We start from the raw sequence: 72,089 nt of genomic DNA on the forward strand, positions 1-72,089 counted from the left end.
TTGGATTTTAAATGGTGAGATTAAAGCCTGTGTTTATCCTCTGCTTCTCAAAATAGAACTGCTGGCAGAGTAAGTGCCCCGGAGGCTGAAAGACCAATAAGTGGACACGAATTCATTATTCTTTCATTCTGAGAGCAGCAGCTTCATGTACAAATCTGGCTCTCTCAACACAAGGACCACTCATCCCCTCATAATCAATGTGGCTCCTTTGTTCAAGCCCAGCCTCTCCCTCTTGTATTTCTCCTCACTAAGCAGGCTGTTACTGGTTGTTCTTCTCACTCCATTGATGTATTGATGTCTCTTTCTTGTTCCAGGTTGAATTTCACTGAGTTTTTCAATGGCAGTGTTCCTTAGAGCTCTCTGGTGAAAGAGTACCCTCCATCAGCTTACCACTGTGGAACTATCATCCTGGCATCTTATTGTGAGTCACACCTTCCCACTCAAGTCAAAAAAAGCCACATCTATTTTTTACCTATGGTAGGACTGATCCCAAGCTCACCAGGAAAGGGGATTGCATTCTCTCAACTTTGGTTTTTCTAATTAAAAAACAACAACAACAACAAAGAATTGAAGCCTCGAGATGAGCGAGTAACCTTGGGCTGCAAGTGCTAAAGAATAAAAACTGCATGGTTCTAGTTACATAAGCTTCACAAGCAAGACAAAACTAACACATGCAGTTAGAAGACAGATCACGGTTAACTTTGAGAAGGACAGAGATGTTTGTTCCTGGGAAGCGGGGACAAAGGTCTTCTGGGAGAGCTGAGGGGGGGTAACATATAACATTCATTTTGGGATAATTGGCTTAGCATTTGTGCATCTTTCTGTATATATTATACATCAATTAAAAAATACATAGTAGTGAATGGAAGAATTTGAGAAAGCAAAAACAAACAATTCTTTTTTTATCCAGACACTTCTGTCAAGACATTTTACCTTAAGGGAAGCTGAGAAACAGGACAAAAGCTGAAGGGGTATTTTAAAGATGGGAGAAAATGACTGTTTGGGAAACTCCACTTACTCATATTTGCCACAAAGGAGAAACACCTGTCCTATTACTTACTTAATAGGTTTTCTTTAAATTGACTCATTTTTAACTTGAAATTTTTAAAAAGCAAATTTCATATCCTAAGTATCACTTACCATAACAGATGTAACTAAAATTGCAATGAAAACAAGTCATTCGATTAAAATAATTAAAAACAATTAAATGTAAGTAAAAATCAGTCGAGTTGAGCTACAAAAACGGACACCTAAAAATAAGTTCCTCAGTCAGAAAACTAGAGCTCTTCATGACCAGAGAGAAGAGCACTCTGTTCTCTTGCGGGATTGCAGGCTTCTTGTCTCATGGAGTCGAAGAATGAATCTCACGGACACAAAAGTGTGAAGTGACCTGGAAGTTTAGTAAGTGAAGGTGAGAACAGAAAGGAAAGGAAAAGCTCACTAGCTTGAGAGGGGTCCTGAATGGGCTGCCACTGAGGGCTTTTAGTGGCAGTCTTACTGAGAACTGACTGGGAAGCTTGTCACCTTGAGACTCTTCTGCCGTCTTGGTTTGTTCCCTGATCTCTTGCTTAGCTCTGTCTCAGCCTCTCCACCTGCCAGGAATAGTTTCAGAGCCTACTCAAGGGAGTCAAGGGCCTCTTACCTCTCCTGTCTATCCCTTCACCCCTTCCCTGCTCATGGGACAGGACCTGTGTGCAGAAAGAGCTATCAAGGAATGAGGGGTGACTCACTGGATACTTTTTAATTCGTAGGGGTTAGGCAAGTTTCCAAGGAATCTGGAAGCGAGGCTTTCAGGACCTTGAGGGGCCAGCTGCTACCAAGATAAGGTTCCTTTGAAACATGAAGACCTGAAGGCAGCCACGAGTTCCTTGAGGAAGGTCACGCTCTGCGTGTTTCAGGGATCTGTCAGTGGGCTGCAAGCTGTAAGTAGATTTTAATTTAAGTGACATTTCTTTTGCCTTTGTTTCCCACATCAGTTCCATGTCTATATATCCATCACACTATTGCTCATCATCTTCACCCTCACACTGTAAGCATCCTGCTTTTCACACATTCATGTTGAGTTCAACAGAGAGGCAAAGTGAAAACGCAGTCTCCACAACTCTGTGACAAAGGACGCGGACTTGCCCAGCACCTTGGGTCATTCCCAGTTCCCTGTCTCCATGGCTTGGAGGGAAATTTGGTGCTGAGCAAAAGCCTCCCATGCTGCTAAGGAAAAGAACCCATTTCCACATCTTTTCTTGGAAAATGCTCCTTTTTGCCTAAGTGTGTGGGGGTGCGGGGCACGTGCTCATCAGCTACGGCTGCAGCACCCCTGCCTGAAACCAGACAAAAGAGGAGGGGCAGCCCAGAGGGGCCCCGATTGATCACCCCGTTCCACATTTCAGAAAATACTGCTCCATAACAACAGAGGTAATATTTTCCAAATTAAAAATCAGAGCTGCCCAGAAAATCTAGAATTCATAGTGCTGTACCTAGGACATTCATTTATTAGTCCACAAATTATGACATTTTTTATCAACACCAGGGCTAAACACCAGATATGAAAATTAGGAGACATGATCCCTGCCCCCAAGGTAAGGTGTCCAGATGGAAATACAGAATACCAAGTTAAATTTGAATTTCAGATAAATATGGATTTATTTTTTAGTATATGTCCCATATATTGCCATAGACATAGTAAAAATGTATCTTTTGCTTGTTTGAAATTCAAATTTAACTGGGTCTGTATTATTATTTGCTAGATCTAGGGGCAAAGTTGATTAAAACGGAGAGCATGAGACGTGTCAGGGCGAAAGGGTCGTTGCAAGGTGTTTGGGTGCATATCAGGGAAAACTTCAGAAAACAGTCTTCAGCTAAGAACTTAGGGGTTGTACCACTCATTGCAGAATCTAACAACACACCATCATGATTTGTTCTTTAACTTTTTAATGGATACATGTTTTGTCTGCATAACTAGAGCCCAAGTTGCTTGAGGACAGGGACCATTTCCTTGTGTTCCCCACATCACCTAGTACAACAGGCACACCTAACGCATGTTACTGCATGAATTGACTCAAATGTTTTTATCCTCTCAAAAAGTCAAAGGGTTCTGTTCAGTGAAACGTAACTGGTGTTTTCTAAAAGTTCCAGGCTTCAAACACTGCAGCCGAGAATCCAGTCTACTTGGGAGTCAAATTAGCAGTAAAGGTATGGGCTGTTCGTAGGACAGCAACCTCCTATGGTTGCTTCATGATGGATTCCATGGGGCTGGGCATCTTTCTGAGGTTTGGGTTCCTTCCTAAGAACCCCATGTGTGGCACATTCTTGGTTGGACCACAGCTGGGCAGTCCAATGACTGTAGGAACATTTTTCTTACAAACACGCCCCACCCACACTTATGCTCCTCTTTACCTTCCTGCAGTTTGGAACTGTCCCCCACCAAACCCTGTGGTCAGTTCCAAGCTGGCCCAGGGTGAGGTCTACCCATGGCCATTGGAAGCACAGTGAAGATAACTTTCCTGACCACCTCTCCTAGCCTTCACTCTAAAGACCAAAACTGGGGAGGAGGCAGCTCTGCACCCACTGAGCACATAACCCAAAAGTGACAGCGTTTCAACAATTTCTAAGGTAAAATATGTTGGCGAGATAGATGTTAAACTAATCATGAAAAGACTTTAAAAGAAGCATAAGAGAAACATGTACAGAAGGTCATCAAATAGGGAGCATTTTTTTAAACATGCTTCTTCCCCTTCAGTTCTTTAAGATGATTAGGAATTATCATTCCTGGTCATCCCTGGGCCCAGAACACACTCCGTAGTCTGGTCTAAGGTTCTTCCCCAATTTTTTTACTACAAAATCCCTAAGGAAAGAGGACAGATACAAGGTCTAGAGTATCATGAGGACGGGAAACCTCACCCCAGTGACCACCAGGGTCCAAAATGTCTTTGAAGTCTGTTGTTCACCATAGGCTCATTTTCATTATTTGGCTGCGAAGCCAGCCCGCCTCCCCCACTCCACCCCATTTAGGTCAAAGATGAACGAAGCTGGACGCTAGGTAAGGCGCTAAGGACAGTTTCAATCAGTAATACACTGCTGCAACAGGGAACAACAGTCCTGCTCTTAACTGATTTGTACTGAGGTGGGGCAGGGGGAGGGTTGTTTTAAAGAGAGAATGAGGGCGCGGGAGGAACAGAATGAGGGCTCAGCAGTCAGGGAGGTGAAAACGACAAAAGCCAGGAAGGGAGTATCCCCTGGGAGTGTGAACCAGCGACTGTAGAAGTCAGGCTCCTGCCCTCCTACAGACCCTGGGAGACCAGAGGCTGCCATCAGGTGTTGGCCCGCGCAAACAGTAACTTCTGTCGCAGCCTTGAGGGTTCTCAGGCACGCACGTTAAAGGGGGCCAAGGTCATCCTGGGGATGTGGCCTAGAGCTGTTAGGAACTACGTTAGTGTTTTGTTCGATGAGGCCCGTAGAGAGGAGGGCTCAAGGCCCTGTGGATACAGTGTGGTCCAGGAGCGACTGTCACTCACTTCCTAGTTTCATCACTTACTAACCGCCCCCTCTCCCCTCCCAAAGTCTCCAGGAAGGGTCCAAAGAACCTATAACTCGAGACGCATCTTTTGTTTCCCTGCAGCCCGCCATGCAGCTGTCTCTGAAGAGCTTTGGGGTCAACTGCACGCCACAGAGACTGAGACTAATTTGCTGCAGTGATCTCTTTCAGGCTTTAAAACCCTACACACAAACACGAGGGGGCGCTCCTTAAACCAACGCAGGCCAGACGTGAGGCCGCAGTCAGCAGAGAACTACAACTCCCAGCAGCCCCGGCGAGAGCGAAAATTACCAACTTCCGGGAGCCGTTTCCCGTGAGCCAGCTGCTCCAGCTCCGCCCGCGCCTTCGGAAGACCGCAAAGTATCCTGGCCGGCAGCGGCGGCCGGAGTCGCAGGGTCGCAGCCACATGGCGTCCGGCGAGGAGCGGGGCTCGGGTCCCGGAAGCGGAGGCCGCGAGAAGCGGAGCCGGCGCCGGGGAGGGGCGCTCTGGTGTCACTTCCGCTGGGGCGGGACCTCAAGCTCTCCCGCGCAAATTGAAAAGTCTTCGGTGCGCGGTTGCCACCCGGCTGCCTCTGTTCCGCGCCGACTGCCTCGGGAGCTCTGGCCCAGGTGAGTCGGAGGCGTCGGGCGCAAGTTTCGGAGCCCTCCGCCTACCTGACCTGAAGCGGACGGGGAGAACCCTTCCCGGGAAGGGAGCGGAGCGGGCTGTGCTTGGGCCCAGGGTGGCGTCCTCTCGGGACTCCGGTCGTCCAGGACCGGGAGGAGGGGTCCGGCGGGGTCTTCCCGCCCCGGCCGCAGAGTCCCGAGTGCTGATCGCCGTGCAGGCCGAGCCGAGGCTGCCCTGAGCTCAGGGAGGGTCTGCGGGCGCAGGCTCCCGCCCGCCGGACTTCTGCAGGGCTGCCGCCCAAGCTAGCAGCTCCCCTTTCACCTGCAGTCCCCACTCTTGAATGTGGAAAAGTGAATTTTCTTCTTGATGTCTTGCAGGCTAAAGGAAGCGTGTCTTCTGGAATGGCCTTGCGGGCCACTCGTGCACAGCCTGTGGACAGGAGTGAGGCGGTGAGGTCGCCGGTGTGGTCGTACCTCGCGGGTGGCAGGCGGGCCCCCTGAGATGGTGCCCGCCTTGTGGCCCCAGGTCATTCCCACTCTGCTGAAGAGGAAACGTTTAGGCGCCGTATTTACCTAGCTTAGAAGAGACGTACAGGTTTCGCAAAATGTGTACTACCTCAGTTTCCCTCAAAGGGGAAGAAGACTCTTTTTAGAGGCATTATCTGAGAGGTAGGAGGCTAATTGCTTCTCTCAAACTGTGGCTTGAGGAACACCTGCATCCCAATTACCTGCCGTATTTAAGAGTCAGAATCCCCCACCCGTCTCCACAACTGGTGAGTTCACTGCTGGCCTAGAGCTCCGAACTTCGAGACAGTCTCAAGGTGAGGCGGGTTCTTACCCTGTTCTTTCTGCCTTTCCCCCCAGACTTAATGTTTGCTGGGAGGGGTTTATGTTATGAAACACTAAGCAGCTGTTCAGCCGCATTGCTTTTACTTTTTATCTTGAGGAGTGGGGGTGGGGGGTGGGTGCTAGAGCTGACTCTTGAACCACAGAGGTTAGAACTGTGAGGGTCTAGGGGCGCCTGGGTGGCTCAGTCGTTGAGCGTCTGCCTTCCGCTCAGGTCATGATCTCAGGGTCCTGGGATCAAGTCCTGCATGGGGCTCCGTGCTCCGCGGGAAGCCTGCTTCTCCCTCTCCCACTCCCCCTGCTTGTGTTCCCTCTCTCGTTGTGTCTCTCTCTGTCAAATAAATAAAATCTGTACAAAAAAAAGAACTGTGAGGGTCCGTCGATTCGCTGGATTTTTTTTTGATAAATGCAGTACAGTACTGTAAATGTATTTTCCTTGTGATTTTCTTTCTTTTTAAATTTTTTTTTAAGATTTTATTTATTTATTTGACAGAGAGAGACACAGCGAAGAAGGAACACAAGCAGGGCGAGTGGGAGAGAGAGAAGCAGGCTTCCCGTGGAGCAGGGAGCCCCATGTAGGGCTCGATCCCGGGATCATGACTTAAGCCTAAGGCAGACAGACGCTTAAGACAGCCACCCAGGCGCCCCTCCTTGTGATTTTCTTAATGCCATTTTCTTCTCTCTGGCTTACTTTATTTTAAGAATACAGTATATAATACATATAACATACAAAATATGTGTTAACCGAGTTTATGTAATTGGTAAGGCTTCTGGCTATTAGTTAAGTTTTGGGAGAGTCAAAAATCATATGTGGATTTTCCACTGGGTGGGGGTGGGTGCAAATAACCCCCGTCCTTGTTCAGGGGTCAACTGTAGTGCTTCAGAAAGGTCTGAGTCAGCTCCAGAATTTCTGCATAGAAGGGACTTAAGGGCTTCTTCCTGGGTGGAAGGGGGTAGATCTTAATAATGCTTTTTTGGAGAGATAGCGATTCTTGCACTTTTAGCACTTCCTGGGTGCCTAGGCTTGGAACACACATGATTCCAAGTGGGAAAGCACTTTGGAAAGAATAAACGTTACGGAACTATCAAGTGACGTTAGAGTTGGTGATTAGCATAAATATTCTAGACTGGAAATTCTTGGCAGGAGCCCAGTTAAAGTATTAAAGAGCAGTGATTCTAAAATATCTAAGCAATAACAATGGCTATATCAGTTTCCAAGCCCTTTTTCTTATTTTTCTAAAACTTTTGAGTAAATATATTTTGCTCTAAATATTGCTGTTTTTCCTTTCTCCTCTCACATCATGTAGTTAACTTGGCACTATGGGGATACATGGATTACTGCAGTTTATCAAAGAAGCTTCTGAACCCATCCACGTGAGGAAGTATAAAGGACAGGTAGTAGCTGTGGATACATATTGCTGGCTGCACAAAGGAGCTATTGCTTGTGCTGAGAAACTAGCCAGAGGTGAACCTACTGATAAGTAAGTTTGGACCTTGTATTAATTAATTCTTTGTCAACTAAGAATCAGACTTATATTGGGATCGTTTTCATTCAATGCCAGGTTTATTAAGAAGTGAGACTGAGAACATTGCCAGATCAGGAGCGACTTCGTTCTGTGATGTAGTATCAAGACACCCGCAGACAAAAACCAAAGACTGTGTCCTTTATTCTTTACCTAAGAAACTGAGCCCAGTTTGCAAAACAAAGCAGTTGCTTCAAAGGGACAAGGTGTTCTGACTCCCTTTTACTTTACTTGGGGCCCAAAGTGGTGGGCCTTGCTGATATCCAATCATAACTGCAACTTCATTTGAGGCATGTTCCATGGACTAATATCTTCTCTATTTTTTTTTTTACATAGAGACATTAGAAAAAGAAGCAAGTATAATTTCAGAACAGAGATTTTCTGGAGCGATTTGATCACTATTATGAATTTTCTTTTTTGCAATATGTAATTTATCTCCTGGAGGAGAGGCTCCCGGATCTTGATATGACTTACTTAATCACAATGAAAAATAGGAAAAATGTGTTAATGCTGTTTGTTTCCTGGAGGAAAGAGGGAAAGTCTTTATTGAATGGCCGATGTTTCGGGCTTTTAGGCTTCTCCAGTTAATTTGACCAAAGGTGACCCGGAACAGTACGTGTGGGATCTGAAGGAGCCGGAGCCCTGCTGCCACTCCATCTGAAGGCCATTTCTTTTCTGCACTAAATTTGAATAGTGACAGGTGTAGCTGAAGACTATAAATTTTTCATTCTACCTGCAGTATTTCTTTGAATATTCTTCACAGGGGAAGAACTTTCTCTAGTTTTTTGTAGTTCTTGGGATTCTGAGATTTTTGACTAATTAGAAGAGTTGTCCAAAATACAGAAAATATCCTTTATTAGAGATGTCATTGATGAACTCCACAGACCTGCCATGTAGTAATTTATTGAACTAAAAAGTTTCAGGACTTTCTACAAAGTATTGTGGACTTTAATTTTTTTTTTTCTCACAGCAACTAATAAGACATTTTTTTTTTTAAGATTTTATTTATTTATTTGAGAGAGAGAGAGAGCATGAGAGGGGGAAGGTCAGAGGGAGAAGCAGACTCCCCGCTGAGCAGGGAGCCCTATGTGGGACTCAAACCCAGGACTCCAGGATCATGACCTGAGCCAAAGGCAGTCGCTTAACCAACTGAGCCACCCAGGTGCCCCAATAAGTCACATTTGATAGAGTTTATTTTTCCTTTCTTATCCACCTTTGGATGGGGATATTAACTAGAAAAGGTCAGAAAATATGGATAAGTGTATGATAAGCCTTTATGACAATTATAAGGAACGAGGTAGATCTAATATGCTGACCTGGTAAGATTTCTGCAACAGGTGTCTGATGTTTGTATTCTGTCTGATTAAAAAAATATGTGAATTTCCTTTGAGATTTATTATGATTTTATATTTGCTTTCCCCTATCTTTTACATGATACTTCATTAGTAGGCCCAGAATTAGTACAAAATCACTGTTCTGTAGACAAATACATGTCTGTTGTCACTGGTTTACAATAAAAAGAAGGACCACATAGTCTTTCATTAAGATGAGTATTATGTGATTTAAAAGATTATCTTTTAATATTATGTCTATTTCTGTTCTTTAGTTAAAATATCCTTTTCTTTATAAATGATGGAAGTTGTAATGTGGCTCTTTTTGTTAATTGCCTTGCTGGAATAAAAAAACTAAAAGCAATACATGATCCTTGTTTAGATCCTAGACTGTTGGGGGAGAGGGGTAGCAACATTGTGCTGGAGCCAACTCATACAAGTTTGCTATACACCATCTTCTCCCAGTTCAGCATTTGGTGACCCCGCATTGGTAGTTTATTCACCATTGTAATATATTCGTGTCAGGGAATTTGACAAATGCTCCGGAGCAGGCACCCCTTCCCACAGAACTGGTTGTTAAACCTTTACCAGGACACCACTGGTTATAAGAAATACTGGAACAATTGGACAAAGTTTAATATAGACTGTATGTTAGATGATACTTTATTGCTTTTAAATAGCTCGGGTGTGGTAATGGTATTGTTGGAGGAATCAAATATTTATTGTACTGTTCTTTCAATTTTTCAGTAGATTCGAAGTTTTCTGAAGCAAAAAAAAAAAAAATAGGGGAAAAAGGCAAGATTTGGAACCACAAAATATCAGAACTGGAAGGGATGTCAAAACCTTTTCATCTGCAGATGAGAAAAGCAGGGTTTGCAGCATCAAATAATCCATCGTTTGTCACATAGACCATTAGGATCCAAGGCAGGATTTGAACCCAAGTCTAAATTAGAGTTTCCCTTTCCTGTGAAAACATTTGCTTAAAAAAATAGTAAAAACCTTCTCTTTCATAATCTGTCTCCTCTGATTTTAAAAAGAGCAAGAGTATTACCTTACAAGATGCCACGCACCTAAATGCGTTTTTCTTTATTTTCATAGGTATGTAGGATTTTGTATGAAATTTGTAAATATGTTACTCTCTCATGGGATCAAGCCTATTCTCGTATTTGATGGATGTACTTTACCTTCTAAAAAGGAAGTGGAAAAGTCTAGAAGGGAGTAAGTTGATTCTCTAGTCACTCTCTAATTTAATTGCATTTAAGTCTGATGCTGTAGTCTTATACCAATTTTCTTAAATTTTAATTTGTTGAGGCTTGCTTTATCGCCTAGTACTTGAACAAATGTCTTTAAATGTTCCATGTGTGCTAGAAAGGAATGTGTATTCTCCAGTTACTAAGAGGAAGATTCTATATCTGTCCAGTAAGTCAAGCTTATTGATTATGGTGCTCAAATCTGTATCTTTACTGTTTTGTTTGTTTTTTGTCTTTTTTTTTTAAATTTTTGTCTACTTAATTCATAAATTACTGGGAAAATATGTTAAAATTTGGTAGTGGATTTGTCATTTACCTTATAGTTCTGTCCACTTTTTGTTTTGTTTATTTTGAATCAATTTTATTGTTGCATTCAAGTTTAGAATTAGTTACATTTTTGTGGTAAACTGAAACAATATATAGTGACTCTTTTAAACTCTAGTTAGGCTTCTTTTTCCTAAAGTCTATTCTGTTTGATATTAGCATACCTATAACTTTTTTCTATGTTTCTACTGTCTTTTTTTTTTTTAATTTGTTCACCTTTAGCTTTACTACATCATTGGTTTTTAGGTTTGCCTCTTATAAAAAACACATTACCATGTGTATGTGTGTGTGTGTGTGGTTTATTTTTTATAAGATTTATTTATTTGAGAGAAAACTCATGTTTGTGTGGGGGGAGGGGCAGAGGGAAAGAGAGAATCTAGAGCAGACTCCCTGCTGAGTGGGGAGCCTGCCTGCCCATGGCTGGATCCCAAGATCTTGAGCCAGAATCAAGAGTCAGCCATTTAACCGACTTAGCAACCCAGGCACCCTATGTTTTGTTTGTTTGTTTGTTTGTTTGTATCCATTCTGTCCATCTTTGCCACTTCTTGAAAATCTTTTGAATGGAGAGTTTATTCCTTTTACATTGACTATTAATTACTAATATATTTTAATACATTATTTCTCTTGGTATTTTACATTTGTCTTCTCTTTTTGTGTGTGTGTGTGTTTTGTGGGTTTGTTTTTGTTTTTTGGTAACTCCTACCTTGCTTGACTTCTGAATTGATTGTTTTTCCACCCTTATTATATTGTCTCTTGTTTCTAGTTGAAAAGTGAAGCATTCTGTTTCTCTTCTTTTAATAGTTACCCTACACATGTTATCATTCATATTTAACAGATTCTAGTTATTTTATAACAACAGACCTTAGAAGGAATTTCTTTATTTTAATAAAGCAACTATGCCACCTCATTCATCCATTCTTCTTTTCCTCCTGTATTTGTTCTTAGGTCCAGGAGTCATTATTTCTGTATGGGAAAGACCACTGGGCTTAGTTGTCAAAGGTAGTGTGAGTCGCACCTGGATAGAATTAAGCCTCGCTGAGGGAGCATTCTGTTAGGGTGCTGCTTTCTTGGTTTTGCTCTCTCTCTGGGCCTAGAATCAGGTGAGAGTTTTTCAGATCTAGGTTTTTCAATCTAGCTGACTTGGAGGGCTCTGATTCTTTTTTTTTTTTTTTAATTCCAGTATAATTAACATACAGTGTTATATCAGTTTCAGGTTGGAGGGCTCTGATTCTTAAAGCCAGAACTATATAAAGTTTATTTACAAAGGAGTAACTGAAACTGAGTCCATATTCTATTACAAATAATGTATAGTTTACTAAATATACTCTTAATAAAAAATTAGTAGATTCTAGGTGAGTTCTAAAAGGATGGGTGACAGTCCCAAACTAGTATGGCTAAAGGATTAATCCAAATCAGATCCCACCTGGGTGTCTCATGTTCTTAATTCTAATTGCAGATACTTATTAATTTTCTCTTGCTAAGCTCAAAAATGGCTAAAAAAAGTGTTACAGCTGTCTGTCTGTCTCTGACCCGTGAAGTCTTTTTGTCTTTGTAGGATGAGCTTTCCCTGTGCCACTGTAGCAGCGGGAGAGGCACTTAAAATCCTTTTCTACAAGTCTCTTCATCTGTGGAGCCCAGTCTAAAAGTGGAACTAGGGAATGTGTGTGTATGTGTGTGTGTGCACATTTAAAGATCAGAACCTCACGAGTTCTGATTGATTCTTCCAGTTCAGACTCAGGACTGCCGGGTTTCTTCTCCCCCGCCCAGCCCACGACTGTAGGGTTTCTACTTCTTCTGTAATACATCTTTATCTCCTTTCTTCCATACTGAGAATCTTAATTTTCAAGGGCACGGGGGGATGAAGTTGCAGTATCTTATAATGACTCACTTATCTTTTTTTTTTTTTTTTTTAAGATTTTATTTATTTATTTGAGAGAGAATGAGAGAGAGCATGAGAAGGGGGAGGGTCAGAGGGAGAAGCAGACTCCCTGCTGAGCAGGGAGCCCGATGCGGGACTCAATCCCAGGACTCCAGGATCATGACCTGAGCCGAAGGCAGTCGCCCAACCAACTGAGCCACCCAGGCCCCCATGACTCACTTATCTTATCCCAAAATAAGTATAAGTATTTTATTACACTCAACAGTAGATTCAGAATTAAATACTGATACTACCACTACCAATATGATTATTGGAAACAGTTAAAATTTCTTCTTCCTTCGCATATGCTCTCTCTTTTCCCATTTTAAAAATAGCAGTTCTATATTGTTAGAATGTGTACTATCACTGTCTCCCTGTTTAACGGTATTTGGTATTGATTCTACAAATTACCACATATTTGCTTGTTATAGACCATTCTGCAGATGTTATTTTGTTTTTTCTGAAATTTGTTCTCTAGTAGATCCCACAAGCTCACAGAAGTGGTATTTCTCAAGTTCTTCATATGTTGATAAAGGTGCACCTTTATGCTTGAAAGTTAATTTTGATGGTGTGAAAGCCTTGACTCACATTTTCTTGTCTTAGTTACTCCATTTTCTTTTGACATAGAGCATTGCTGTGGAAGTCTGAGGATAAGCTTGTGTGTGAGTGCATTATAAATCACTTGTGTTCCTTTTACTAGAAGCCCAAAAGATTTGGGTTCATGTTCTCAGGGACCTGAGAACACTATCAGATGAGTCAAACTTTTTTTTTTCCCCTTGCAGAAGACGACAAGCCAATCTTCTTAAGGGAAAGCAGCTTCTTCGTGAGGGCAAAGTCTCAGAAGCCAGAGAATGTTTTACCCGTTCTATCAATATCACACATGTGATGGCCCACAAAGTCATTAAAGTAAGCCAAATGAGAAATAAAGCCAAAGTAACAAATGGCTAAGTTCATCAAAGCTAGTTATGAGTCGTTTATTGGTGGGAGGAAAATTATTCTAGGCCTAACCTCAAGGAAGGGGCAGGTCTCAGGAAGAAGGGAGCAGTATCTTTCAACAGAGGAGAGGAGTCCAACAGTCTGCAAGGGAGAAATCCTAAGGACTAAGGGACGCCCTCCCTTTCTAGATATTTGAGCTTGGTGGGCACCTTGTTCCGCAGAGATGGAAGGGATCGTTCCTGGAGGGCCAGTCTCACCCCACTGTCATGTAGTTGTTAACACTTAACACCTCTACTCTTCATGGCCGTGGGATTTGTCGAACCAGCCTCACTGGCTCAGGACCTCTCAGACCCCTAGTCTCCTCAACCTGCTTCTGCATAGAAGTTTCTTACCACCATAGATCTTCTTCTGCGGCCGGCAGCTCGAGCCCTCCGTTCCCCTGCTTCAGGCCTCTGTTCAAACGGCTTGGTAAACAGGGAAATAAATACAGAGATTAAATTCTGTAGTTTTATCAAAACAGTGTTAGACACACTTTTGTAGTCTGAAAAGAAAGCATGTTATTTTTATGGGGGAAATATATTCAGAGCTCCAAACAAATGTCTTTTATGTTTTTGGAGCATAGCCGTTCTTAAGATGCAAGCTTTCTTTCTACAATTTGAAATAATTTTTTCTGGCTTGTAGTTGTTTCTCTCCCTCTGAATATACAGTAGTATTTTCTCCTATAAATTGATTTTTTTAAAAAGAAATCTTTGTGGCTTTATGATTAGTTCAATATGTGCTAGGACTAAAAGTGGAAAAACCCCAAAGGAAATGATTTCTGAAAATAACATGAGCATGTACATGTTGAGGCTGGTAATGAGATGGGAAGTTGTTGAGTTCTCTCTAGATACTCTGCTGGAGATTGACCACGACCTTCTCTGGCAGGCTGCTCGGTCCCAGGGAGTAGATTGTCTCGTGGCTCCGTACGAAGCAGACGCACAGTTGGCCTATCTTAACAAAACGGGTATTGTACAAGCTATAATCACAGAGGACTCTGACCTCCTCGCTTTTGGCTGTAAAAAGGTACCTGACTACAACTATATGCTGCTTTTCTGTGTAGTTGGCAGTGGTGTAAAGCAAGGAAATAAGGTTTTTCCTCTCTAGGAATCATTAATACCCGCAGTTAATATCTACCTACAATGATGATAATTTTATTTAAAATGAAAAGAAGGGTTTTGCTGCTTGACATTTGTGCAGTCTGGACACTTTCAGAATAAGCCCTTAAGGTTAGAAGGTTTTATTCAAATTCTTCAATAGAGCATAGACTTATTATTTTTATTTTTGGTATAACTTATATGCTTTACATTTTTCAGTTTGGTGAGGTAAATAACTTATCCAGCCGGTTGCTTTGCAGTTATTTAGAATTATGTATAAAGCTGTTTAATGGAACATTTTATCATGATGTAGTAAGGGGGGAATTAAGATACAAAACTACAAGATGGTATCATTTTTGTTACTGCCAATGTTACTTATATCATCTCTAAATTTCATAGATGACTAGAAAGATCTGTCAAAGGATTAATGCCGGGTAACAGTGATAGATGAGAGATGTCAGGCAACTTCTGTTTTCTTCTTCCTGAATTTCTATGTTCTCCAAATTTTCTACAATGAGCATGTATTACTTTAAGAATAAGAAAAAGGATTTTTGTATGAATCACTGTTTGATCACCATGACAATCCTGGATGTCAGTGGGAGGTAAGAGGTACAGAAAGGGCATTCTTTCTCCCAGAGTCAGAACAAGGGAGTCCTGGCACATGACCTGGTCTATCCTCATCTATGCTTCAGTTTCATTTATTTGTAGATTTCACAGTAATTAACTGGCCTGCCTACCTCTCCTCTCTTTCAGTGCTATGATAAAGAACAAGAAAGAATTCTTAGAAATATTGCAGTGGATTAGATAATGAAAAATTAAAATGACCCTTATAGGTATTGACTATTTCCCTTCCTTTTGAAGGTGATTTTAAAAATGGACCAGTTTGGAAATGGACTAGAGATTGACCAGGTGCGGCTGGGCATGTGCAGACAGCTTGGGGACGTGTTCACAGAGGAGAAGTTCCGCTATATGTGCATTCTCTCGGGCTGTGACTACCTCTCCTCGCTGCGTGGGATTGGCTTAGCAAAGGCCTGCAAAGTGCTAAGACTGGCCAATAATCCAGACATCGTGAAGGTAAGAGTGAGTCGCCCAGTCCGGTTGGGTTTCCGGAGCGTTTCTTACGTCAGAGATAAACCCTTCAGAATATGAATTTTAAATATTCTATCCTCTCAGTATCCCATATCATGTCATCAAAAGGACAAAATGACTAAAACACTAGGATTTTGCTTTTGGCAACTGATGGACCTGCTTTAAGCAATTGGCAAAATTTTTTAAATGAAGACTAATGTAAAGAGACTTAAGGGCAAAATGTTCTAGATAGAATTAATGTTAAAATGTATTATCTTTCAATTTCTGTCCTATTCTCTGTAGTGCTGGCTCTCAAATTTTTTGGTCTCAGGGTCCCTTTACTCTCTTTAAAGCTCTTGGTGGCAATAATTTTTGTTAAATGGCTTATAGCTGTTGGTATTTACTGAATCAAATTCAAACAAAGATAAAATGTTGGTTAATTTAAAGCTAACAGTAATAAATTCATTACATGTTAGCATATGTAGCATATTTTAATGAAAAATAGCCGTGTCTTCTGAAAACGTGAAAATTCTGACAGGGATTGCACATTTATGTAAATCTCTTTCACATGGCTTGATAGAAGACAGCTGGGTTCTCCTACCTACTTCCTCTGACATAGTATCATGTGTCCTGTGTCCTCTGGAAAACTGAGACACCTGCATCACCGCTCGATCATTTCTCTGATAGCTTTACCTTTAAAAAAAAAAAAGGGGGGGGGCAGTATATGTTGAAGAAGCTCATTTTGCCACCCCTGCCCCACTCCCCTCGGCGGGGATTGGGGGGGCCCGAGGGGAAGGGAGCCACGCACTAACCTGCCGGTGACCCCAGGGCCACTGACTTCTGCTCTCTGGCTCTCCCCTTGTTCATCTGTGAGTGTGGTAGGAAGTATTTAAACCACTACCAGCTTTAATCATCCATGACTCTAACAGAAGTTAGAGGTCGACTTCATTTTAATTCTCGGGTTTTGTATGTTTGTATTTTGCTGTGTGGATGAAAGGGACTTTGAGGGTGGGGAATGTGTCTTAATGTCACACCTGGGGATATAAACTAGATGTGTAACTGACTTGTTCATAATAATAGAAAAATCGAAGAAAATGCTGTTACAGTTTTTAGTGATATGACATGGTGGTCGTGTTTGCTGGTAGAGGCTTTCAGTGCAGATAAAATCAATTGATTTTCTGTCTGTCCTCAGCCTCCTCTAATGTGAACCAGTTGATCTTGGTGATGATACACTCCCTATTCTGTATTTGCAGATAACTAGTAAATATTTTTACATTCATTATTAGGTTATCAAGAAAATCGGACACTATCTTAAGATGAACATAACAGTACCAGAAGATTACATCAAAGGATTTATTCGAGCCAACAATACCTTCCTTTATCAGCTAGTTTTTGATCCCATCAAAAGGAAACTCATCCCTCTGAATGCTTACGAAGATGACATTGATCCTGAAACACTAAGCTACGCTGGGCAGTATCCTTTCTGAACCAGAATAGTAGAATTTTGCACTTCTTCCATATTTTTATGGTGAAATTTTTAGTGAGGTATTCAGTAAAAAGTCTGCAAATTGTTTTTTTTCTTTTTTATAGTGAAACCTATGTCTTTTAATTATCATTTTAATTATCGTGCTAGTGAAAATTCATTTCATTTTAATTATCGTTCTAGTGAAAATTCAGAGCATCTTTTTGTTTATAAACCTGCGGCTCATCTATCATAACGTGCTAATTACTTAGGTTGCCTTGACAGAAACCTGTACTGAGTCGGTCACTTAAGGTACACATTCCAAAGGTGGTACTTCTTGGTCGGCAAGTTCCACTTCCTAGGAGGGGCATTGTGGATGTGTGAGCCCACCCGTTGAGGATGCCCTGCACGGAGACCCTGGCTGCATGCACGCAGGCTGATTCAGAGCTCAGTCACATAGCCGGTGGCCAGGACTCCCTCTCCGTCTCCCTGGGAAGGAAGTGATGACGTGGGCTTTGCTTCCAAAAACAGCCAGCCCCTACAGTGACAGATAGAACCTAGCAAATGACCCCTGTGGTTGTCGTCTCCTACAGTGACAGAAAGAACCTAGCAAATGACCCCTGTGGTTGTCTCCTACAGTAACAGAAAGAACCTAGCAAATGACCCCTGTGGTTGTCGTCTCCTACAGTGACAGAAAGAACCTAGCAAATGACCCCTGTGGTTGTCTCCTACAGTGACAGAACCTAGCAAATGACCCCTGTGGTTGTCGTCTCCTACAGTGACAGATAGAACCTAGCAAATGACCCCTGTGGTTATCGTCTCCTACAGTGACAGAAAGAACCCAGAATGACCCCTGTGGTTTCAGTCATGCTGAGTGTGGAGAGTAAGGAATACACTTTTTGATCTTAATACGTTATTGTACAGTTGTTAATAAAGGCGTTTTTCCTTAATCTTACCAACCAAGGTATTTTGATGATTCCATAGCTCTTCAAATAGCCCTTGGAAATAAAGATATAAACACTTTTGAACAGATTGATGACTACAATCCAGACACTGCTACGGTAACATCTAAAGGACTTTTTTTTTAATGACTTCATCTTTTAGAGAGCACATTTTAATTACATCTCAGGAACTTTGACTAAAAGATTTTTATTTTATTTATTTGAGAGAGAGCATGAGCAGGGGGAGAAGCAGAGGGAGAGGGAGAAGCAGACTTCCTGCTGAGCAGGGAGCCTGATGCGGGGCTCAATCCCAGGACCCCGAGATCATGACCTGAGCTGAAAGCAGACACTTAACCAGCTGAGCCACCCAGGTGACCCAGGAACTGTGACTAAAGGCAAATCTTCATTTTGTAAACATCTTCTATGCATCTCTATATCCCAGCACTGTGCAGAGTATGGGTTTAAAACAACTCGATGATAGAGAAATTATCTTAGAACAGATATATTGGTTAATTTTCTTAAAAAGCAACCAAATGATATATCACCAGACCTTTAGACATGAACATTTCGTCTGAATCTACAAGCATTTCATGCTTTTCTTCTCGTCCCACCCCATTCGCCTCTGATATTTGGCATAGTTGAAAGTTCAAACCTAGAAACGCTACCATTGGAAGTAAATGCTGTTTTCTCGCTCACTCATAAGCACTGCACAAATATTAATGGAACACCCCTGAACTGTGTCTCTGAGCCCATTCCTATTCACTTTTTCCCAGTTGTGTATATCCCTTCTGACACACTCCCCCACCATTCTCTCCTTTTCCAGACTGTTCTCTTTTCTGTTCAAATTTATTCCTTAAGTAAGTTCTGATTATTTTATCTTATGCAGAAAATTCCCACATCTTTAACCTAATCTCTAGTCTAACAACAGCTGCATAATTCTAAATGTTTCTTGGATCTCTAACATAAATGATTTCCTATAACCTTAAATCTATCCACAGTCAAAAGAATTCCTTAACAGGGCGCCTGGGTGGCTCAGTTGGTTAAGCGACTGCCTTCGGCTCAGGTCATGATCCCGGAGTCCCGGGATCGAGTCCCACATCGGGCTCCCTGCTCGGCGGGGAGTCTGCTTCTCCCTCTAACCCTACCCCCTCTTGCGCTCTCTCTCTCTCACTCTCTCTCTCAAATAAATAAATAAATAAAATCTTTAAAAAAAAAAAAAAAAGAATTCCTTAACAGCTTTCCTTAATGACATTTCTCCTGTTTAGCACTTACTAATGCCTAAGTTGTGTCTCCGTAGTTTACTTTGTGATTCTTCCCAGCAGAATATAATTTTCATAAAGGCAGGGCTTTATGAACTTTACTGCTGTATTATATTTACCACGTTTATTTGTTGAAGGAATGAGTATCAGTTACATGATCTCTTTCATTCTCAGACTAGAAGACTTGGAAATAAACTTGGGCTTCTCTTTCACTGCTAATCCTTTTGCTTTTAGTTCTTCTGAATGACAGTTTCTTCTTTCTCATAGCTTCCAGTCTAATTCGGGTCTTTCTACCTTTGCTCACTAATTCAGTTCTTGACTGAGCATTTATTAAGCACTAAAACAAGCATAGGTTAGCTAGTGTTCTGGAATATAAAGAAAAATAAAATATAATTCTTCCTCTGGTGCTCATTGCCTAGGGAAGGGAGATGTGGTTGTATATATAGAAATGTGGAAATTTCTGTAATAGAGATGTATTCTAGTCTCCATGAAAAAGGTGGGGGGCATGTACCTAACTCCACCTAAGGAAAGAATGCTTCATAATAATAATAGCAAACATTTATTGGGTATTTACTACATCCTAAATGCTATTTTTTTTTTTTGAAGATTTTATTTATTTGAGAGAGAACATGAGGAGGGGAAGGGGCAAAGGGACAAACAGACTCCCCGCTGAGTAGGGAGCCTGACATGGGGCTCGGTCCCAGGACCTGAGATCATGACCTGGGTCCAAGTCAGACATTCAACTGACTGAGTCACCCAGGCGCCCCCATTCTAAATGCTTTCTAAGCACCTTACACATAGTAACTCATTTACTCTTCAACAAGCCTGTGAGGTCAATACTGTTATTCCCATTTTACAGATGAAATGAGAGGGAGGTTAAGTAACTTGCCCAGAACACACATTTAATAAATAAGGGAGCTGTGATCCCAGGTCAAGCTCTCTCTGTCTCCTTTAGAGAAACTGAGGTGTCCTGGGTTTGCAAAGATCAGTGGGGATTTTCAAGATGAGATAGATGAGTGATGCCGGGCTGCAAACAACGTGTGTGGAGTAATGAGTAGTTAATTATGGCTGGCCCAAGACTGTCCTCGTGTTCACTACGTGAAGGGAGCAGAGCTCCTTGAGAAAGAAGACGAGGTGAGCCTGGAAAAGGTGGCCAGTGAGAAACCAGGACCAGTTGAGCGTTGAAAAGAAATCATTACTGTCAGCTGAAACAAACCAAGCTACTAAGCACAAATCCCTAACGATATTCAGAAAGAACCTTATGTGCATCAATTCAAATCACGTAAACCTTACACTCAGGTTGCTCTTTCCTCTTTCTCTTTTTAGAACTTCTCTTAATTAGATGTTAGATTTCCTAGTCTTCGACTTTTTCTGTCTTATTCATGTCTTTGTCTTGTATCATGTTTGTCTTCCAACTTTGTACTATCCAGTATAGTAGCCAGTAGCTACATATGGCTATTTAAATTAATTCACATTGAATAATATTTAAATTTTAGTTCTTCAGTTGCATTGGCCACTTTGCAAGTACTTAGTGGCTAGTGGCTATCCATATTGGACTGCACAGGACATTTCTGTCATTGCTGAAAATTCTGTTGAGTTTTTTTCTACAGTCATTTTCTTTTCTAAGGGTGCTTTCTTTAATTGTACTTTTTTAAAGATTCTGTGTCAGGGGTGCCTGGGTGGCTCAGTCAGTTAAGTGTCTGCCTTTGGCTCAGGTCATGATCCCGGGGTCCTGGGATCAAGCCCTGTGTCGGGCTCCCCATTCAGCAGGGGGTCTGCTTCTCTCTCTCCCTCTGCCACTCCTCCTGCTTGTGCTCTCTCTCTGTCCAATAAATAAATAAAATCTTTTTTTAAAAAAGATTCTTTGTCATGGATCTCTCTGAGAATATCAATTATAATTTCTTGCACATTTTCTCCCATTCTCTGCATTCTCTGTTGCTCTGAATTGTTTTTTTCCTACTTGTTTTGGCCTTTTCTCTTCCATGGTAGAGACTTTCTTCAAACATCTGAAGCTTCTTGTCTATTTGTTCTTATTTGAGAGAGGCACCGAGCAGCTGGAGAAGATTTGTGAACAATTGGGGCTTATAATCTTGGGCTTTACTCTTGGGTGATCTGGTTGCCAACAAGCTGGCTTGATTTTGTTTTCTCTGCATGGTTCCAATTTCCAGAAAGGGATCCACCAGTTTTGACTTAGCACATGTATACGTGGCAGTTTGCATTTTGAGAGCAGGTTAGGGAAAGCGAGTTGGGGTGGGCCTTTCATTTGACCTCTGTCTTCAGACAAATGGATTTCCCCATCTTCTGAATTGCCTACTCCTGGGTTTCAACTGAACAGTTGCTCTGGTTCTGAAGGCGGGTAGGTGTGAGTTGACTGTATGGTCAGGTGGAAGATGAGGGCCCAGGGATCAAATATCCTCATCTTAGCCCTCCCCCACGTGAGCCCTGCATGGTACCTGGTGCCTTAAATCCCTGAGCTCTTCTTACGTTTGTGTAGGAGAAATTGACTTCCCTTTGGGATTCTTTTCTGCAGACACTTGGGCTTGGTCTAAGTTCTTAAAATTTCTCTATCTGTACTCTGTCTTCACTATGGTTTGGGCCATACAGATATCTCCTAATTTTACTGCAGATGGAATTTGATTATTGTTTTGGGGAGATAGTAATCAAAGGAAGGGGACTGAAAAGTGTTTACTCGGCAATCTTCTTTACACATTTGAATTATTGCTATTATTATAATTTCATCAGGAATGATTCTTAAGTTATTCCTTTGTCTCAGAAACTCTAAAATGGTTGTGTTAAATGTGTCCAGACATTAACGAGAATGTTATGGCTCACTAAGATGGCCATCCTTTTACAGAGAAATTTCTGTAGGAACCATTAACTGTACCAAACTAATTCTTTTTGTTTATCTGAAATTTAGTCTTCCCAGGATGGTTTTCTACTTGCCTGTTTCTCTTTTTTCAGTAAAACCATCAATGGGATCTAATGCCATGAGCTATTATGCTTAAGCTGTTTTTTATAACCATTCACTCAATTATTCCAAATAACCTTTGTTAATTCTCAAGGTGTATCCTGAATAATGTCACCTTGTTTTATTTATTTTTATCCTTTAAGTGAGAGGCTTCGATTAGATTCCAAGTTTAGGTGGGATTTTTGTCGAGTGGAATTCATGCCCTTAGTACCAACATTGTTTATGTCTTTGTTAATTTTTATCTTTGCCTCTCTGCTCTATTAGAATATCATTGATATCCTCTTAATAGAGCACTGTCATCCAAAATATGTTGTAATCGTGAATAAGTTATATTAGCATTAAGAATGATCGCTTACCAGCCCTTACTGGCAATAACTCTTTTATGCAAGATTCAGTGTAGACCCAAATAGCTTTCTGTTTGTCTGTACTGTCCACTAAAGATGGCACTAAGTATGGGTCAAATAGAAACTGGAGTTTTAAATTAGATCGTTTTGGGGGTGTGAGTGGCTCAGTGGGTTAAGCGTCTGCCTTTGGCTCAGGTCATGATCTTAGGGTCCTGGGATTGAGCCCCCGCATCAGGCTCCCTGCTCAGAGGTGAGTGAGTCGGCTTCTCCCTCTCCCTCTCCCTCTCCCTCTACGCGCACATGCATGCGTGCGCTCACTCTCACTCTCGAATAAATAATCTTTTAAAAAAAGAAAAATAAATGAGATTCTTTTGGTTTAAATTCAACCAGGTTTTAGAGATGGGATGGTTGCTTTCTTTAAATATACAGGTTTATGGTCTTGATTCTCAGGTGCTTTGTAACTAGGGTAAGCGACTATTTAGAGGCTTATTGCCAGATCATTATTAAACTAATTGGTATTGTGTTTTGAAATAATACTCAGATTTTAAAAGCACTTGTTCTGGCCACATTTCTTCAAGTATATTTTAATTTCTTGCACTGTTAATCTTAAGGAGATTCACTTTTTATTTCTTAGAAATGAGCTGACAACTCACTTGACTTTCATTAGAAGAGAAACAGACCCAAGAGTACAAGACACATTTAATAGAAAAGTGTAGTACCATCAAAGTAGAAAATGTTATTAAAGAATAGATATTTCATCAGAAATTGCTCAAAAGAGTAAATTATTTGCTTATGATTTATGTTGCTAGAGAGGGAAATATTTGGCTATTTTCCTTCTTCAAGTAATCCTTTTCGATTTTACTATTTTAGCCTGCCCAATCAAGAAGTCAGAGTTGGAATGACAAAACATGTCAGAAGTCATCTAATGTTAATAGCATTTGGCATAGGAATTACTGCCCTAGACTTGAGCTGGATGTTGTTTCAAATGCTACAAGATTGAAGGAAAATCCGAGTACTGTGGGCATTGAACAAGTGATCAGTATTAAAGGGTTAAATCTTCCAAGGAAGTCATCCATTGTGAAAAGACCAAGAAATGGTATGTATTTTTGCTTGCAGTATATATTGTGAAATATTAGTGAGTGTTGATCACATTTAAGAAATCTTTGCCAAACCCAAGGTCACTAAAATTTTCTCCTGTTTTTTTTTTTTTTTTTTTTCTAGAACTTTAGTAGTTTTAGCTCTTAGATCTAGGCCTTTGATCCATTTTGGATTAATTTTTTCGTATGGTGTGAGGGTAAGGATCAAGGTTCACCTTTTTTGTATATGGCAGTCCACTTGCTCCACCATTTGTTAAAATATTGTCCTCTCCCTATTGAATTACCTTGGCACATTTGGTGACAATCAGTTGACCTTGACCATGTATGTGTGAGTCTGTTTTGGACTCTATCATTCTGTATCATGGGTCTCTTTCGCTATCTTTATGCCAGAACATCATCTTAATTATCGTAGCTTTCTGTAAATCTTGGAATTAAGTAATATAAGTCTAAGTCTACTCTAAGTTTGTTCTTTTTTTGCAAAGCTGTTTTGGCTACTCTGTTTTTCTCAATTCCATACAGATTTTAGAATCAACTTGTCAATTTAAAAAAAAAAAAAAAAAACCTGCTGAGATGGTGATTGGAATTTAGTTGACTCCATAGATCAGTTTGGGGAGAATTGACTTCTTACCAAGATTGGGTTTTCTGATGTGTTTATTTAAGTCTTCTTTCATTTAGTGTTCAGCAGTGCTGTGTGGTTTTTAGTGTCTTACACACACATGTATTGTCAAATTTATCTCTATGTTTCAGATTTTTGATGCTACTACAAATGATATTTTAAATTTTGATTTCTAATTGTTCATTGCTAGAAATCCAGTTGACTCTTGAACCAACAAGGGTTTGAACTGCACAGGTCCTCTTATATGTGGAATTTTTTTCATAAATACAGTGCAGTAAATGTATTTTCTCTTTATGATTTTCTTAATATTTTCTTTTCTCTAGGTCACTTTATTACAAGAATACGGTATATGACACATACAGCATACAAAGTATGTGTTAATTGGCTGTCTCTGTTGTCAGTAAGTCTTTTGGTCAGCAGTCGGCCATTAGTAGTTAAGTTTTTAGAGAGTCAATAGTTAGATACAGATTTCTGACTCTGGAGGGGGTCAGCCCTTAACTCTCCTGTTGTTCAAGGGTCAACTGTAGGATTGATTCTTGTATTTCAATCTCCTGTTTGTACCGCAAATCTGCATATTAGTTCATAGTGTCTCTTTCATAGACTCCACAGGATTCTGCAGAGACAGTCAAGTGACCTGCAGATAAAGACAGTTGTGCTTCTCCTTGTCCAGTCTGGATGCCATTTATTTGTTTGTTTGTTTGTTGTTTATTTTTTTTTCCCTTCCTCCTCTTATGTCTTTTTCTTGTCTTCTGGAACCTCCAGTATAATGTTAAACAGAAGTGCTGAGAGTGGAATACTAAGTATTAGGGAGAGCTGTTTTATTTTTATCATAGAAGATGTGTAGAAGTAGAAAGACTAATTGTAATCTGGTCCTTCTCTCTTCTTTCCTTCAGACATGAATGAATGAAAGTCTAACAACAAAACAAAACAAGCCCTTAGCAAACCTTTTAGCTCATGCTTTTGCTTTTCAAATTTAGGTATAGATTATTCATGTTTTGTCAAAATGTATTCCTTATGAGCGTAAATCTTTCCCTGATAGTATCTCTGGACCTTTGTTTCCTCTTCTGAAATGGGAACTATACTGCCTGTTCACAAATGTTTGTGTATGTTATGTACTGTAACGTATAAAAGCCCCTTGTCCATAGCAAGTACACTGCATGTTCGTTCCTTCCTTCCTGTTCCCATGAGGATAAGCTGTTCATTTTATGTAGAGAACTCATTATCTCTAAGTTCTTTATGTCACGGTCTGCTTTGTTATAACTGCCACCTGTCAATGGATTTTGTGCCCTGGGCTCACACAAACATAAAATAAAACAGTAAGTTTTTTTCCCTCTTTTAGTTGACAGGCCTTTCATGTATTTAGAGACAGCCATTATGACTCTCCTACATTTCTTTTCCAAGCTAAAAGTTGCTTACCTACCCAGTTTGTGCTTTGGATACAATACAGGTTTTAATAATTGTGGGACTATTATGGTGAGTGGTTGTTGAAGTGCAGTCTTCTTACCACAGAGCACAATAAATGTTTAGAATTGTGTATTTTCAGCCTTCACCCAGAGACTATGCTTGTATTATTGCAAACTAAGATAGATTTTGTTAACATTCCTGTCATTTTACTGGCACTTACTGAGTTTATAATCAAAATCAACTAGTTGTTGTTAAGGCAGGTACAGTTATACTTTTAAACTTAAATCTGGATTAAATTATCTCTACTGATGCAGTCAATTCGTTATAATCCATTTTTGCCTTTCTTGAAAAATCTTTGTGTTGTCTACTAACAGATGGTTATTATCTGTGTCACCTGGAAATGAGAGAAGTATGGCTCCCGGTGTCTCAAAGTTTTGAATAAAACGTGTTTGCTTACATAATGTTTAATGTACTGACGTCGAGAGCCCTTACGCTAGATTCCAGACTGTTCAGACTGCTAGTCACCTGTGGTCTTTCTGGGCACTTCAATTTGCTGTAATTCCACATAACTCATATCCAGTTATTTTGCTCTGCCTTGTCCACTAGGATAATATGAGAGACACTGAAGTGTCCTGCTTAGCATCTAAACCCATGGAATTCCCCCGAAAAGCTAGTCGAATAGCCTTATCACAGTAGGAAAATGCGGTTAGCTTGGCATGGCTGCTTCTTGGAGAAACCTTGCTGAGGATCCTACAATGTTTGTGTTTACTTCTTCCCTCTTCCCTAAGGGCTCACAATTCTCTGCTTAATAAACAAATTAAGGCTTTTATAAGCAAAATCAAATTTACAGATCTGTAGCTTCTTAAAAATCTGTGTATTTGGGCACCTGGGTGGCTAAGTTGGTTAAGCGACTGCCTTCGGCTCAGGTCATGATCCTGGAGTCCCAGGATCGAGTCCCGCATTGGGCTCCCTGCTAGGCAGGGAGTCTGTTTCCCCCGCTGACCCTCTCCCCTCTCATGCTCTCTCTCTGTATCTCATTCTCTCTCAAATAAATAAAATCTTTTAAAATAAAAATCTGTGTATTTTTAAATTTGAGGTATCCTCTTCTGGTCTCTAGTATTTGGTACCCCCAACCATTTTACTGATCTCCTAGGGTAGTGAGCACTCACTGTTCAGGCTGAGAATTAGTTGGACTGATTTCAAGCACCTGCCCACTATCTCTATGTTGTTGTCTATGTCGGGCATCAACTGACTGTATTATTTAACCTTATGATTTATTCTACTGCCATAGAATACATTGGTCACACAAGTTTCTCGGGCCCCATGGCTAGGTAATGAGGATCAGAACTAGAGCGCAGGTTACTTCACTATGTGACAATCCTATATACTTCAAAGGCAGTAATGTATCGGTGGTGGGTATAAGTGGCTGCTGGTTTTATTGGAACATTTTAAAAATCAAATAGGAAATCGTACACTGATGTGTAAATTGCCTTAATTTTTTTTATTCAAAATCAAGCCTTTAGTATCAGAAGTAAATAGCCTTACAGAATTGATTGTATCCTGAAATTTTGGTTTTGGTAATTTCACATTAAATCATACAAATAACTGACATTACAACTTAACTGTGAAATTGTAAAACACAGCTAAGGGAATTTTTTTTCTTTTGAGTCATTCTTGCATCTCCTTTTGTGATGCATCATTAAAGAAATAAGACTTCCTCCTTAGGACAGTGAGATGCGGACTGTAACAGTAAGGCTGAGTCTCCACACGGAACAAAGATTTACAGGCCATTTTGTTTTTATTTAGAAGAGCTGTCAGAAGACGACCTGTTGAGTCAGTATTCCCTTTCATTTACAAAGAAGACCAAGAGAAATAACTGTGAAGGTCCTAAATCCTTGAACTCTTCTGAAATGCTCATGCCTGACGTGGTGGATGGAAGTACTGTTAGAAAAAACGGGAGCGCAACACTTACGACTAGAAATAAATTTGCGGCGTTTTTACAGAGAAAAAATGAAGACAGCGGTGCAGTTGTGGTCCCAGGGACCAGAAGCAGGTACAGTTCATCTACACAGTGTTGTGTGTCTGTTGTATCACCTACTCCGCCGGTCCTTATTCCAGTTGTCCTACATAAACACTGAATCCGGGTTGTCAGTGTGGAGCCCGGCTTGGCCCATGTACTGTTTGTGTCATGTGTCACCTGAGTCCCGACGTAAATGCACATCCGTTCTCTTGAACGTCTCTTCATACTAAAGCAAAATAAGAATTGTAGACTTATATTTTGCATTAGAAAAATTGTGTTGTTTTGGAGGGTCCCTTGCTTATTTCTACTGTTTTTTTAAGAACTACAATTTTGCAGAGTAGAGTTTTTTGTTTTTTTTTTTTTAAAGATTGGTTTATTTGAGAGAGAGAGAGAACATGAGCAGGGGGGAGGACAGAGGGAGAGGGAGAGAGAATCCCAAGCAGACTCCCCACTGAGCACGGAGCCTGAGATTATGACCTGAGCTGAAATCAAGAGTCAGATGCTCAGTCAACTGAGCCACCCAGTCGCCCCAACAGAGTAATTTTAGAAATATATTTAAATACAGAGTTCTAATATTAATTGAGAACCTAATACTATAGTAGACATTGGGTTACAAAAATGAGAGACATAGTATTTGTTGAGAAGCTTGTAGTGTAGTTACAAAAATAGGTCCATAAAGAAAATCTGTACAGTGTGGCAGGTACAACAAAAGTATGCCTAAGGTGTCCTGGGGGCATTAAAGGAACGTCTCCTGCTGAGTGGGTGGTTGGAAAGGGTCAGAGGGAAGGGACAGGTGTCAGGTACCGTTACAAAGAATGGAGCCTCTACCTTCCCTGTGGGCAGAGACATGGAGCTTGGGGCAGCTACTTGCTGTCGGCCGTTCCTGTTACTACTCCTGCCAAAATGTAAGTCTGCAAAAGGACACTGACGGAGCAGAAGTAGACAGGAGGCCAGTTCATGGAGGGTTTGTAAGCCACGCTAAGGAACTTTTAGACTTTAGAGGTGATAGGAGCTATTTGGTGGTTTTTAATCAGGGGAGGGGTAGGATTTGATTCCTGCTTTTGATAGACCGTTCCAAGTGTGCTGTGAAGGATGGATTCTAGAAGGCCAAAAGCGAAACAGAAAGATGGGTTAGGCCGTTCTATAGACCCTGTGAGTGATGATGAGGTTTTGGAGTCGGTATAATGTAGGGGTCAGCAATTGGGACCCTGGGATTGGACCACCTGGATTTGAGTCCTGTCCTGTTCGCTCATGAGATGTTTGACTCAGGAAGATTAAATTCTGGGTGCTTCAGTTTCCTCTTTTTAAAAAATGGGGCCAACAATTATGACAAGCTCAGGGCCATTGTGAGGATCACATTATGACTGTACGCAAAGGTGCCTAAAGCGGTACCTGATGGATGGTAAATACATGGTGAATAGCTCTTACTTTATGGTCTGGATGGTGGTAACCACACCGAGCGGCAGGAAGTTGGAGTGTCAGAAGTTACCTAGGCATGGCCTAGTAGCCCAGAGAACACCGATCAGCCCCCACATTCCTCTGGAAGACTTAGAACAGATGTGTTCTTCAAGTTTAATCCACCAGGCCGCGGCCAGTCTGTCTAACCATGACGGTGGGAGACGGGCATGAAGGAACCAACCGCTGGTCATCCTTGAAACTCACTGTAGGTGGCGTTCCAGACCCTTCTCACATCGGGCCTTCCTAAGGAAAACAGTCACATCCCGATTAAATGTCATTCTGATTCTGCCTGCACTAGTCCCTCTCGTGGAAGGTGCTTGTTACTAGTGGAATGATGAAAAAGGAGGCTGCAGATGATGGAGAAGAAGACATGATACATGCCGGTTACTACATTCTAGAAAGTTGGCTTTCCTCTCTTGCAGAAATCCTTGGAACTTGCGTTTCATTTTTCCACATGGATGAGAATAAAATTTCCCTTTTCTGTCCCTCGATGTCCAGCTCGGTCACCACCCAAGCTTAATGAGATACCCATTCACAACTGCACATCTCCACTCTATAGTTTAGGCAGATGTGTCACTGATAAATTGTTAAGAGATCCTTGGAGAAATGCATTTTTTTTCCTCCATCAGTTTCCTGTGAAACAATAATTTTAAGTCCTTGATGTAGGATTTTCCGACCTGGGTGGTACAGCAACATCCGATAACTAGATATGATTAAATCAGTTTTCTTAGCTAATTTTTGAAGTTGTTTAATACACTCTCTTATTCCTCACAGCAAAATTATGAGATAGTCAGGGTCGCTGTTTTTTTCTCTATTTTGTGTTAAGACACTGAAGGTCTGAGAGGTTAAACAACTTTCCCGGGGTGGTGTAGTTAGTACCATTGACACAGGGGTTCCTAGTCCTCATCAGTGCAGTGGGTTGAAAGGAACAAACAGTCTCATTGGCCTGGATATGAATTCTCACTGTGTCATTGAATTAGTTGAGGGATCTTTCACACACCACTGAATTACCCTGAACCTATTTCTTTATAAAATATGGATGATCAGCTACTGGAGGTTGTTCTGGAGACGAGCAGAAGTAGATCAAGCATCTGACACAGTGCCCAGTCACTAATATATATGCAAGAATTTATCATCACCCCCCTCTGTAATATAATTTATATTTAATGTAATATCACCCACTACATTAATGTAATGCAACACAAGCTATTAAATATGCCAAAGATTGTCTCCATCCCATCTGCTTTTTTGGAAGTCTGCTTTAACTCTTCTTTATTACATAGATACTCATCCTAGAAACATTCCGGTTTATCTTTTGAGACCTAGAAATAGAAATATCAATTAAGCAACACTGTAGGCTAATTGGGAAGAAGTAGCCCTGATCTGAGAGGGTGTTCTGGGTTTTAATTCTGCTTTCTAGCTGATTAATTTTATAACCTTGGGCACTGTCACTATTAACTTCTCTTACCCATGAAATCCTACCTGGAAGACTATTTGGATATCATAGGGGTTCTTATTTACTTAAAAATGAATGATGTGATCAGACCTGGGAGCTCCTGTTTTGTGCTTAGTGAATAGCCTAGTAAGACCTTTCCTTCCATGGACTGCTTCCTTCTTGGCCTGTATCCACACCTCAGCCGGGGATTTGATAAAGGACAGAGGGGATTTTTACCCTCCAGCATGTAGTAAATATTCTGTTTATCATTTTGGATTTGAACTAATGCTTATTAAGGAGGTAAATTCTCTTTAGGTTTCATATTTTTTTTAAAGATTTTATTTATTTATTTGAGAGAGAGAATGAGAGAGAGCACATGAGAGGGGGGAGGGTCAGAGGGAGAAGCAGACTCCCTGCCAAGCAGGGAGCCCGTTGCGGGACTCGATCCAAGGACTCCAGGATCATGACCTGAGCCGAAGGCAGTCGCTTAACCAACTGAGCCACCCAGGCGCCCCTAGGTTTCATATTTATCTGATCATATACCCTGGGAATTTCCTTTTTTTTTTTTTTTTCTAAAGATTTTATTTATTTGTCAGAGAGAGAAAGCACAAGCAGGGGAAGTGCAGGCAGAGGGAGAAGCAGGCTCCCTACTGAGCAAGGAACCCGATGCAGGACTCAAACCCAGGACCCAGGGATCATGACCTGAGCTGAAGGCAGATGCTTAAAGGAAAAAAATTTCCTTTTTAACCTCAAAATTCTCTGAGTACATCTTCTCCGTAATGATACTGATCTTTCTTTTGTATTGGAGTGTTTATAAGTGACTTTTTAAAGCTGCTACACTAAGTAATACCTCTTATTAATACAGAATCTTATGATAGATATGAAAGTCATAACCTCAATACTTAAAATAGCATAAAAGTTTATAAGCTATTTATTTAAAAAGCTGGTGGAGTACGTACCACTACAAGTTCCCAGATGATTTGCTACTAGGAAATAAGCTAAGATAAAGAGTAAGTGGCTAATTTATTTTGCTTTTACAAAATAAGAGACAGTAGTTGTAAATTGTCCCTCTGTTGCATATTTCTGTAACTCTTCACATATTTGACTGTCAGCCATGTGTTAGCCGCTAGTGTAGGTGCTGTGGATGGTACCTGTCCTCCGGGAGCTTCTAGTCTGTCTGGGAGTTTATTAAATAAAGGTTAGGGGGGAAAGATGTATGTGACGATTAGGGGTAGATAAAATATGCAAGTTCTAAGTAATGTATGTAGAGAGGACTGCTTTTAGGAAATCCTATCTACAAATTCATTATATAAATAAATTTCTAAATGTGAATGTCGGTATAACCAAAATTTAAGCTTTCAAAATCTGTTTTGTCTTTATTTACGAAATTATGTATTCATGAGATTTTTCTTGAAGAATCTAGACCATTTTTCACTCCCTGAATCTTAATCACCTTTGTGGGAAAACTCTAGAATATTTATAAGTTCTTTCTGTTGTTTTTTTCTGGCAGGTTTTTTTTGCAGTGCTCTGGATTCTGCCGACTGTGTGTCGGTGGAAGCAGGCAGCCAGCCCCTAGAGGAAGGTGCTGTCACGGAGAAAGAGACCAGTCTAAGTGAGTCAGATTGCGTAGATGGCCAGAAGACGGCTGGGTTGGACGTAGCTCGTAGCTCAGGTGATCCGACTGCAGGCAATGGAGCCGTGATGACTGACAGTGAGTCTCAGTCTTCTGAGACCAGCAGGTTCACCAGGACCATTTCACCACCCACTCTGGGCACACTCAGAAATTGTTTTAGTTGGTCTGGGAGTCTTGGAGACTTTTCACGAACTCCAAGCCCTTCGCCAAGCTCTTCTCCACGCACAGTGTTGCAGCAGTTCCAGAGACGGGCTGACCCCTCTGCGGCCCCGCCTGGCCAGAGGGAAGTGTCCCATGTGTCTCAGTTAAAGAGCGATGGGTCAGGTGATGAAGAGCCTCCCTTATGGCCAGTGGGGTCCTCTCCACAGTCTCAGGAAAGCGCAGAATTATTGCCACACAATTTGAATGCATCAAAACTTTCTCAGCCTTCTAGTAAGGATTCGGATTCAGAGGTAAGTCACGTTATGAAGCCTTTGTTTTCAAATCCATGTGTAAGAGGAAATAGGGTGTTAATCAGATAATTGGGGGAATGTTGCCCAAGTTTTAGAAATAATTGGCGGTCTTAATTTTTTATTCTAGATCTTACTTGTAGAAAGTTCACATTCTATCCATCTTAAGGACTTCTCCGAATGTTCATATTTTAAACTCTTGCACATTTAATCTAACCCTGTATTTCCTGAGTCACTGTGTGCTCTGTCGAGAGGTATCTCAAGTTGTGCGCAGTTAAGACGTAAGCAGAATGATACATTATAATAAATTTAGTATTTATTTTCTTAATATACTCTTGAATTCAGATAACATTTGAAACCTTATAAGGAAATGGCCTTATTAATTTGCTGGTGTTCGTCTTAAGCTTTAGTACTTAAAAATATGTTTTCATTTACTCCTCTTATTCTTGCTACACTTCCCCTTCTAACAAAACAAAATAGTAGTACCTGTGACTTTGTTACTCTGTTTTAAGTTAATAAAAGCATCCTAACCATTTTTTTCCTTATTTATAAAATATCTTTTAGTCTGATCTAAATCAAAACTTCAAATAAGTACTGCTCATAAGCGCCAGTGATGGTTCTATTTTAAAATGCATGAGAGCTTCCTTTACATCTGAGTCACCTCAGACTTACCAGTATAACATACTTCATTTTATCTTCACCAACTCCAATAACAAGTTGTAAGAACAATTAGAGCCACGGTACTATTTGACAGAATCTTGATAATCCCGAACATTGAGGAGTAATAAATCAGAATAGCTTATATTTATCAAAAGGAAAATATTTTATTCAAGTTCCCAAAGGAAACATGAATTGTACTGGACTCAAAAAAGCTAACCTAAAATGTCAGAACAAATTGTTTTCACTCAGAGAAAGCCGAAATCAGTTAGTATATTGAATCCAACATCTGTTCCATGTGGTGTTTGAGTTTTGAAGACTGGGGACAGCCTTTGAGCCTTGGGCTTTTCTTTCTCCTTTCACTTGCGTTGGCTTCAGTTCATCCATACTGGTCCGGAACCCCCTGTTTCTTTTAATATAAGCCCCCATTTTAATACCATCATTTTCATTTTGTGCTTCACACTGCATTTGCTCTTGGCCCCATGTGGGTGCCACCACAGCCGCTTTGTCTTGAACATCTTTCATAAAAACATCACCAATTTATGAGAATACAGGTCTGCTGAGCTCTTTCAGGATGCTCTTTTTCCTTTTTCCAGCAGACCTTTTCCTGTCTCACTTTGTAAGCTTTTAGCCATGTGTTGCTGAGAAGCCTTCCTAGCTCACAGGCAGTGGCCTGGACATGCTGATGGAACTTTCCACATTTCTGAATTCTGGATAACCATTTTTTGTATCTCTTGCCACCAGATGTAGTAAACTCCCGTTAGGATAAATAAATTGTTAATTCCCAAAGAATCAGAACACTAACAGGTAACATAAAATTATACAATCTTTCTTTGATTCAGAAAATGTTTCAGAAAGCCACAATACTATTGGGCTTCATTTTTAACATTAGTTTTTACCGGATGGCTCTGTGAAGAAAATATTTCTCTAGTGGAGCCTTCCATTGGTAGTTGACTGAAAAGCAACAACCATAGATTCTATGTGTATTGAGTTCATTGACCCTATTTGAGGTAAATTAATCTTAGGACCTTACTCATGACCTTTATTTTAAGAAATTTAACATCTGAAACTAACATGTCGACTACACTTAAAAAGAAGAAAGAAAAAGAAACAAATGATTTATCCCAGAGTCACCACAGCTGTTAGCCGTGAGTGAGGAATATTGGAGTTTCTGTGAGTTACAAGCCAGTTAATGGAGTTATTTTTCACTTCGGGATTATTTTTTTAAGTATATAATACTGTAAAGAATCGCAAGGTAAATTTTTTTTAAATCCTCTTGAAGGATGCAGAAATGTAAAGTCTTCTGAATCTTCATTCATTGTCCTTTTTTATGTGACTTCTGGGATAGCCAGAGGCGAGATCTCAAGGTCACTGTGAAAAGTAACTGCATTTGACACAGTATTACTCTACTTCTTCAAAGTAGATCCGCCCCCCTTTTTTTTTTAATGTTGAACACGTTACCCAATTAAAAGATGTGGCTATTCTGGTTCAACTTTTTGTAGCTAGTAATTTATGAAAACTATCAGCTGGGCTTGGGTAAACCAGTAACGTTACAGTAGGAGACTTGTCTTACTTGAGTCAGCATTTTGACAGGCTCCTGAAAGGGTTAGGAAAGGCTTCAAATTTATTTATTTATTTATTTATTTTTAAATTTTATTTATTTATTTGAGAGAGAGAGAATGAGAGAGAGCACATGAGAGGGGGGAGGGTCAGAGGGAGAAGCAGACTCCCTGCCGAGCAGGGAGCCCGATGTGGGACTCGATCCAGGGACTCCAGGATCATGACCTGAGCCGAAGGCAGTCGCTTAACCAACTGAGCCACCCAGGCGCCCAAGGAAAGCCTTCAAATTTAAACAGATCCTTTATTTTATACAATTTCCTTTAGCTAAAGCATCTTGCTAGTTTCTTCGGTGAAACTTGGGGTAAGCTGGCAAACACCGTTTCCACTTCGATTCATTTTCTTTTCATCTACTCCGTGTTTCATACTTTTCTGAGAAATTACATTTTTTATTTATACTGATTTTCTTTCATTTGTTTCGTGTTTTGTTGAATATGGGTTAGTTGTCATAAAGAATCCACAGTCAAAATCTAATTTTTTTTTAATCCTGGGGAATCTAGGAATCTGACTGCAATATGAAGTCACTTGATAATCAAGGTAATCCGAAATCCAAGCTACGTTTATCTCAGTTTTTGAAAAAAGACACACTTCTAAGAAACAAGGTAAAAACAAACAATATTTTTTAATTTCAGAAGCAGTGTATGTTTATTACCAGAAACTGAGAAATATCAACAAAATTAAAAATTAAAGTGCCTATATTTTTATTTACAGGAAAACATCTACTTTCAATCATATTAGGACCATGTTTATACCTGATTGTAGGTGGTGAAGTTGTGAAACCCTTATCTTCTCTTGCAGGTCTTTTTTCCATGTGCTTCTACAGATTACTTGTAACAACTGAGCAATATGCCATTGTATGAGTTTAGCTAATTCCCTTACGTTTGTCATTTCCCCTAAACATATTTTACTGTAGTAGATAGTACTGCATTCAAGATCTCGTGGATAAATATCTGCATACCATTTTTGATTGTTTCATAGGGATGAATTCCGTGGGCTGGTATTACTGGTCCATACGATTTAAACCTTTGATGTATGTTGCCAAAAGACCTTCTAGAAACTGAATATCCAACAAGCCAGGTTTTTTTTTTTTTTAATCAAAATATATAAATATTTCCATGACTACATAGTGAAAGCTCACCAGTTAAAGCATATTTTATGTATTTTATTAAATGTTCTTGCCTGTTAATATGAAAATGCTCGTTTCTAACTCAAAAATGCACAAGAGATACAAACAGTATAAAAGAAAAAGTACAAATGTTTGATTAGTATATAAAAACGTGTGTAACCTCATTAGTAGTCAAATAATGCAAATTAAAATAATGAAATACAATTTCTTACCTCTCAGATTTTCAAAAAATATTTTTAATTTTAATTGTTCTCATTTTTATGAGTGTATAGTGAGAAAATAATCACAGATTAATTGTGTATAAATTGCTCTGCCATTTCAGGAAAGCAATTTGAATGTGTTTAAATAATTCAACCCCGTAAGTACATTCTAGAACTCGAGTCTAAGGAAATAATGAGAGTTTAAGTACAGGAATACTTATCCTGCATTGGTTACAATAGTGGAAAATTGCAAATAGCCTATCTAAAAATAAAGGAGTGAATTATTAAATACATAATTGGTTTTAGCTCTTAGGTGGTGGGAGTACAGGTGAATTTTTTTTCTTGTTTTCTCATGTTTTCCCATAGTGAACACATTATTTTTCTAACAGCATAAAAACTTTTTTAAAATTTCAGTAAATGGTCTGCATATCCATTTGAAAAAAGATCCCTGTCTCATGCTATATAAATATAAATCCTAAATATATTAAAGATTTAAATGTAGAATATGTAAATATAAGACTCTTTTTTAAAATCTTTGCATGCAAAAGGCTTTTTCAGACCTACACTGCCTTGGAAGGGTGTCCATATTATTTTTGAGTAAAGAGGAAGAACATGAAGCAGTATGTATGATGTATTTTTGCTTAAATACTCAAAATACTCATGCAAACTGTATATGTTTATATAATCATAGTAAAAAGTCTAGAAAGATGCCAAAATTATGTGCAGTGACAAATAGGACTGGAGATGTAGAAAGTACTTTTCCGAAAGAAGTTATGTCGACATTAAACCGTCGTCTTCGTAGTCATCGTCGTCGTCGTCTTATTATTATTATTATTATTATTGCTCTCAGAGTTTTTGTCAGGGTTTTAAATGTCACTTCTATTTTGGTGAAAACTCCCCAGATGGACCTTCCCTCTTGCTCCCCAATATCCATCTTTAATATCCAAAATTAAACTCACTTTTTTTGTTGTTGTTATACCTCAAACGAGTTCTTCTCAGAACATTTTTTTATTTTCATCTGCTACCTAAGATTATATTATTCTCTTTGTCATTTAATTTCAAAATTTTAGGGTCCTTTTTCTTTTTTTTTAAGATTTTATTTATTTATTTGACAGAGACACAGCGAGAGAGGGAACACAGGCAGGGGGAGTGGGAGAGGGAGAAGCAGGCTTCCCACAGAGCAGGGAGCCCGACGCAGGGCTCGATCCCAGGACCCTGGGATCATGACCCGAGCCGAAGGCAGACGCTTAACGACTGAGCCACCCAGGCGCCCCGGGTCCTTTTTCTTTATAACTGCCAGTTCGATCCTTCGGCAGGGGGTAAAGAGAAATAACCCCACATCTGAACCTATCCAAATTCTAATGTTTCTTTCTTTGTCTTGTTTCTCGCTTTCTCCCTTTCCCCCTCACCAACACCCCATCAAGATATCATCTTTCATGTGTGAACGTTCCCGTTCTTTATACCTCCTCTGGCAACTTCATCAATTTGAAAGCCTTGTTTTATATGCCGCACTCTTACTATCCTAAAGAACAACAACAAGACATTGATGGCTCCATATTTCCCACAGGATAAAAATCAACCCTTGGATAGAAAAAGCTAAATGTCAGTAGAGATCTTTTGAAGAACCTATTCAAAACAAAATTCACTTTTGCATGTGAAAAGGAAAACTATCCAATCAAAACATATTAAGTGAAAAAAAAAAAAAACATTTTTACACACTGCTTATTGGTTACTTTTCTATTTTAATGTGCAGAGAGTAGTTTGAAATTAACTAAAGGTCATTGCTTGAACAAAACAGTATTAAAAGGGGCATTTACTCTTCAGGTTCCTGGGCTGTATAAATCTAGTTCTGTGGACAATCTTTCTACAACCAGGATCAAGCCTCTAGTTCCTGCCCGAGTCAGTGGGCTCAGCAAGAAGCCATCGAGCATCCAGAAGAGGAATCATCATAATGCTGAGAACAGGCCAGGATTACAGATAAAAATCAATGAGCTCTGGAAAAATTTTGGATTTAAAAAGTGAGTTGCCTTGTTACTTACTCTAAGGATAAATTATTTTTTTGTAATTTCTATCACTTTTTCCCAATTCTTTGTTTCCAAAGGAGTCAATTTTATTTTCTCTTACCCTAAGAGAATTATTTTCGTCTATTCTCTTTAGCTGACTCTTTTTAAGTATATTTAACTTCGATGTCTATACTTTCATTTAGTGAAAAGATGACAAATTAAAAAGCTTCAGTTCTTGGTCTGGCGGGGTCTATTGTTAAGCAAGTGACTTTTTCTAGCCTAAGTGTCTTGGCTTCCTTCCTTCCGAGTCTCTCAGGATTGTATTGAAAATAAATTGTTTTAGACATGAGGGTGGGAATGTAATGCTCTATCATATTCCTTGATTTAAAGCAATTTGTTCCCCTAAATCATCACATCTGAAATGGGGGAAATCACTGAGCGTATGTGATGATTGTGCCAGATTTCTAATGTATGGGACAAACACTGTTTTTTTTTAAAGATTTTATTTATTTATCTGACAGAGACAGCGAGAGAGGGAATACAAGCAGGGGGAGTGGGAGAGGGAGAAGCAGGCTTCCCGCCGAGCAGGGAGCCCTATGTGGAGCTTGATCCCAGGACCCTGGGATCATGACCTGAGCCGAAGGCAGACGCTTAACGACTGAGCCACCCAGGCGCCCCAGAACAAACACTGTTTTAAAACAGCTGGCCCTCTGTATATTTACCTTTTTTGAGCCACACGGTACTTCCTTCCATTAAACTACAAAATTAGTCTCAGAGTACTACGATTTATAATTAATTTATTCGTTTGTTCTTCTCAATAAAGCAAATGTGCTAAAAGTAGAGGATGGGAAAGTTACATGGGTGGTGGGATTAAACCTTACTTAATAGAAATGTCACAATCAGATGAGATGATATGAGCAGAAACACTTTGTAAATAGCAAGTGCTGGACACAATTATTTTTATTTTGCATTGTGTAAAGTCTAGGATTAAACCATATAGCAGCAGTTCTCAAATATCTGCCTTCAGGCACCCTTTACACTTAAAAATTACTGAGGGCCCAGAAATATTTTGGTTTATGTGGGGTTATACTTGTCAATATTTAACTGTCTTAGAAATTAAAATGACAAACCCATATTAAAATCAATAGTATATCGTTACAAAAAAATAACTTTTCCAAAACCAAAAAAAAAAAGTGAAAAGAGTGACTTTTTTATACATTTTTGCAAATCTTAACTGTGGTTTAATAGGACTGAGCTGGATTCTTACATCTGTTTCTGTGTTTGATCTGTTTTGATAGGTTGTCTTGGTTGAAGTGTAGGAAGAAAATCTGGCTCCACACATATTTGTAGTTGGGAAACACATATTTAATAGACTTTTTATTTAGCTGTAAATTTTCTACTTTGTTATTATACCAACGTTCAACAAGTGATGGTTTCTTAAAGGTTAGTTACAATATCAGATACGAAACCAAGTCAGCTGACTTTTCATATTCTGTGTTTCATTACAGTCTGTTGGTCCATAGCACACCTTGAGTGTATCTTTTGCTCATGCATGCATTGGTCATCTAAAAAATGTTGACTTACTGAGTTGTGTTTATCTTCCAAATGTAGACACATTTCATTATACAATATAAAGAAACCACAGTTTTATCAGAAAGTCTTTAAGTATTGAGAAGCTGTCAAGTGGCAGATACAGGTTATCCAAAATTCTGACTTTCACTTGAAAGCTTGAATTTTATAGTTGGCAACAAATCCTGTTAGTTTTTCCTTGGGGGTAACAACCGGCTCTCTTTGTTCATTTTATTTGTATTTTATTTTATTTTAAAGATTTTATTTATTTATTTGAGAGAGAGAAAACATGAGCAGGGGGGTAGGGGTAAAAGGAGAAGCAGACCCCCGCCGAGTGGGGAGCCCAATGCAGGACTTGATCCCAGAACCCTGGGATCATAACCTGAGCTGAAGGCAGACGGTTAACTGACTGAGCCACCGAGGTGCCCTCTTTGTTCATTTTATTTATTTATTTATTTATTTATTTTTTTTAAAGATTTTATTTATTTATTTGAGAGAGAGCATGAGGGGGGAGGGTCAGAGGGAGAAGCAGACTCCCTGCCGAGCAGGGAGCCCGATGCGGGACTCGATCCGGGGACTCCAGGATCATGACCTGAGCCGAAGGCAGTCGCTTAGCCAACTGAGCCACCCAGGCGCCCTTCTTTGTTCATTTTAGAGAAGCCCTTTGCCAGATAACTAAATTTGAATAACCATGGTGTCGCACATGCTTTTTCACTTGAGATAACCATCATACTTCACTACCAACAGAAATGCCTCATGTTGTATTTCCCATTTTGTCATATAGTACTAAGAAGTTGAGAGGGTTGAGATTTAATTAAAATTAATGATTTTTACTACTTCACCAAGAACATTCTTAAGTGAGACTAACTTTTTTCTTTTAACTGCAAGTACATGTTGCTGGAGAATACAAGTGCTGCTAGTATTTCTTGTGCAGTTTGGGGCTAGTGTCCTGATTTGTGCCGAGTTGCCAGTCGCTTTGATCAGCTTTGCTTTTGGATCATCAGTACAAATGTCAGCACAGTGGAAAGCAGATAAAGTCTAAATATTATGAAATAGTTTTAATCTTGTAAACCCCCTGAAAGGCTCTTGGAAATTTTTAGGGGCCTGTGGGCCATACTTTGAGAACTGCCACTGAAGAGAAATTGAGGGTACAAAAATATTCCTAAATGCCTTTCAGGAAAAAAAATAATAAATGCCTTTTAGAAAATAAGACTACTTTGTTGACAGGAGATAGAATTACCTGTGTTATCTTCATAACAGGATGAATTTCTATAGACCTGGAGCTCCCTTCCAGCCAAAAAATAAGTTGGGGGGAGGGAGGAGTAAAAGATAGGGCTTAAACGTGACTCAGGCATCACTTAAGTTGGTGCTTAGCCAGACTCGAGAAGGGTCCTAAGGAGAAAGGAACTGAAGTTTCTTTATTGGACTCATTCTGCCTTAGCTAGTACACATTCAGTAGTGGCCTTGCACCTGCCTTGAAAGGTGATTTAGGAAGCAGAAAGGGGAGCTAAGAAGCAAAACTCAAATTTTATTGCGATACTCAGAGGAGACCTGAATGTGTCATATATTAAATTAGGACAAATTGAAAGGTCTTATCCTCTTTATATACCTCTTTGGTCTAGGTAGATTATTCTCTATAATTAGTACCCTAAAAAGACCAATTCATTTTATTATATTTTGCAGAGATTCTGAAAAGCTGCCTTCTTGTAAGAAGCCAGATCCCCTGTCGCCAGTCAAAGATAACATCCAACTAACTCCAGAAGCAGAAGAGGATATATTTAACAAATCTGAATGCCTGCGTGTTCAGAGAGCAATATTCCAATAAATGCAGACAGCTGGGAAGCTATTGCCTGCAAGAGAATATCAATTTGAAGTGCTGTTTGGGAATGCATCAATTACCAGACTGAATGAAAGATTTATTCATAGACATATGCCATTTTTTAAATAGCGTACATTTTGTATATTAACTATGTAATTATTTCTTTTGTTCAGCTTTTTATATTTTCATAAGAAGCTAAGTAGAGAAATCATTTTAGACAGTTTTTGGAAGTTTTGATAGTTTGGGGCAAGTCCCCTGGAATTGATAAAAGCCTACTCTAAAGATTTCTGTCATGTTGTCAAGTATAAGGATGGTAAATGAAAAGCCACAATTCTGTAATCATTTTATCCTGGAGGGAATCACTGTATTTCTCAAGCTTTAAATTTTATCCCCTGTCTTTCCTGTCTCTTTCAGGGTTGAATTGAAAATAAAGTTGCTGGCATGGGAGGGGTAGCTGGAAGGGTCAAAGATCACCACCCGCATGGGACAGTGCTGTTATCTCTGAAGGTTTGCTTGGGTTATGGATTGACAGTGAAGAAAAACTGCTTTCAGCCTCCTGTGGAAAGAACTACTTCTGTTGTTAATATTCTTAAACTTCAAAATAGCCTGTTTTTCCTACTATGTTGTTTTTGAAGTGTGGACTGAAAATCCCTTAACTAGGGTCTTAGGTGTGATGCAAGATCCTAAAGCGTCAGGGTCTGTGGTGTGTACACTCTGCAAAGACATAGGCAGGTACCTGGAAAGAGAACCAGCCATGCCAGTGAATATTGGGGGGGAGGGATGAGAGGAGTGGGGGAGGGGGGAGGTAAGGAAGGATGGATCTGGCTGGAGACAAAGGTGTTACCTGAGATACAGAGGATAAAGTAAAGGGATCCAGAGTATTTTAATTTTTAAATAAGACTTGATAGAAGACTCTTGGATGAAGAGAATGGAACAAAAAACATAAATTGTAAGAAACAGCATAAAAATTGTAAAAGAAATAAAAACCAACCTGAAAAAGACCCAAAGAATGCAAGCAAATTCGAGCTCTCTATGAATGTTTCCTGTTCTAGAACAAATTAAGAATGTGACTCCAACATTGTCTACAAATGCTTATCTCCTCGCCCACTGAAAATGCCACTTAAATGACAGAAAAGGAATAAAACAGTATAAATCCATAAAGGTTAACAGAGGAAGAGACATCAGGCAAGGAAACAGATGGATAAGTTGTAAGTGATTTAGCAAAAAAATTATCAGTTCTGCAGTGGTAGAAGCCAACAGGAAGCAGACGTTTAGATGGGCTCAGTAAATGGAGACATGCAGCTTCTTCCAAAGCCAGGGGCCCGAGCTGAGTCTGAAAATGGAACTAGCTGAAAACCTTCAAAAATAGTACGGGAGGAGGGGAAGATGGCAGCAGGGCCATAGTTTTCCCGTCTGAATCCCCACGTAACAGCAACTGGATAACAAAATCAAAAACCTGTGAATAGCAGTACAATAAATTTCGGTGACGGTATCCTTAAATCACAAAATATAAGTGGGTGAAGACAAGCCACCAACAGCCACAATTCCACAAGATGGAAAAGCAGAGAAAGGCAATAGGGCATCGACTGGACCTGAGAACAGAACGTTAGAATAGCCATTAAAACACACAGCAAGTGGTGTTGGAGCTGGGAGAGGCTTTCCCATTCCCATCGTGAGTGAGCACAAGGGGCGTTGGAAGGAACTGGCTGGTCTGGTCCACATGAACTATTGGAACTGATCTGCCGAGTTACAGATAATGCCTTAAAAGATAGGAGGTAAAAAATTAGAACAAAAGAAAAAAAAGATTAGGAAGTAACAAATATTGAAGATAGGGACAGAAAGTCCATTATATAGATAATAGTTTTTGAAGGGGAAAAAGGTAATTTCAGAAAACTTTACTAATTAAAATTTTGAACCTTTTTTTTAAGAGCACTTTTCAAAAAAAAAAAAAAAACATTTTACTTATTTAGAGAAAAGAAAATGTAAGCACGGGAAGGGGCAGAGGGAGAGAGAGAATCTCAAGTGAACTCCGTGCTGAGTTCGGAACCTGACATGGCTCACTGAGAACGTGACCTGAGCCAAAATCAAGAGTTGGGACGCCTAACTGATTGAGCCACCCAGGTTCCCCTTAAAGTGCACTCTTGTACCCAAGATTATTGATCCAAAACATGCAACACCAAGACTAACATAGTTAATTTAAAAAAGAAGAAATCCTTGGGGTAGGCAAAAACAGCAAGTGACAAGGAAAAAGATGATCATCAGACTTTTCCACAATTATTCTTTATGCTTGAAGAAAATGGAGTAACGTTTTGAACATACTCAAGGGAAGATGCAAAAATTTGGGGAATAGTGTTCCCTTAAACTGTTCTGGAGGAATCTATCAGAAAATGAGCTCCATTAGGAAACCAAAATAACTAGAGAAATAGCACCATAAAGACTAGTGGTGGGCATTAAACATAGTAGCCTGTACAATTAAAAATTAGAGTTATAAGAGAGAGTATGGTATGGAATGCCTGTATGTCCAGATGACAGAGTACAACTGAAAAAAGAGGAAAGCAAATGCAGAAATACTTGGCTTAGCTGGTGGTAGTCTGATAGTGTTATTTAGACCTGGGCATATAATGTGGGGTAGAATAAATGGACATTTATGGGATATTTTAATTCATTCCCAGTTTTCTTGAGAACCAGGATTCTTGACATGGGAAACAGGAGGTGTAGATGTGGGTTATTTTTTTTTTTAATCCCTGTAGTTATGAATTTGAATTGGAAGTAGTGGGAGAAACTTAAGAATATATAAAATATATATATGTATATGTATATACTCCTTATACATATATGCTAGATGTATACATGGTGAAGAGACCTAGAAAAAATCCAGTACCAATAAGCATTACTCAGTTTATAGTCTTAAAATACCGTTTTTTAATCAAAGGAAACCAGAGCATCTTGGCAAAAAAATAGTCTGGCAGGAAATACAGCAGAAAAGCCTGGAATATCTTATTAGAACAGAAGCTATCATAGGCTACTGTGTAATTTCATAAAGACGTAAGAGCCAACTCAAACAGGTCCAAACATTGCTAAATTTGATCTTGAAAAAGGATAATAATTGCAACTTACTGAAACGCATCATAAACATTAGAATTGGTCACCTATTAATTATCTTGAAAATAGGGAAATGGACATTTTCCTGTCTTTCCTCTGGACTGTACCACTGGGTAACCAAATAGCAGAAGGGGGAGAAACACCTTTTTGGTGTTCCAATAGTGAAAAAGATATGTGATTATATCACCATTTTGCAACACCTTGTGGATTAATGGGTTTAGACGTTGAGCGTCAGCTGCCATTAATATTCCAAAAGGAGACAACCAGACATGTTATGCCTCCTAGTGAAAGAAAGCATCCTCTATAGTCTTGCCAAGGGATGGGAGGGGAGTCTGATCATGCCTTTGGGTCCAGCTGCCAAAATGCAGGAACAAAGAGGGCAAAGGAACGTGTGGAGCTTGAATGTGCAAATAGCACAATCCAGACCAGGAAACCACAGATTTAATAGGCTGGGATTTTTTTTTTTTTTAAAGATTTTATTTATTTATTTGAGAGAGAGAATGAGAGAGAGAGAGCACAGGAGAGGGGGGAGGGTCAGAGGGAGAAGCAGACCCCCTGCTGAGCAAGGAGCCCGATATGGGACTCAATCCCGGGACTCCAGGATCATGACCTGACCCGAAGGCAGTCGCTTAACCAACTGAGCCACCCAGGCGCCCTAGGCTGGGATTTTCAACAGATAAATTGTAAGAAGGGATGAGGAGGGAAATTCCATATTTTTTCTTTAAATGGACAAAACTAAACTAGATAATTTAAGGATGCACCCTTTGTTGATAAAACAATAGAGATATACAAGGAAGTGATAACTCTAAAATTCAGGATAGTGTTTAGGGGAGAGGGAGGGCACTGATGTTGGGAAAAAACACGTGGAGGGGATTCTGGGAGTGGCTGGCAAAGTTTTATTTGGTGACTTGGGTATAATGTATAATAGGGTTTGTCCTATAATAACATAATAGCTTATTAAGCTGTCCATATCATAAAGTGTTAGCCTTATAATAACATAAGCTATTTATTCTGTGTGGTTTTCTGTTTAATGATTTTTTTTTAAGTAGTAACTCATCATTGAAGATGTAATTGATTGTAAGATGTACCATTTTTTTAGATTTTTGTTTAAGATTTTATTTGAGAGAGCAATACAGAGATAGTGAGAGCACAAGCAGGGAGGAGAGGGAGAAGCAGGCTCCCTGCTGAACAGGGAGCCCAACATGGGGCTTGATCCCAGGACCCTGGGATCATGACCTGAGCCAAAGGCAGACGCTTAACTGACTGAGCCACCCAGGCACACCACCATTATTTTAATCATTGAAAGAAAAAATCTATTATATTGACACTATCAACTTTAAGACACACTATTTTCAAAAATGTTACAAAGCATAGCTTAGAATAGATGAAATGCAGCACTTAGACAACACCGATCTTGTCCCTCATGCACAAAATCCAGCAACTATACTCACTTCCCAAAGACTCGAAGCTTACTCTGGACAGTCGGCACCAGACCGCCTCTGATCTTGAAAGACCTGGAACACGGAGGAGGGAAAGATGGCATGTGGTTCTGGAAAGAAGGAATGACATGAGAATAAGCTAGAGTATGACCCCCCGTCCCATCTCCCTACTTAGCTCCCATTCTCGCTTCTCCTGCTGGGATCCCAATTCTATTGTGTTAGACTTTCAAAATTGTCCCTCACCTCTTAATAGTCTTGTGTTTACTTTCTACTGTGTTTTTCTCTGTTTTCAATTTAGTTAATTTCTACAGATCCTTTTCCAAGTTTACCAGTTCTTTCCTTTGCTCTCTATTACTGTGTTTTTGGTTTTTATTTCCAGCATTTCTATTTTACTCTTGTAGTATCCATCTCTCTAGTGATGTTCCCCCATCTGCTCATGCATGTTATTCATTTTTCCCACTAGAACACATATTAGCCATAGTTATTTTATATTCCTGTCTGGTATTTCCAACATCTGGGTCATCTCTGAGTCTGTATCTTGTATGTGACAGTTTTCTTTTGCCCTGTTTGTTTGTGTGTGTGTGTGTGTGTGTGTCATAGTTTTTGATTGAATGCCATCTACGTTGATGCAGAATTCTAATGACTGAAATAATGGCTATGCCTGGAAGTGGGCATGCCTTTTCTACTACTATGGTTAGAGTGGGGCATTGGTAAAGACTAGTCAGGAGTTTAAAGGGGTTGGATTTGTTGTAGATGCGCCACGGACTTCATATTCCTTGAATGTTGCCTGTGGTTGGGTGGTGCTCTGGTGCAGGGTTGTGTTGCTGTTTTCGTCATGTTCTCGCTGTATCCTTGGTGTCAGCCTTCCTCATGCACCTGTGGCTCAGAAGGGGTCTCTCTCCACCCCCTTGCTCCTCTTCAGCCGTTGGCTGCTGTTACTTATTTGGTGCTTATATAATGACTAGATGCAGCCTTGAGGGTAACGCTAATATTAAGTGTGGCAATTCTGTTAGATTTTACAATCCACTACACAATAAAAGCATTATCCTCCTTTGTTTCTCAACTCCCAGCAAGATCCTGGCAACCTGGTCAGTGTCCCACATCCCTCTTATTAAATGACCTCTAGCTACCAGGCATTGTACATTGTACAGAGATGACTTTCTAAACACATTTTGGTGTTTAACACTTGTTGACTTATGGTTTGGGGGAGGCAGAAGAATAGTTCAAGAATTCCAGTTAGGAATCAGAAGACTCCATCTGTAATTCTGACTTGCCTCAAGGAAGTGTTTTTGGGTAAACCACAGAACCAGTGCTGTCCTCTTTTTCCTCGTGGGTCAAACACGAGGGGTTGACCTGAGAGTCAGAAATTGCAACTCCCAAATTCTGTGAACAAAACAATTTAAATTGATTTATGAGTAACCTTTTAAAGGCTGTTCCACAAGGTCCACAAGAGGGCAGCCCCTCCACATTGTTTAATGTCTGAAGAGCCCTTGCAAGCACCGTTAAGTCTATTTTAAAAATCCTCTTGTGCAATGTTTTATTTTTATTTCTTTTAATTATACAGAGCACACATATATTCTCACTTATAAAAATTCTAACATTACAGACCAGCTTCAAGTCTCTTCTGATTAGTACCCCCAATCCTAATCCCCTCACCCTGTTTTCAGGTCAGTGGGTAATCTTTTATGTTGTTTTGTCTTTATGTGGTTTTTTTAAACATGATTTCTGCAACTAACTTTTTAAAATCCACATGTGATTTGAATATATTTTCCATTAATATGCATAGATTAATTTATTTTTTTTTGAAGATTTTAATTTCTTTATTTGACAGAGAGATACACAGCGAGAGAGGGAACACAGCAGGGGGAGTGGGAGAGGGAGAAGCAGGCTTCCCGCGGAGCAGGGAGCCCGATGCGGGGCTCGATCCCAGGATCCTGGGATCATGACTGGAACCAAAGGCAGATGCTTAACGACTGAGCCACCCAGGCACCCCTACATAGATTAACTTTTTATTTTATTTTATTTTTTAAAGAATTTATTTATTTATTTGACAGAGAGACAGTGAGAGAGGGAACACAAGCAGGGGGAGTGGGAGAGGGAGAAGCAGGCTTCCCACCAAGCAGGGAGCCCGATGCGGGGCTCGATCCCAGGACCCTGGCATCATGACCTGAGCCGAAGGCAGACGTTTAACGACTGAGCCACCCAGGCGCCCCAGATTAACTTATTTTTAATTACTCTCTTTAACTGCATAAGATGCAGGTCTTAATTTACTTGTTTCTTAATGACTTTTAGACTTTTTTTTTCAGTATTCAAACATTTCCTCAAATATTTCAAGTACTACATTTTGAAAAAAGTGAAGAACCTCACAAGATTTCATGGTAATTAAGATTTTAAAGCTATTTTTTTAACCAAAGTAGGTATATTTTAGTTATTTTACTAGCCACAAAAGTATATAGTCCACTTATAGAAAAGGGACTTAAAAGGGAAAAGCACTTGACAGCCTTCCTTGGAAGCATTAAGTTTACTCCATTCCCCAATGTAAATCATCCTGGGATGCCAGGCCTGTCAGGGAGGGCATATGACAAGTATGTTTTTTTTCCTAGACTGGATTAGACCCAAGCAACACATAGCCTCATTGGTGCAGTGAACAGAAACAAGAAAGGAATGACCTAGCGTGGCCACCACGGTGCGGATGGGAGGTGGGTCTTGGTTACCTCTGTATCCTCTACAATGTCAAGAAAATGTTTGCTGGGAATGAGCCAGCATTATTCGTATTGTATGTACACAAGAAAAGTTAAATATAAACCTGCCTGACAATATTAATGTAAAATGAGTTGCACCTACAACAAATATTCCTGCAGAAAATGACAGGCTCCTCCTTAGGACCTTTGTAGGATTTACAACCTGACAGAGCTTGAATGGGATGTATGTGATGGAGATAGATAAGAGGCAGTGGGGTGCGGGGTGCATTCCACACAGGGACTTTGTGTGAGCAAAGCTTAGGGAAGGAGGCACACAGAATGTGTTTGCAGAAAAGAGACCAGCTGAACCAGATCAGAGGGCTTGAACTGGAGGAGCAGAATGGGGGTCAGGTAGGGGCTCAGACCGCAAAGGTCTTGACTGGAGTTTGGACTTGACCTCCGGGCAGTGAAGTCAGTGAAGGTTTCCTGAATGGCCAGTTTCTGTTCTGTCTCCATTCCCAGTTCTGAAGTTCCAGTGAGCAGTTATTGTGTGTGAGTGGGTAGGAAAGGGAAAGGTGGGTAAGCCAAGAACCAGTATCTGAAATCCAGTTCCAGTGTGAATACCCACGCCCAACCCCCAGTTAACTATCTTCATTTTAAGTCGCACTTGGGATCTTACCTAGATTTCTGTGTTTGTTATTATTGTCTGTCTCCTCCGTGAGCTGTAAGCTCCATGAAGACAGAAAGACTGCGTAACTACAGTGACTGTTCATCATACCCTCAGCACCTACCACAGTGCCTGTAACAGGGTAAGACATTTTTTTTGAGTAAATAAGTTAATAAATGTATGTTGCTATAGAGTCAAAATAATTATTTCCATTAATTTTTAAAAGATATATTTATCTATTTTGGGAAAGAGAGAGCACGAGCAGGGAGGGGCAGAAGGAGAGGGAGAGAGAGAATCCCGAGCAGACTCTACGCTCAGTGCAAAACCCGACTCGGGGCTCCATCTCACAACCCTGGGATCACGACTTGAGCTGAAACCAAGAGCCTGACGCTCAACTGACTGTGCTACCCAGGTGCCCCAATTATTTCCATTATTATAGAAGAGGAAACAGAAGTACAGAGAAAATAACTCCTATGGTAGCCAGCCTAGAGATGGGCCCTGATGATCCCTGCCTCCTGGTATTCAGTCTTGCATAATTTTTTCCCAAACTGATAGGGTTCACCTGTGCAAACAAAAACAGTGCAGAAACAACCGTGTATGACTTCTGAGGCTAGGTCATAAAATACTGTAGGACCTCACTTATATGTGGAATCTAAAAAAACCAAACTCAGAGAAACAAAGAGATTGGTCGTTGCCAGGAGCAGCAGGGTGGGAGAAATGAGTGAAGGTGGTCAGAGGGAACAAGCTTGCAGTTATAAGACGAATAAGTTCTGGGGATCTAATGTACAGCATGGTGACTACAGTTAACAATACCGTATTATATAATTGAAAATTGCCAAGAGAGTAGATCTTGAAAGTTGCTACCACACACCGAAAAATGGTAACTATGGGAGATGATGAACCTCTTAACTTCATTGTGGTCATCACTTCACAATATATAGTTATATCAAATCATTACATTGTGCACCTTAAACTTATATTTTAAACTTATACACAATGTTATATGTTATATATAATTCAATAAAGCTGTGGGAAAAATAGACATTGTGACTCTCACCTTGTTCTCTTTCTAGATCAGATAAGCCAGGGGCAGCCAGTTGCCATGTCGTGAGGACATTCAAGCACCATGATGAAGTGATCCCTATGGCAAAGAACTGAGGACTTCTGCCAACAGCTGACATCAGCTTTCCAGAGACATGAGTGAGCCATCCTCTGGTCAGTCTGTGAAATGACTCGAGCCCTGGCCAACATCTTGACCGCAACCAGGTAAGACACCCCAACACAGAACTACCCAGCTAAGCTGCTCCTGAATTCTTGACTCACATCAATTGTGTGAGATAAGAAGTGCTTGTTGTTTTAAGCCACTATGTTTTAGGGTAATTTGTTATGCAGCAATAGCTAACTAATGCAGCTCCCAAAGTCCTTATAACTAAGCTTCTCTGAATCAGGTCACATGGCTGGGGTCAGGCTGGGAAAATTCTTAATGCACCAGACCAGCAGGTCGTGGCGACTGACTGGCATTGTATCCTCCTCCCAACCTCCAGAACTCTAAAAATGGAGATTTCTTAGGAGGCCAGAGGGCCAATGCCCAGATGTCTTTGAGAGTACATTATAACAAATGCAAGAGGTGCAAAAAGCAAGAATTTGCTTAGGTGACCTTTAAGTTCCAAATTAGTTTGGGACAAGCTATTGTATAAATCAATAAATTTAAACAAGAAGGAAGACAGGAAGGGAGGGAGGGAGGGAGGGAAACAAAAAAAAGAATTTGCTTAGGATCTTAGAAAGGGCTTGGAACCCCCTCTGTGGCTGATCCCATCAAGGCCTGTAACCTTCACCAACTGGGTTTCCAAATTGTTTTCCAGACCCATATTAGGCTTATTTTTCTCCTACCTACTTTCTTGTGTCTAAAGGATGTTTTTCATGTTTCTTAATCCCCGTGGATAAGACACAAACACCTGCAAAGCTGACTCCTGAAAGGAGACCAGGGATTATGGCTGGAGGTTGTGGGCACTGCCAGCAAAGCTGACTCCTGAAAGGAGACCAGGGATTATGGCTGGAGGTTGTGGGCACTGCCAGGCAGGACCTCGAATCACTTACCCTGAAATCCCAGAGGACCTGAAGACAGCCTACTCACCTTCACTCAAGGATGCATGGGTTCTAAAAAGACCATCTGTGATGGCATTTGGGGACTAGGGAAGAAATAGTCTTCATATCGGGAGGGATAGTGAGTTCATGCTCCATTTTGATCTGAACTCTGAAGGTCTGTACAGTGTGAGGTACAGAGAGTCTGGTATGAGGAGACTGCTAGAAGGCTGCTTCAGAAAATATTTCTACACAGACCACAAGATTTTGCACCCCAAAGTCTTCTGCTTAAAAGTCAAGAATGGGACACATTATATTATAATGGAACGAGCATGGTTTTGTGTGGTATAAACACAGGTCCAAATCCCACCAGCTGAGCAACCCAGAGCATGTCATTCATGTCTCTGGACTTTGGTTCTCTTTTTTAGAAGAAATAATTGAGAAAATATGGGTAGCGATTAGCACAGTGTCAAACACACTTCACAAGTGTTCTTCCTTCCTGTTCCAGTGAAGGATAATAGTGATGATGAAGAAGAAGTTCGTGCTGTTGATAAGCCATGTCTAGTGTCCAGACCAGCCTTGTCTGTTTCAAAGACTCTGTGTCACCTCTCTGAGCCTCAGGCTCTTCATCAGCAAAATGGTGAAAACAGTAAGTAACTTACACTTATTGAGTGGTATGTGCCAGCCACTGTTTCAAGTCTCTCTGCATGTATTAACTAATTCGTCTGATGCTCACAGTCACACAAGGTAGATATTATTATTATTATTTATTATTATTATTATTTTATTTTGCACACAAGGTAACTGAGGCAGAGAGAGGGGTATATCAACTGGCCCAACATCACACAGCTAGTAGATGATAGATCAAGAGTTCAAACCCAAGTGGTATAACTCTCAGAACCCCCACTCTTTTTTTGTGTGCAGTATTAAAATGTAAAACCAATAAAGAACATAATAATTGCTGGGAAAATAAACAATCTTTGTGGTGGAGAAAATTAGTGCTTATAATCATAGGTAGGGTCAGATGGTTACTGTTCATCAGTGGAAGGTGAGTGGACACCCAATAGGCGTCACTTTGAGTCTGAGAAGGTTAAGAGGAAGTGTGTCTCTTCCCCTTGTTTTCTCCTCTGAACTCATGGAAGCCAAAGACTTTGACAAGACACAATTGCAAGTGTAAAGCCACATGTGAACCTGAATTTCTTCTGGAAGAGAGCCAAACAGGAAAGCCTCCCACATGAGTTGGGCTTGGGCTGTGATGTAAGAATCAAGCTTTTGTTACGTTTCACTTTTTTTTTTTTTTTTTTTTTTTAAGCGCCTGTATGACCCAGGGGGAGGGGCAGAGGAGGAGAGAGAGCGAGAACCCCAAGCAGGCTCCATGCTCAGCTCAGGACTCAATCTCACGACCACAGCCAAAACCAAGAGTCGGATGCTCAACCGACTGAGCCACCCAGGTGCCCCATTATGTTTCACCATTGAATGTTGGGGTATGCTTCTTACTGCAGCATAGCATAGCCTGTTTTAACTACAAAGTCATAATGGTAGTAATGACTCTTTTCTTCAAGTAAAATATAGATAACCATGGAAAGAAAGCTCTTGAAGTTGATATGGAATATGTAGAATTCTTTCTTCTTGAGTGGTAGGAAACACATTTGGAAAGCCCACAGCTTGAGGGATTGGGTGAATGATATGCATGGGGACAGGGAAGAAGGAGACAAGAGGCTAAGATAGGGACGAGAAAGGGGCCCCAAGGCAGTCGTGTCTCCGTGGGAGATGCACCAGGGCCCTATGACTAATGCTACTTCGATGCATACTTGGATTTTAACCCCAGTTTCACCTCTTTTTATCTGGACAAATCACTCCACCTTTCTGGAGTATCTATTTCTTACTGTGAAAACTAGCAGCATATTTCAGGGTAAAGTGAACTCCATCATCAACTTGCTTCATTACTAGCTTAGGCCCATAGGTCCATGTTAGAGCATGACATTGTAAATCTTAATTTCTTTAGCAAAGACAAATTCTGAACTGATCGTGAGCAAAGTGACTTTGTCTGAGCAGCAAGCAGGTGGCTGTTCTCTCTCCATCCTCAGGACTGACCTCCTCCTGCCCAGGGAGGGGGAGGAGAGGGAGGGTTGGAGAGGCCTGATGTCACACAGCCCTACATAAGGGCCTCCTTTAGGTTCCTGTGGGCGGTTTGGAAGCAGCTGAGGAATGAGTTAGGTCCCGGTTGTGGGATTTTTTTTAAGTCAGAGACAGACACAGCTGTTGAGCAAAATGCAGACTCCACGGAAAACCCAAAGCCTCAGACCATTCAAGCAGAGGAACAGCTTAGGTGATGTTCTCGGAGTAGCTGTCTGGGTTCTGGCCCTTGAGACAGGGAGCAAAGAAGATACAGACTTCTATTACATGCTGATGTATTAATTTGATCTTCGATGTTCATAGCAGTCAGAAAAGAGGGAGTTGCTAGAATCTAGAAGTTCCCCAACAAGATCCCGGTAAGACTCCATTGTGCTTCCTGAGAGCACCTGCAATATCCTGTTCTGTGAAAAACCAAAACCCACCTAATGACCTCCTTGTCTCTGTTCCAAGTTCCTAAGACACCAAGAACAGAGCATGTTCTTTGGCACCTTCTCCAAAAGAGAGTCACACTGAGACTCTTGACAGGCGGTAAAGGAGCGCTACCCCGAGGACAGGTTCCTGCCCCCGCTGGACAACACCAAGTTCCTGGTCCCACAGGAGCTGACCGTGACCCAGTTCCTCAGTGTCATCTGGGAGGTGACACAGTGTACAAGGGGGTGTGTGCTGTGTGTGCCCAGGATTTTTATAGATTTTTTTTTTAAGATTTTTATTTATTTATTTGACAGAGAGAGAGAGAGAGACAGCGAGAGAGGGAACACAAGCAGGGGGAGTGGGAGAGGGAGAAGCAGGCCTCCCGCAGAGCAGGGAGCCCGATGCGGGGCTCGATCCCAGGACCCTGGAATCATGACCTGAGCCGAAGGCAGACGTTTAATGACTGAGCCACCCAGGCGCCCCATGCCCAGGATTTTTAGAACAAAAGGATCTAGCAGAGGGAGATGGGGAAGAATTTCTGCTTGAGCTTTTCCCTTAAGTTGTGCCTTTAAAAAGAATGATCTCCTGAATGACAGATTTTAAAAAGGTGGCAAGGACCTTGCTATCAACTCTAAAGAAACTGAGACCTCTCAGTTTGACATAACAGGTGTTTTCTCTTTTACTTTTTAACATTTTGCTGAGACTGTGTTTTAATTTCTGGCTTCAGATTTCTCTAAGAATTTTCCAAAGGAGGCTTTGGAAATGAATCCAGATAACCCTCTGGTTTCGGGTGTTTTAAAAGCCCAATGACAGCATTTTGCCTCTGAGGAATTTTTGGTAGGGAAATGCTCTGTCCACCTGCAGGAATCACTGAGCAGAGGAACCTGACCTTCCGCACATCCAGCTTCCTCCCACTCAGAACAAGGACAGGTGAAGTCAGACAAATGTTGCTGACTTTAAAAATAAAGCTTAGGGGATTGAAGTTGTTACCTGCCAGCTGGCCTCAGTAAAAAAAATAAATAAATAAAATAATGTGAAACTAAAAATAGTTGACTGGGGGCTCAGTAAATATGGCTGGTGTGTGAGTCTCCCAAACTGGAAACAACCTCTCAAAGGTTTTGGCTGATGCAGAGTTCATTTATTATGATTTTTTTTTTTATGAGCTCTTTTAGAACACTCCGCATTCTCCTCTGACCTGTGAAGGGTTAGGTTAATCCAGTGGAAAGTGGGGGCAACCAAAGGAAAACCAAAGTCAGCCTTAGATCCCAACTCCTGTCAGACTCCAGATGCTGGGGGCGACAGTGGCTTTACTGGAAAGTGAGTTTTGACACCATTTCCTCTTTTGTCCACATAGATGTGCCTCCAATTTTCAGGCACTCCCCATTCACCACCCCAAATTTTGAATCTCTACATTAATGCATTTAAACACACTGATATGAAGCACCCATTATGCATCAGGCACTGTGCTGGGCTCTGCGCAAAGAACGATGAACAAAACAGATGAAAATCCCTGCCCTAAACATCTTCCAAACCACAGAGTTCACTCTTGGGGACTCCTCGACCTTCACAAAATGAGAGTCTGGTAGAAGAAAGGAGATGAGGTGCAGTTTTGAGGCACAAGATTGCAACAGCCCCTCCCCCAGCTCTACCCTTTCCTGGCGGACAGAGTAGCCATTTGCTCCCCCAAGGGAGAGCAGTGAATGGTCAGGGTTTGGTCTTCGGATTATCTACCTTTCGGTGACCAGATTCAGAAACTCTCTCCCCTCCCACCCACCGTGTAAACTTGGCCCCTCATCACTGTACCCCAGGAGTGGCCTGGCTGTGCCCCTAGTGTTTGGGCGAGGGTGACTAGACATGGCTAACCATTACCAACAGACTTAACCTGCTCTGAACTCCAACCAAGTGTGGCTGCTTCTCTGCAGCATTAACTGGCCCGAAGAATTTCAGACTTTCAAGCAGTAATGCCTTTCCAAATGCTCCCCCAGAGCTGCTTCCGTGACTTGTCAGAACACATAGGAATTTCTTCACTTGAAATTCATAGCAAACGGGGCGTGGGCATGGAGCTGGCTGGGGACACCGAGCCTGGGGCTGGTGCCGCTGCCTAGGGCACCCCATGGGCTCCGTGGGGACACAGCCCGGTGCTGCGTGGATGGCCCTGCTCCCGCGGCCTGCGTTGGCCCTCGTCCTCCTCCTCTTCCTGCCCACCGCTCTCAGGTGCCAGGAGCAGGCCCAGACCACCGACTGGCGGGCCACCCTGAAGACCATCCAGAACGGCGTTCACAAGATAGACACGTACCTGAATGCCGCCTTGGACCTCCTGGGAGGCGAGGATGGGCTCTGCCCCTAAAAGTACAATGACGGATCTAAGCCCTTCCCGCGTTATGGTTATAAACCCTCGCCGCCGAATGGATGTGGCTCTCCACTGTTTGGTGTTCACCTTAATATTGGCATCCCTTCCCTGACAAGGTGCTGCAACCAACAGGACAGGTGCTATGAGACCTGTGGCAAAAGTAAGAGCGACTGCGATGAGGAATTCCAGTACTGCCTCTCTAAGATCTGCCGGAATGTGCAGAAGACACAGGGCTAGCTCAGCGTGTTCAGGCCTGTGAAACCACAGTGGAGCTCTTGTTTGACAGTGTTATACATTTAGGCTGCAAACCGTATCTGGACAGCCAAGGAGATGCATGTAGGTGTCGCTATGAAGAAAAAAGTGATCTTTAAAGACGATGCTAACAGTTGGTGACAACAGATAAGGACAGAAGAATATAGCCTTTGACAAAGAACTACTGTTTTTACAGCATAAAACTGCCTTATTTTTGTGAAAGGATTATTTTAAGACTTTATTTTGACATTAAAACTTCAAACTTAAGAAAAAAGTGGGGGAGGTGATCTTCCTGGACATTGCTACCTTAGCATAATGAATTGTCTTGACCAATCTCAGAAAGAGGTGCATGTTAAGGGGAGAGTATTTTAAAAGGAGTCTGTAACTCAGTTTTCACAACTGTATTCACCAAAACAATGAAGTCAGATGTAAAATTGATTACAAGATATGTTGAACATTATCTTATTTGGAAATATGGGAAAATCTTCACTTAGAAGTATATGTTTACTATAAAAATTTAAATATACATTTATTCCTGGAAAAAAAATAAATTCATAGCAAACAGGGGGGCGGAGCAAGATGGCAGAGGAGTAGGAGACCTGAATTTCGTTTGGCCTCAGGAATTCAGCTAGGTGGGGATCAAACCATTCTGAACACCTACAAACTCAACAGGAGATCAAAGAAAAGAATAACAGCAACTCTCTGAACAGAAAAGCGACCACTTTGTGGAAGGTAGGACGTGTGGTGAAGTGAATCCGAGGTGATATTCGGGAGGATAGATGGCGGCGGAGGGGGCCTCCGTCAGCCACTTCTGGCAAGTGATAGAGCAGCGGAGCACAAAATCAGAACTTTTATTTTTTTTTTTTTTATTATTTTTTTTTTTTATTTTTATTTTTTTTTTTATTTATTCATTTGAGACAGAGAGAGAGAGAGCAGGAGCAGTGGGGAGAGGCAGAGGAAGAGGGAGAAGGAGACTCCCCGCCGAGCAGGGAGCCCGATGTGGGGCTCGATCCCGGGACCCTGGGATCATGACCTGAGCTGAAGGCAGACGCTTAACCATCTGAGCCACCCAGGCGCCCCAAAATCAGAACTTTTAAAAGTCAGCTCCACTGAGAGACATTGCTCCAATGGCTAAGCAGGGGGTGGAACCCTCACGGGACAGTGTGGTCTCAGGACCCTCGGGGTCACAGGAAGACTGGGGGTGCCTGAGTGCAGCAGAGCTCCCAGGTATCGGAGCGGGGAAGCCGGCTGCAGAGACGGAGCTGAGGCGCGGGTTCTCAGCTCGGGGTTGCCATAAACCATGATCCCTGGCACATTCGGGCCACTGCTCCTCCAGCAGGGACCCAACAAGCGGCAGATCCAGGGAGACTCACCTTCCTCCCCCTGGAGGAGCGGCGCGGGAGTGCACCATAGGGATCTCTGGCACACACTGAGTCGTGTGCCAGAGATAGAAACGCTCGGTCACAGGCCGGGTGAGCACGGAGTGCGGCCAGAGACCAGGGAAACAGGAGTGACTGACTGCTTTTCTCTGGGGGCTCACTGAGGAGCAGGGCCCTGAGTTCTTGGCTCCTCCGGGGCAGAGATTGGGAGGCCACCATTTTCACTCACAGCCTCCAAAGCTGTAGGGTAAGCTTGCAGGGAACAAAAGCTAGGAGAGCAAACCCAAGCAGATTACTTAGCCCGGACCGGCAAGGGTGGGGCAATTCCGCCTACGGCAAAGACATTTGGGATCCATGGCAACAGGCCCCTCCCCCAGAAGATCAGTGAGAACAGCCAGCCAAGACCAAGTTTACCCATCAATGAGAACGGCAGAACTCCAGCGCTGAGGGAATAATGCACACAGAATCCATGGCTTTTTTACCATGATTCATTAGTCTTTCAAAGTTAATTTTTTTTTTAACTGTCTTTTCTTTTTTTTTTTTGAATTTTTCTTTTTCCATTTTTCAACCAACATCTTATCAATCAATCTCTTTTTTAAAAATCTTTTTTATTTTTCATTTATAGAGTCATATTCTATCCCTTCATAGTAGTTAACCTTATTTTTAGTATATATATATCAGTTATTCTCTCTTTAAAATTTTGAGATACAGTTTCTTCTAACAGATCAAACCATACCCTAAATCTCTAGTGTATGGCTTTGTTCTAGTCTCCTTCCTGATCACATTCTCTCCCTTTTTTTTTTTCAAACCCTCTTCTTTCTTTTTTCAACCAACTTCTTATCTTATCAATTCCTTTTATAAAACCTTTTATAATTTTCATTTTTAGTCATATTCCATCCCTTCATCATACTAACCTTTATTTTTGTACATATATAAGTTTTTCTCTCTTTAAAATTTTGGGAAGCACCTTCTTCTAGCAGACCAAAATACGCCCCAAATCCAGTGTGTGGCACTGATCTATGCACCAGCCTGATCATATTTGATCACATTTATTCTGGTTTTTGTTTTGTTTTGTTTTTATCTTTTTCTTTTTTTTCTTTTTTCTTTCTTTCCCTTTCTTTTCCCCCAGTTTCAGCTCTTTTCTGATTTGTTTAGTGTGTATTTTCTGGGGATGTTGTTATGCTGTTAGCATTTGTTCTCTCATTCATCTGTTCTCCTCTGGACAAAATGACAAGACGGAAAAAATCACCTCAACAAAAAGAACAAGAGGCAGTACCGACTGCCAGGGACCTACTCAATATGGACATTAGTAAGATGTCAGAACCAGAGTTCAGAATGATGATTTTAAAGATACTAGCTGGGCTTGAAAAAAGCATGGAAGTTCTTAGAGAAACTCTTTCTGGAGAAATAAAAGAACTCAAATCTAACCAAGTCAAAATCAAAAAGGCTATTAATGAGGTGCAATAAAAAATGGAGGCTCTAACTCCTAGGATAAATGAGGCAGGAGAGATAATTAGTGATATAGAAGATCAAATGATGGAAAATAAAGAAGCTGAGAAAAAGATAAACAACTACTGGATCACGAGGGCAGAATTCGAGAGATAAGTGATACCATAAGACAAAACAACATTAGAATAATTGGGATCCCAGAAGAAGAAGAAAGAGAGAGAGGGGCAGAAGGTATAGTGGAGCAAATTATAGCAGAGAACTTCCCTAAGTTGGGGGAGGACACAGGCATCAAAATCCAGGAGGCACAGAGAACCCCTCTCAAAATCAATAAAAATAGGTCAACACCCCAACATCTAATAGTAAAACTTACGAATCTCAGAGACAAAGAGAAAATCCTGAAAGCAGCTCGGGAGAAGAGATATGTAACCTACAATGGTAGAAACATTAGATTGGCAACAGACCTATCCACAGAGACCTGGCAGGCCAGAAAGGACTGGCATGATATATTCAGAGCAGCCAAGAATACTATATCCAGCTAGGCTGTCATTGAAAATAGAAGGAGCAATAAAAAGCTTCCAGGACAAACAAAAACTAAAGGAATTTGCAAACACCAAACCAGCCCTACAAGATATCTTGAAAGGGGTCCTCTAAGCAAAGAGAGAGCCTAAAAGCAACATAGACTAGAAAGGAACACAGACAATATACAGTAACAGTCACCTTACAGGCAATACAATGGCACTAAATTCATATCTTTCAATAGTTACCCTGGGGGAGCCTGGGTGGCTCAGTCGTTAAGCATCTGCCTTCAGCTCAGGTCATGATCCCAGGGTCCTGGGATCAAGCCCCACATTGGGCTCCCTGCTCAGCGGGAAGCCTGCTTCTCCCTCTCCCACACTCCCTGCTTGTGTTCCTGCTCTGGCTATCTCTCTCTCTCTCAAATAAATGAATAAAATCTTAAAAACAAAACAAAACAAAACAAAAACCTGCTTTAAAAAAAAATAGTTACCCTGAATGTAAATGGGCTAAATGCCCCAATCAAAAGACACAGGGTATCAGATTGGATATAAAAACAAGACCCATCAATATGCTGTCTGCAAGAGACTCATTTTAGACCCAAAGACACCCCCAGATTGAAAGTGAGGGGGTGGAAAGCCATTTACCATGCTAATGGACACCAAAAGAAAGCTGGGGTGGCAATCCTTATATCAGACTAATTAGATTTTAAACCAAAGACTATAATAAGAGATGAGGAAGGACACTACATCATACTTAAAGCGTCTATCCAACAAGAAGATCTAACAATTGTAAGTATCTATGCTCCTAACATGGGAGCAGGAAATTATATAAGGCAATTAATAATAAAAGCAAAGAAACACATCGACAACAATACAATAATAGTGGGGGACTTTAACACCCCCCTCACTGAAATGGACAGACCATCTAAGCAAAAAATCAACAAGGAAATAAAGACTTTAAATGACACACTGGACCAAATGGACTTCACAGATATATTCAGAACATTCCATTCCAAAGCAACAGAATACACATTCTTCTCTAGTGCCCATGGAACATTCTCCAGAATAGATCACATCCTAGATCAAAAATCAGGCCTCAACCGGTACCAAAAGATTGGGTCATTCCTTGCCTATTTTCAGACCACAATGCTTTGAAACTAGAACTCAATCACAAGAGGAAAGTCAGGAAGAACTCAAAGTAGGAGGCTAAAGAGCATCCTACTAAAGAATGAGTGGGTCAACCAGGAAATTAAAGAAGAATTAAAAAAATTCATGTAAACCAATTAAATGAAAACACAGCTGTTCAAAATCTTTGGGATGTAGGAAAGGCAGTCCTAAAAGGAAAGTATATAGCAATACAAGCCTTTCTCAAGAAACAAAAAAGGTCTCAAATATACAACCTAACACTACACCTAAAGGAGCTTGAGAAAGAACAGCAAATAAAGCCTAAACCCAGCAGGAGAAGAGAAATAATAAAGATCAGAGCAGAAATCCATGAAATAGAAACCAAAAGAACAGTAGAACAGATCAACGAAACTAGGAGCTGGTTCTTGGAAAGAATTAATAAGATTGATAAACCTTGGCCAGACATATCAAAAAGAAAAGAGAAAGGACCCAAATAAATAAAATCATGAATGAAAGAGGAGAGATCACAACCAACACCAAAGAAATACAAACAATTATAAGAACATATTATGAGCAAGTATATGCCAGCAAATTAGATAATCTGGAAGAAATGGATGCATTCCTAGAGATGGATCAACTACCAAAATTGAACCAGGAAGAAATAGAAAACCTGAACAGACCTATAACCACTAAGGAAATTGAAGCAGTCATCAAAAATCTCCCAACAGGGATGCCTGGGTGGTCAGTCGGTTAAGCGGCTGCCTTCGGCTCAGGTCATGATCCCAGGGTCTTGGGATCAAGTCCCACGTAGGGCACCCTGCTCAGCGGGCAGTCTGCTTCTGCCTCTGCCTGCCACTCCCCCTGCTTGTGTTCTCTCTGACAAGTAAATAAATAAATAAAAATCTTAAAAAAAAAAACTCCCAACAAACAAAACCCAGGCCAGATGGCTTCCCAGGGGAATTCTACCAAACATTTAAAGAATTAATACCTATTCTTCTGAAACTGTTCCAAAAAATAGAAATGAAAGGAAAACTTCCAAACTTGTTTTATGAGGCCACCATTACCTTGATCCCCAAACCAGACAAAGACCCCATCAAAAAGGAGAATTACAGACCAATATCTTTGATGAACATGGATGCAAAAATTCTCACCAAAATATTAGCCAATAGGATCCAACAGTACATTAAAAGGATTATTCACCATGACCAAGTGGGATTTATCCCTGGGTTGCAGGGTTGGTTCAACATCCGCAAATCAATGTGATACAATACATTGATAAAATAAAGAACAAGAACCATATGATCCTCTCAATAGATGCAGAAAAAGCATTTGACAAAGTACAGCATCCTTTCTTGATCAAAACTCTTCAGAATATAGGGATAGAGGGTACATACCTCAATATCATAAAAGCCATCTATGAAAAACCCACAATGAATATCATTCTCAATGGGGAAAAACTGAGAGCTTTCCCCCTAAGGTCAGGAACACTGCAGGGATGTCCACTATCACCACTGCTATTCAACATAGTATTAGAAGTCCTAGCCACAGCAATCAGACAACAAAAAGAAATCAAAGGCATCCAAATTGGCAAAGAAGAAGTCAAAGTCTCACTCTTTGCAGATGATATGATACTTTATGTGGAGAACCCAAAAGACTCCACCCCAAAACTGCTAGAACACATACAGGAATTCAATGAAGTGGCAGGATATAAAATCAATGCACAGAAATCAGTGGCATTCCTATACACCAACAACAAGACAGAAGAAAGAGAAATTAAAGAGTCGATCCCATTTACAATTGCACCCAAAACCATAAGATACCTAGGATTAAATCTAACCAAAGAGGCAAAGGATCTGTACTTAGAAAACTAGAGAATACTCATGAAAGAAATTGAGGAAGACACAAAGAAATGGAAAAACGTTCCATGCTCATGGATTGGAAGAACAAATATTGTGAAGATGTCAATGCTACCTAGAGCAATCTACACATTTAATGCAATCCCTATCAAAATAACATCCACTTTTTTCAAAGAAATGGAACAAATAATCCTAAAATTTGTATGGAACCAGAAAAGACCCCAAATGGCCAGAGGAATGTTGAAAAAGAAAAGCAAAGCTGGTGGCATCACAATGCCGGACTTCAAGCTCTATTACAAAGCTGTCATCATCAAGACAGTATGGTACTGGCACAAAAACAGACACATAGATCAATGGAACAGATAGAGAGCTCAGAAATGGACCCTCAACTCTATGGTCAACTAATATCCGACAAAGCAGGAAAGAATGTCCAATGACAAAAAGACAAGTCTCTTCAACAAATGGTGTTGGGAAAATTGGACAGCCACATGCAGAAGAATGAAACTGGACCATTTCCTTACACCACACACAAAAATAGACTCAAAATGGGTGAAAGACCTAAATGTGAGACAAGAATCCATCAAAATCCTAAAGGAGAACACAGGCAGCAACCTCTTCGACCTCAGCCGCAGCAACTTCTTCCTAGAAACATCACCAAAGGCAAGGGAAGCAAGGCAAAAATGAACTATTGGGACTTCATCAAGATCAAAAGCTTTTGCACAGCAAAAGAAACAGTCAACAAAACCAAAAGAGAACCGACAGAATGGGAGAAGATATTTGCAAATGACATATCAGATAAAGGGCTAGTATCCAAAATCTAAAAAGAACTTCTTAAACTCAACACCCAAAGAACAAATGATCCAATCAAGAACTGGGCAGAAGACATGAACAGCCATTTTTCCAAAGAAGACATCCAAATGGCCAAGAGACACATGAAAAAGTGCTCAACATCACTCGGCATCAGGGAAATCCAAATCAAAACCTCAATGAGATACCACCTCACACCAGTCAGAATGGCTAAAAATAACAAGCCAGGAAACAACAGTTGTTGGCCGGGATGCGGAGCAAGGGGAACCCTCCTACACTGTTGGTAGGAATGCAAACTGGTGCAGCCACTCTGGAAAACAGTATGGAGGTTCCTCAAAAAGTTGAAAATAGAGTTACGATAAGATCCAGCAATTGCACTACTGGGTATTTACCCCAAAGATACAACTGTAGGGATCTGAAGCGGTACGTGCACCCCAATGTTTATAATAGCAATGTCCACAATAGCCAAACTGTGGAAAGAGCCAAGATGTCCATCAACAGATGAATGGATAAAGAAGAGGTGGTATATATATATATATACACATACATACAATGGAATATTATGCAGCCATCAAAAGGAATGAAATCTTGCCATTTGCAACAATGTGGATGGAACTGGAGGGTGTTATGCTGAGCTAAATAAGTCAATCAGAGAAAGACATGTATCATATGACCTCACTGATATGAGGAATTCTTAATCTCAGGAAACAAACTGAGGGTTGCTGGAGTGGTGGGGGGGTGGGAGGGATGGGGTGGCTGGGTGATAGACATTGGGGAGGGTATGTGCTATGGTGAGCGCTGTGAATTGTGCAAGACTGTTGAATCACAGATCTGTACCTATGAAACAAATAATACATTATATGTTAAAAAAAAAGAAAGAAGATAGCAGGAGGGGAAGGATGAAGGGGGGGAATCGGAGGGGGAGACGAACCATGAGAGACAATGGACTCTGAAAAACAAACTGAGGGTTCTAGAGGGGAGGGGGGTGGGAGGATGGGTTAGCCTGGTGATGGGTATTAAAGAGGGCACGTTCTGCATGGAGCACTGAGCATTATACGCAAACAATGAATCATGGAACAGTACATCAAAAACTAATTATGTTTTGTATGGTGACTAACATAACATAATAAAAAAAGAAAATAATTTTTAAAAATTAAAATAAATATTTAAAAAATGAAAAAAAATAAAATTCATAGCAAACAGAGACCTCTTTGCTTAGCATGTTTGAGCTGTGACTATTTTTTTCTGGCTAATGATGGGATGGCCTTGCACTTTGAGCCTATCTGGGAGTCCCAAGGCATTTTAAATCTCCAGCATAGTGAACAGACTTCCGGCAGGATTCTGATAGCTGTCTTATCTCCCCAGGGATACTGCAGAGAGAGCTGTCCTTCCATTTCTTCTATTATTTTATTTTTAATTGTGATAAAAATGCCATCTTAACTATTTTTAAGTGCACAGTTTGGAGGCATCAAGCACATTCACACTGTTGTACAGCCATCACCACTGCTGAGCTCCAGAACTTCTCCATCTTCCCCAACTGAAACTTTGTCCTCAGGAAACATGAACTCCCCATTCTTTCTGCTGATACCCTGGCAGCACCATTCTCCACTGTCTCCCTGATTTTGCTGCTCTGGGTACCTCATGCAAGAGGAACCATACAACGTCTTTTCCTGGCTAGCTGATGTCACTTAGCATAAGTCCTTAAAGTTCATCTATGCTGTAGCAATTTCTTGTCAGAATTTCCTTCTTTTTAAGGCTAATACTCCACTGTATGTATGGTCCACTTTTGGTCATCCATTGACCCATAGACTTGGGTTGCCTTTACCCAAATCTTTAACTTCTGTGCCTTGATTTCTTTCTCTGTTATTAAGGGAACCAAATGGGACAAGGACTGAAGTTTTATCTAAAAAGTTAAGTAATGACCAGATATAAATCATTGTTTCAGCAGTAACTGGCAGAGGAGGGAAATACACCTGACACTTTGAAAGACTTCAGGCAGCAAGCAGGGCCAGCGGGTGGATGGAGTGTGTTTCTCGAACAATATTTCTCCCCAGTGAGGTCTGCATGTCTCATAATCCTGCGGATTCCCAGGCTGCTTCCTGGATCTACTGACCCAAAACCTGTGGGGTGGGGCCCAGGAATCTGCATTTTCAACAGGCCCTCCTGGGGAATTGTCAAGTTTGAGGACAATGTACTCAAGCAGGGAGATGGGCTCCTTGGGTCAACATGTTTGCAGTGGACAGAGGTGAGTCAGGCCTTGGGTCAGGGGCCCTTCCCTGCCCAGTTGAAGTTTTCCCTTCCTGCCCCTTCCCTCCTCCCCACCCAGGAATCCCCTGTCTGATTGGCACCCCCCAGGACAGGAAGGCCTGGCCGCCCCTGTATCTTTATGGGGCCCCACGCTCTGTGTGCTCTAAGACAGTGGGCTGGTGGGAACTCTGGACATACTAAGTCTTTTCTGAGTAAGAAATGGTGAGCTTGTGTGATGGTTTTGTGCGGTGAGCTGGAGATGGATTTTACGTGTCTTCTGTGGTGGGAGCGGCAGGCCCTTGGGGAGTTTGATTTCACCCCCGTGTGGGGAGGAGTCCCACGTGTGCTCGGTCATAGGGAACCTCGGGCTGTGGACGGGTCCCTGTGGAGCCCCCATGTGGAGCCGGTGTGAACCGGCTCATCTGGAAGTGGGGGTCCTTCTCTGTATCATTACAGAGATGACCGTTGTATTTCCACAGCATTCGCTCAACTTGCTTATTTCCTCTTCGATTCTTTTCTGTCTGTTTATGTGGTACAGATTTATGCCAAAGTTGTAACCACTCAGTGCCAAATAATTTAAATGAATAGTCTTCCTTAGGATAGAAGACTTTCATCTAAATCTTCAATATGGACCAGACTTTGTTCAAAGTACTCTGCGTGTATTAATTCCTCATAATCATCCTATATGTTAAGTACTTTTTTCCTCATTTTAAAGATAAGGAAATTGGGTCAGAGAAAGGTCAAGAAACTCACCTGAGTTCCCCCAGCTAGCAAGCAGCAAAACCAGGATTTGGAATAAAGCAGTCTGGTGTAGAACCCAGGCTACTAAGCCATCTGCCGGCCTTCCTGTCTAAGACAGGAGCTACTGTGCTTGGTGAGAGTGAGCCTGCCAGCCGTGCATGGAAGCTGAATTGCACTTGCTCACCAGTCTGCACAGGAGACAGAGATGTACACACAGAACTGCAGAGGAACTCGGTCAGGTAAGAGTCCAACACGAGTACAGGAGAGCCCAAAGGCAGGGGTGCTCAGCTGTGCCTGGAGAGTTTCCGCTAGGAGGGTTTCACAGGGAGTCAACTTTGACCTACGCTTGGAGAGTGAAAAGCATTTTCATAGGAAGGAAGTCTTTTTGCATTTTTAATTGACTTCTGGTGCGTAAAGTTTGAATAAGCATCCCTTGTGTGCCAGGCGCTTCTAAGAGCTGGCGTGACAGCAGGGCGCGAGACAGGCGGAGGCCCGGCCTCCCACTGCTCTGTCTAGTGTGGGAGAAAGAAAATACAGAGAAGCGTTGTGTCTGAAGACAAATGAAATGGGGTCCTGGGATAGGGATGGGGGGCACTTTACCTCAGTGGTCAGGGAAGGCCTCTCCGAGGAGGTGACATTTACACAGGGGCCCTACGGTACAAAGACATCAGTTCTGCATGGATCTGGGGGGAGAGCCCGGATGTTCTGCAGGATGGTGAGCGGAGATGTTGTTTGGGTTTCTGGTTTGCTTTGTGTTGTTCCGTTTTGTTCTTGCTGCTTCCCTACATGTTTTGGCTCTCTGGTTGGAGCAGGGTGTTTGCAGTGGCTTTACTTATGATGAATATGCAGTAAAAATTCAGCAAATATTTACTGGCATCTTCTTTCATTTAGTCTTTTTTCCAGACTCTGGGGCTCCAACGAGCCCTCCTTCATCTGTACCCATTCTTTGTTTTACTTCATTTGACCATTTCTTTGCCACCCCTGGGGGGGAAAAATCTGGGCCAATTTTTGTTGAACAGTGAACGTTATTACATTAAACCAAATTAAACTAAACCGTTAACTTAAATGATCACAGTACATTCAGTTAAGCTATTACACATTAAACATCACAGCAGTGAAGAGTATCCCCGGGGCGCTGAGGGGGGGGAAGGAATGACTGGAATGGAAGGAGAGGCACACCAGGCAGACAAACCAAGAGAAGATTCCCGGGGACCTATTTTCTTCCTCCGCTCTAAGCCTGGTTTGATGTTCCCAGTGGGTCCTGTCTGTTTCTTTTCCATTCCATTTCATTACCCTCAGGACAAAAATAGGAAATAAAACAAAACACACCCCAGGTTTTGTTAACTGTTGCTGCCTAACAAATCACCTTAAATTTGAGTGACGTAAAATGTGGATTTATTATTTCCCATGGAAATCGTGGTAATCCCCGTGATGCTGTGGGTTGGGTGGAGGTTCCTCTGCTGGTTTCTCCACAGCTGGCAGGTGGCTCTGGCCATTGGCTGGCTGATGTAGGCCACCCGCATTGCCTCTCATCCTCCAGGAGGCTAGGCCAGCTCCTGAGAACGTGGTTTCAGGGCTGCATTCTGTGGGCGGGAACGTAGAAGATGCAAGTCTTCTTGTGGCCCTGGCTCTGGGACTTGCCCGGTGTTATTTCTGCCACATCCTTTGGTCAAACCTGTATTTAAGGTGTGGGGAAATCAATAGCACCTCTTGATGGAAGAAGCTTCAAAGAATTTGTGGCCCTATTTCATCTACCACGTACTTCTAATAAACACACCCAGCCATATCTTATACTCTCTGTAATTTATATCCACCAATGAACACATATTTCCTCACTGTTCACACTTCCTCCACTGTCTTCCCACAGTCCTCTGTGTCCCTGGGCCACCTAATAGAATAGATATAGTAGTTACTTTTAAAAGCTTGATGCTATCATGTTGATGTTAGTTAGAAAGTCGCATACCATAGGTGTGAAATGCATATTTTCAGACTTGACTTCATTCATTAAACAGGTTCCTACTGTATGCTCAATGGTCAGCACTTTACAGCAAAGTGTGGTAAGGGGGTTCTAGATAGGTGCCTCCAGTGTCTAGCTCAAATCTGGACTCTGGGAATAAGTCCTAGAGGAAGTAATATCAGAGCCAATATAGGATGAGAAAGAATTAGCCAGACCAAGAAGAGAGGGAAAATTACTATGACCACAGAAAACAGGTTGGAATATTTGAAGAACGAAAATCATTTTTGGTGTGGCTGCACCTTTGAGAACGGAGTGGAGCAAACAGGAGCAAGAGAGGGGTAAGGGCCTTAATTAAAGACAGTAAAGAAGAGTGAACTTTTGGGGCGACTGGGTGGTTCAGTCAGTTGAGCGACTGACTCTTGATTTTGGCTCAGGTCATGATCTCAGGGTCCTGAGATGGAGCCCCGCCTTGGCTCCGCACTCAGCCGGGAGTCTGCTTGAGATTCTCTCTCTCCCTCTCCCTGAGCTCCTCCCCCACTAGTGTGTGTTCTCTCTCTCTCTCAAATAAATAAATTAATTTAAAAAAGAGTGAATTTTCTCCTGAGAAGACCAGAAGGGAGAGTAAGTACTTTAAAGACTGGAGTGCCATGGTCCCATAAGAAAGATCACTCTGCCTAAGACAGTTTTTGGAAGTTTTCAATTTTCTTTTTAGATACGCCACTATCCAGAAGTTTCTAAGGATATTATTTTTAAATATGCTAAATAGGCCATTGAAAGATTTTTAAGGAAAAGAATGACAAAATTTGATTCCTATTCTAGGGGTATGATGTTCTGGAAGAAGTTTCTAAGAGGGCATAAAAAGATGAGGAACTGAGGAGGTGGAGAAGGTTTGGAACACATGGGTGTGTGGGCGTCAGAAGCTCTGTGGGCATCACTGAGAGGCAGGGCACAAACCAGCCCCTGAAACTGGACAGGCTCCTAGAGACACTGGACTGGGTTTCACCCAGGACACAGCACTTCTGTTGTCCGCCACATCTTGGGTGAGGCCCCCGAGGAAGACAAGATGCTGTCTGGCCACCTGTTGGAGTCCTTTCTAGACCCTTCCACAACATTTGGAACAACGCTCACAAAATGTCCCCACAGTTCTATCCCGATTGAGATTTGTTTCAGGGAAAATTAAGGACCACTGGTGATGTTTTTACATCCTCTCTGTCCAAAGAGACCTGGTTCTCGTACCATGTGGGGAGCCCAGAGGGGCCTTCCGAGGGCTGGACTCTGCTCTCCAGCACAGAATAGGGTGGGCAGAACTGCAGGCATCTCAGGACCCAGAAGGAGAGGGGTGACCATGAAAGGAGGCACCAGATGGAGCCGGGGGGGCAAGGCAGGGAAGGTGGGTGTGAAAAGAGCCAGAAGCAGCATGGAAAACAGAGCCAGTCTGGGCATTACAAGCAGAGATATTTAACACAAGAAATTTGCTGTAAGATGTTTAAAAACAGAAAGAGAAAAGCAGAGAAGAAGGGTGGCTAGAAGACAAAGGGGATAAAAGAGGAGGGAGACTGAGGATATGGATGGAGGGCCAGACCTCAAGTGGGCACCTGCTCTTGCTCTGAGGCTCTGAACATCCACAGAAACCAAAAGCAGGAAGAGAGTACATCCCTCCTGCTGCCCCTCACATCCTCCCTCAGCCGCTCAGCAGCTGGAGGGCCACTGAGGAGAGAGATGCAGGGGCAGTGGGTGGCAGAGATGTGGAGATGGTGCCTCAGCTCCTCCAGTGCCTTGGGCACAGAGAAAACAACAAGTCAATGACCTGTACCTGCCCACTTCCTCGGACTTACATTTTTGCTGTCATACAGTATCATTTATGTACATTTATGTGTATCATTTTTAAAAATTTATTCTTTATTTTTTTAAAAGTAATCTCTACACCTAGTGTGGGGCTCGAACATACAACCCCGAGATCAAGAGTCGCACGCTCCACTGGCTGAGCCAGCCAGGTGTCCCTTGGTATAACATTTTTAAGTTTAGTTGTATTAAGTGCATTCACACTGTTATGCAACTGTCACCCCATGGTCTCCTGACTTTTTTGTTTTCTCAAACTGAAGCTCTGTACCCTGTAAACAACTAGTCTCCATTCTCCCCTCCCCCAGCCCCTGGCAACCATCATTCTACTTCTTTAAAATTATTTTTTAAGCCCCATCAGGCATTAATTTTACCATAAGTGTACCACTTTTTTAATCATTTCATTTATTAAGGTTTGCTGGTGATGAGCTTTCTTGTTCTTGACCTAAAAATGTCTTTATTTTATCTTCATTCTTATGCATGTTTTCATTCAGTATAGAACTTTAGGTTTGCAATTCTTTTCTTTCAGCGCATGAATGAAGTCCTTCCGTATTCTTTTGGTTTCCATTTTTGCTAATGAGAAGTTAGCTATCAATCTAACTATGGCTGCTTTGAAGGTAATTCATTCTCTCTTTCTCTCTCTCTCTTCCTCCCTCTCTCCCTCCCTCCCTCCCTCCATGTTTTCAAATTATTCTCATTGATTTTGATTATCAGCAGTTTTACTGTGATGTCTTTAAGTATGACTTTCTTTTTATTTGTCTTCCTCAGAGTTCATTAGGGTCATTAAATCTGTATCTTGAATTGAATCTGTATAATGACTAACCTTTCCGGAGAATTCTCAGACATCACCCCTTCAAATAGAGCCTCTGCCAAATCTCTCTCCCCTTCTGGAAACTTCTTACTCTGCCTTGAATTTCCCTCACCCTCTCCTCCCTAGTTTTTATCTTTCTCTCTCTCTCTCATTCTGTGTAATACCTTCTGACCTATCCTTCAGGTCTGTCGTTTTCTCTTCTGTGTTCAGGCTGCTTTAAAGCCCATTTTACTGAAACATTAATTTGGTTAGTGTATTTTCTCATATAAGAAGATTTATTTGGTTCTTTTACAAATCTGTTACTTCACTTGTTACAGTTTCCTGAAGATTTTTTTTTTAAGATTTATTTATTTGAGAGAGAGCACAAGAACATGGAGCACGTGAGTGGGGGGGAGGGGCAGAGGGAGAGAATCTCAAGCAGACTACCCGCTGAGCACAGAGCCTGACACGGGGCTCCATCTCAGGACTCTGAGATCACCACCTGAGCCGAAATCACAAGTCAGCCCCTTAATGGACTGAGCCAACCAAGCGCCCCTCCTGAAGATATTTTTAAGCTTCTTATATTTTTTAGACATAATTATCATTAAAAATAATCTGTTACTGGGGCACCTGGCTGGCTAAGTCTTTAGAGCACATGACTCTTAACTCAGGGTCTTGAGTTCAAGCCCTACGTTGGGTGTGGAGCCTACTTAATTAAAAA

General features: G+C 41.2%; 1 protein-coding gene and 1 pseudogene across 2 annotated transcripts; both read left to right on the forward strand.

Annotated features, from left to right (window-relative positions):
• The first annotated feature begins 7,303 nt into the window (after window positions 1-7,303).
• On the forward strand, window positions 7,304-41,609 carry EXO1 (exonuclease 1). Of its 2 annotated transcripts, none has more exons than XM_044916424.1 (13): window positions 7,304-7,464; window positions 9,936-10,055; window positions 13,112-13,235; window positions 14,190-14,327; window positions 15,260-15,472; window positions 16,753-16,940; window positions 17,893-17,989; window positions 23,311-23,536; window positions 27,364-27,615; window positions 31,981-32,555; window positions 35,327-35,428; window positions 37,977-38,170; window positions 41,408-41,609. In XM_044916424.1, the coding sequence occupies exons 1-13, from the start codon at window positions 7,304-7,306 to the stop codon at window positions 41,547-41,549; spliced, it is 2,532 nt and encodes an 843-aa protein (XP_044772359.1). In that variant the 3' UTR covers window positions 41,550-41,609. The 2 variants fall into 2 exon arrangements, with proteins under 2 accessions (XP_044772359.1, XP_044772360.1); XM_044916425.1 differs by having other exon boundaries at window positions 27,367-27,615.
• A 14,601-nt stretch (window positions 41,610-56,210) lies between these two features.
• Window positions 56,211-56,782, forward strand: LOC110574070 (annotated as a pseudogene).
• The last annotated feature ends 15,307 nt before the right edge of the window (window positions 56,783-72,089 follow it).

The sequence above is a fragment of the Neomonachus schauinslandi genome, chromosome 6, assembly GCF_002201575.2.
Source record: "Neomonachus schauinslandi chromosome 6, ASM220157v2, whole genome shotgun sequence".
NCBI classification, from domain to species: domain Eukaryota; kingdom Metazoa; phylum Chordata; class Mammalia; order Carnivora; family Phocidae; genus Neomonachus; species Neomonachus schauinslandi.

Excerpts from the sequence above, each read along its gene's own strand:
- EXO1 (XM_044916424.1), top strand. The coding sequence starts at position 7,304 with ATGGGGATACATGGATTACTGCAGTTTATCAAAGAAGCTTCTGAACCC. Across the intron at positions 10,056-13,111 it reads GTGGAAAAGTCTAGAAGGGA|AAGACGACAAGCCAATCTTC; the intron begins GTAAGTTGATTC and ends TTCCCCTTGCAG. Across the intron at positions 27,616-31,980 it reads AGGGACCAGAAGCAGGTACA|GTTTTTTTTGCAGTGCTCTG; the intron begins GTTCATCTACAC and ends TTTTTCTGGCAG.